The sequence below is a fragment of the Ischnura elegans genome, chromosome 5, assembly GCF_921293095.1.
Source record: "Ischnura elegans chromosome 5, ioIscEleg1.1, whole genome shotgun sequence".
NCBI lineage: Eukaryota > Metazoa > Arthropoda > Insecta > Odonata > Coenagrionidae > Ischnura > Ischnura elegans.
The window spans coordinates 85,178,775-85,250,863 of record NC_060250.1 but is presented as its reverse complement, the minus strand read 5'-3'; the positions used below and the strand labels follow the sequence as shown (position 1 = coordinate 85,250,863).

General features: G+C 37.5%; 4 protein-coding genes across 5 annotated transcripts; 3 read left to right on the top strand and 1 right to left on the bottom strand.

Annotated features, from left to right (window-relative positions):
- The first annotated feature begins 11,527 nt into the window (after positions 1-11,527).
- On the top strand, positions 11,528-23,802 carry LOC124159158. Its single transcript, XM_046534770.1, has 5 exons — positions 11,528-11,928; positions 15,328-15,408; positions 20,835-21,371; positions 22,380-22,740; positions 23,068-23,802. Exons 1-5 carry the CDS (start codon positions 11,797-11,799, stop codon positions 23,679-23,681), a joined length of 1,725 nt encoding a protein of 574 aa, XP_046390726.1. The 5' UTR covers positions 11,528-11,796; the 3' UTR covers positions 23,682-23,802.
- A 5,104-nt stretch (positions 23,803-28,906) lies between these two features.
- LOC124159157 (nibrin) lies at positions 28,907-49,417 on the top strand. Of its 2 annotated transcripts, XM_046534768.1 has the most exons (10): positions 28,907-29,384; positions 29,469-29,596; positions 32,554-32,696; positions 37,326-37,485; positions 40,485-40,740; positions 43,005-43,133; positions 44,791-45,214; positions 46,149-46,698; positions 48,635-48,778; positions 48,853-49,417. In XM_046534768.1, exons 1-10 carry the CDS (start codon positions 29,357-29,359, stop codon positions 48,919-48,921), a joined length of 2,031 nt encoding a protein of 676 aa, XP_046390724.1. In that variant the 5' UTR covers positions 28,907-29,356; the 3' UTR covers positions 48,922-49,417. The 2 variants fall into 2 exon arrangements, with proteins under 2 accessions (XP_046390724.1, XP_046390725.1); XM_046534769.1 differs by lacking the exons at positions 28,907-29,384; positions 32,554-32,696 and having other exon boundaries at positions 29,476-29,596.
- A 4,648-nt stretch (positions 49,418-54,065) lies between these two features.
- Positions 54,066-55,263, bottom strand: LOC124159155 (60S ribosomal protein L14). Its single transcript, XM_046534767.1, has 4 exons — positions 55,170-55,263; positions 54,829-54,930; positions 54,538-54,732; positions 54,066-54,363 (listed from the first exon to the last, which is right to left on the bottom strand). The coding sequence occupies exons 1-4, from the start codon at positions 55,170-55,172 to the stop codon at positions 54,112-54,114; spliced, it is 552 nt and encodes a 183-aa protein (XP_046390723.1). The 5' UTR covers positions 55,173-55,263; the 3' UTR covers positions 54,066-54,111.
- A 147-nt stretch (positions 55,264-55,410) lies between these two features.
- Positions 55,411-67,804, top strand: LOC124159154. Its single transcript, XM_046534766.1, has 7 exons — positions 55,411-55,606; positions 60,453-61,734; positions 61,898-62,085; positions 62,415-62,649; positions 62,746-62,901; positions 64,684-64,879; positions 67,084-67,804. The coding sequence occupies exons 1-7, from the start codon at positions 55,555-55,557 to the stop codon at positions 67,543-67,545; spliced, it is 2,571 nt and encodes an 856-aa protein (XP_046390722.1). The 5' UTR covers positions 55,411-55,554; the 3' UTR covers positions 67,546-67,804.
- The last annotated feature ends 4,285 nt before the right edge of the window (positions 67,805-72,089 follow it).

Below are 72,089 nucleotides of genomic sequence, written 5' to 3'. Positions count from 1 at the left end.
TGGGCATTATGCGTTGAGTGTTTTCTCAAGCAGGGTTGAGTTTTTACTCACCACACCCCATCCTCCACTGGTCTGAGGGAATAGTATTTTTTACTGTATGTTATTAATACGGATAAATGCATTTTCATTTCTCCCTCGAATGTTGAATCCTTCCAAATCTTTATTAAAGGCCATTGTAATTAGCAGGTTGGTTTTCCTGTAATTACTATATCTATAATTTCAAGATTAATATTGTTGCCTTGGAGTAAAAAAGTTTGTGGCTAACGGAATTGTGATTGCTTAGTTTGAGCCATCTCCAGCATTCGAATGCGCTTGTTTCTCTTCCAATCGTTGCCTTTGTTGCTGCAGCCATGAATTCCAACAAACTATCTTCAGCTATTCTCTTCATGCCATAACGCCAATGATGCGCTAGAATGGTTATATTAGAGACAATAACACAGCGCTGCGAATGATGGAGAAAATCAACCCGTTGCCAAATGCACTCGAGGTAGCTTGCCTAGTACAGTTTATGCGTACAATTTACGAAAACAACGGCGGAATTAGTGAGGGAGAGCTCGGGTTTTAACCCCCTCCCTCAGAGACTCGTTTGGAGACCCCTCAAACTGGAGGGAGGGCTCCAATCGAGTCGATATGTAAAATTGACTTTTGACTGGTGAAAACATCCCTACAACATTTTTAGCCATTTAAAAAATTATTTTGTCGATGCTCATACACTGGGAAGGATAATGAAACACTTACTTGCAATTTTCCACAGTGGAAAATTGCAAGTAAGTGTTTCATTATGAATCAATTCCACTCCATCTCGCTTGATTCCTCGAATTTTATAATGGGAAAGATGTTTTTCCCTTTCTCTGTGGAAATAAATTGTTCTGATAATAACAAATGTTACAAACTTTAACCGTATCATTCAACACTATCATGAGTTTTTTGTAATAACTTTCTTTTTGATAACTGGGAATTAGTGGTATTTATGGGGGTGGTGGTAATTATAATTTGGGACCAAATTTTCGCTTTAACACTCGAATTTGCGAGACTTAAAGTAGTCTGTATTTTAGCAGAAATAATATGCATTAATGCGAAGGGCGAATGATTTTTCCTCTGTGGATTTTTCGCACTAAATGTGCATTGTGGGTGACTCCGTAAAAGTTATCACCGTGGCTAGTCCCGGTATACTTAAATAATATGAATTAAATTGATCTCAAATCAAAATAATTTTAGAAGTTTACATGTATACTTTGTAATCTCATCATTTTTAAGTACCATCATGGAAGAAGTCGCAATAAAAGTTGAGTAAAAGCAGTTTCCAATAGAAATATAAGGTATCTATCATTAAATCAGTTGCTGTGCGTATAAACTGGGATAAACTTTAGTTAATATATGCAATGAAAGGTATTATAACGGCAGCAATAGAACTCGTAAATGGATTGCATGACTTGTAGTGTAGCCTACTAACCTATGTAAAACTTAATGCATGTTTCTGAATTTCTATTCTATATTCTATTTCTAACAGCATATAGTAGTGTGGTTTGTTATTATACGGGACGTTTTTTGGACGGTGTGGTGTGCATGTGGAGTCCAAATGCATGCTGCATGCTGGTGATTGATCACCCCCTGCCAAACACCCTAGAGGTGGCTCGCAGGGTATTATGTAGATGTAGATGTATTAATATTTCTCGCACCAGAGTGGTTGCAAGGTCTTTTTTCTTAGTATAAGCGGGTCGTAATAATATTTTCACATTTCCAGCTATGCTTATTTATTTATTTTTAATTCATATCGGTTTTAATCTTTTCTGTGTCCTGTAAAGAATAGTCTATCCGAGATAGCCCAATACTCCCCAAGGTACGAACGTACTTGCAAGTTCATATTTAATATTTAGTAATAATCTGTCAATTGTGAATCAATTGCGCTACATTCCGTTTTTAGTCGAGGGAATGAAAAATTATTGATACTCAATGGTGCAATGATAAATCAATTGGTAGTCATATGAGGCATTTTATGTTTACATTTCGCTCCAAAACATCAAACTCGTATCGTCCGTTGTGAAATCTAATTTATTTATATCCTCCAGCTGAGTAACGGTGACGGTGGAGGCCAGAACGGGTTTGAAATGTTGGAGCTGTCAGAATGAAAATGCCTCGGGAAATTCGGGACCTGCTCCCTCAATCACTCTCGCACGACCACAATCAAGGTCTTTAGTCTCGGGAAATTTCTCCCGTCGAGCTCGAGAAATTTCTCCCCTTCCTTTCGTTGCATTCCCAGAATTGCAGTTTCGTTAATTCGATTCTGCATTCTATTTCCTTTCAGCTCTGGGTTATCGACATGTATGAGAAAACTTAAGACGTTCTGATGAAAAAAACTTGTTTTGGCTGACAATGAGTTAAATTCACTTTTAGCTGAATTATCGATTTTCACTTTCAAGGGCAGTAACCTATCGTTACTGACCGTATTTTACAGTGTTGTTTTAAAATCCAGGCGTGGCTATTTCTTTTTGTTCTCCATCGCTGAATGAATTTTCGTAACGATTGCTACGAAAATTGCCCTGGAAGCCGTATTTATGAGGCCATGAATGATTCATCTTCAGAAGGTTTCGTCGTAGGACGAAATTTAATTTATTAAACCTGTATAATGCGTTCGTCAAATGATAACGGACTTTTAATATTTCCACTTTTCTTCCTGATGCTGTTTCACAATCTCTTTAACTGCGTTTTATAAACGAATAGGATACATACAATTTTCGAAGTTAAACGGATTCCTGATGGTGGACACGAAGAGAATTCTCAATTCTATGTCCCTTATGCAGATCTTGGACAAAACATCATGGAATTCACTTGTTGAAATTAATATATTCCTTTAGAAGGACTTCTTGCTTACCTTTAATTATAGATTTTCGGAATGTTAACTAAAATTTGAGGACCTCGTTAGTTTTTAGTCATTTTATTAATTTATTAATGTGAAAGTGTTTTCTTTTAATGAATGTCTATGATAGGTATACAGCGGTTACTGGTGGAAATCTAAATTTAATCCAATAATAATTCGTTTTCTGAACAAAATGAAGAAAGATATTATTATAGGAAAATCTCTAAAAAGTATTGAAGTAAATGGTAATAGTAAAATAACTGATAATAAACACGATAGACTATGATTTTATGTAGTAACTCGCGGAAACGTTTGATTTTCCTTTTCTGATGGATTCTGAATGATTTCATACTAAACCACATATAATGATGATAGGTTTACCATTACTTCTCTTCACATTTTGAGTTTGAGGATGAAATCCGATACCAACGTCAAAATCGACATAGTTTATGAAATCTGTGCAATTTTCCTCTTTTTATTTCATTTCACATGCCAAATCTTTACCTTAGGTTATGTAAATGCGTGGTTAAGTATGTTATAACGAATTACGAAAGTAATCCCCTTTCATTGTGGTTTTAGTGTCAGCACTGAGGGTCTTCTGCGCAGTGAAATTATGGCCTGCAATACAGAAATGATGGGAATAATATGTCCTCTTTGCGGTGACATTCACGAGATGCTGTCCTTGCCTCTATTTTACCCTTCACGTTGGAGGTAAGCATTACATAATGTATTCTATTGAGGCAGTCGATTACTTCCACTGATACGTTCAGTGAGTGCAAAAAGTATTCGGACAGTACTTGTTTCCAGCCACTATTACTATTTTGACTCCTTTGCACTTGCTACTCGGATTCAACATGAATGTAATATTATCATTTCTTACTCCGGTAAATGTTTACAAATTGAAAGAACGAGAATTTGATGCTACTTTGCTATGAATTGAGTCCAATAGACGAATATGCAAAAATTTTGCGCGCAAAAAGTATCCGGACACACGGTGCGCGTCATTTTACACGCGTTTATCGGAGTACACCCGTTTCATTGCTGTCCAGCTGTGGGCGTACATGCTTCCCTTGGCTGTGGCATGGCGAAACGCATCTTTGACCGAACGGCGACCTGAAGTGTTGACAGGCATAGGGCGGAAGGTTGAATGAAAAACTGACTAAAGCTCATTATCAGACTCTATAATCAGTGAAAGTCACTGAATCAAATAGGACTTGCCGGACCAGTAGCGCAGCGAGGGGGGGGGGGCGGTTGGGGGATAAAACCCCCCCAGAGCTCAGGGAAATTTTTAAGTTTAATCCATTTTACTTATTTGGATCAGTATTACTAATAGAATAGTGTTAGGATTTATCAAATATCCTTTAGAAAGCCGTAAAACTCGCCATTTTGAACCATTATTCTTAATTTTTTTCTGAAGGAATTTCGCAACTCCTGCTTACCCTGGTGGGTATGCAATACCCCCACACCTGTAAGTATTACTTACCCTAAACCCCCCCCCCCCCTAGACTTAATTCCTAGCTGCGTCCCTGTGTTGGACAACCTAGGTCAAATTTGTACGATATAGTAAATCGGTTTGGGAAGAGCAAGACTGTTCTAAACAAGCCACGAAGAGGACGTCCAAGGAAATTGACTGACAATGACAACCAATTCATCCTGCGGAAGATCGAGATGGACCCAAAATCCAGCGGTACCAAGGTAACTGCTGGCCTACAGAAGTGTGGAGTCGACTGATATGTAGGTACTGTCCGGAATGTGTTGAAGCAAAATGGTTACCACGGTCGAGTAGCGAGGAGGATGCCGTGGAACATCGTGTTAATCGCAAGAGGCAGGTAGATTTCGCGCGGAACATCAATCTGAGCCTCTAGAGTTGTGGTATCGCGTGATTTTCACTAACGAGAGCAAGTGTAACATATTCTGATCCCATGGTAATCAAATGGTGTGGCGACACTGAATAGTACTGAGCTTGATGCCAAGAACTTGCAAGCAACAGTGAAACATGAGGTATGAGGTTGGCTCTGTGATCAGTGGCGCAGCGAGGTGGGGGGGGGGGGTGTTTTTGGGGGTAAACCCCTCCCCAGACCTCAGAGAAATATTTTAGTTTAACCCATTTTACTTAATTGGATTGATATTACTAACAGAATAGAGTAAGGATTAATAAAATATCCCTCAGAAAGCCGTCAAACTCACCAATTTGAACTGTTTATCTTAATTCCGCAATTTATTTATCTCGCACCTACCGCTTATCCTGGTGGGTATTCCATACCCCCACACACCCCGGTATTAGTTGCACCTAAACCCCCCCAGCCGTAAAATCTAGCTGCGCCCCTGTCTGTGATGGTGTGGGGGTGCTTAGGCTCGTCTGGAGTGGGTAATTTGCACTCTGTGGAAGGGATCATGGACCACAAGATGTACCCTACATCGCCATACTGAAGCGAAATTTTGAAGTAAATACTGAGAAGATGGGACTGAGAAACAAATATATATATTTCAACAGGCCAATGACTCCAAACCCACGGCAAAGAATACAAAGCTATGGATCGTGTATAACACATCCAAACAGTTGAACACACCACACACAATCACCCCTCAAAATTTTAGGCTCAAATCGATATCGCATCTGTGGAGTACTCTAGTGACAAAAATTAGGGAATGGCATATCTAACAAGAATGACTTCAAGACTGATTTGCTAGAAGAATGGACAAAATACCCCCTATTGTCACATCAAGATTGGTCTATTCAATGCCAAATTGTCTTCAGGCAGTCCTGAAAAACAAAAGGAATGCCAAGAAATTAAGTATTGCGAAAAGTGTGCCTTATGACTTCATTTAATATGAAAAATTCAGGTGTCCGAATACTTTTTGTGCGACGCATTTGAAGTAATTTTTCCTTTTTGTTTAGAGTTTCGAAAGTTTATTATTTGTTGCTGCAGTGCATACATGAATAAAGAGTGTGAATAGTACACTCTGAGAATCATTTCAAACCAGAAACATACGCGCAACACTTAGAAAATGGAAATTTTAGCTAAAGACAAGAGCTGTCCGAATACTTTTTGTACTCCCTGTATTTCATTTGACCCCAAATAACCCTTGAATAGTAAGAATTAATTTAACGAAAGATAAAAAAAGAAATATTAGGAAATTTTATATCTTCTTTTGTGATTTCATTTCTTAAAAATGAAAAATAACTTAGTGAAAATCCACTGTATGATGACGGCACTACTATTGCATTGCAGTCCGGGTCTGTTTATAAATTAGAAACTGAAGATTTATCCGAACCTATTTTTCATAATGGATGTAACAAACTTGGACAAAGTTAAGCCGGGCACAATTGATGATTTTATTGGTATAGCTTTCAGTATAAAAACTCGAGTTGTTCGTTTTTCATCTCGTATCTTTATGGTCAAAATAATCGTGAAAAGTTGCTTTGAATCGATTTTTACCGTATCCTGCTTCAAATGTGTTTTTATGCAAATGAATAATTGAATGCTTTCATGTCATGCACTCTGGTACCTGGTTAAGTGCAGCTTTTGGGGCACAGAGTGCACCACCGTATATAGGCAACAGGTGTGGGATCATTGACCTTCGGGATATACACAACCGAGTTTTGCCAACGTTTCATCCCCACCTAACTGTGGGGCTACTTTGTCCCGTAATAAATATGCATAAATACTTTTCCCGCATGTCACTTCTGACACCGTTTTTTCGTGGCATTTTCATGGTACAAGTTTTATTTGTACCTACTATCCTAGCTATTTCCTTGTCTATGGCTTATAAGAGTAAATATTTTTCACGTATTTGATTGGATGAAAAGTATTTCTTACGAGTTGAGAATTTAGTAAGGCCACATGTCAGGGGACGGTAGGTGGTGTACTGGGCGCTATTAGTTAGTATTTTAGTAGGTAGGTAGTAATACTCCAGTTCGGGTGACTACAACTATGCACTTTATAAGGACCCTGTGTGCATTTACTTATAATTTTCCGCGTGGAGCCTTGTTTCCCATTCATTATCCTTTGTATTTCACTTTCACAATTCCATTTTCATGTATTCTTAGAGCTCGATTGTCTTAGAATTATGATCTCTAAATATATAATTGGGTTTATACTCTCACTGGAATTGAGTGAAAGAATGAGCAGAGGATGACCCTATTAAAATAATATCGCCAATCCTTATTTTTTTCGATATTTTTTTAACCTGCTTGTCGCTAGGTCAACATGCACCACGAGTTGAAATCCGGCCTAGTGATTGTTTTCGTGTCTCTTCTGTGGTTCAGCTGTCAGTTATGATGGAGTTTTGCCGTTGCACCATCTAAAAACCACAACATTTTATTATTATTTAAATTTATTTATATTAATTCAGGCCAGATATTGAAGGTTGAATATTTTTGGGCTGGGAGGAATGTCAATTTAATATTTAGTTATTTTTTAGTTGAGCACGGACATTCTTCCTCCTCGCGTACGTAATTTAGGTTTCTAAGACGGTGGAAGCGATGCGAGAGGAGAAAATTGCTTGGTGTTTTATTGGTTTTGCGTCAAATTAAGGTGGGATGTATTTCTAAATTAATCAGGCCTTACGGGCGGCTATGGAGTGTTCGAGAAGAACGGGGGTTGAAAATCAATATGTGCGACATGGAACGGTGTGGGTTGCAGATACCGGATGTTGATTGCCCACATGGTGAGGGTTTTTCCCTCTATTGCCCCAGTATTAATCGTGGAAAAAATCGCAATTGCTTAAAATAGTTACATTGGTAATTTTTCGAGGTGTTTTATTATTATATAAGGGTTTTAACCACGGTAAAATATTCTAATGTAAAGTAGAGTTACGTTGTAGCAAAATCGTATCTGTTTTCATTTATCATATTCATTCGAAGCTTTTTAAACTGACCAGATTATACGGATTTATATGATAAATTTTCTATGCTTCAAAGGTCACTCAATTTAGTTTTGACATCAATGATCCGATAGATTTTGGCTCATTTTGACTTGAATTAGTGATGGAATAATGGTGTATGCTCTATTTTTTTTCTGATTCCACTCATTGGTGGATTGGTGCTTTTACACGTTTTTTTCGTACCTGCCAGTAGAATTACCTTAGAATCCGTATCACTTTGGGCTTGCACGTTGTTAATTTGTGTTTACCGATCATGAAATATTCACTGCCTCAAATGAGAAAGAATGGTACCTATGACCAGCACGGGAACTAATATTTATCCTCTGTGACAGGAATTTTCGAAAACTTTCCGTTTCTCCTCGCGGGCATAATTGCCGGGGAGCGACATCTTAAGTTGTTTGCTCTCGGTGGCATTGACGGCGCAGTCTCATTTTTGGGTTAGTGTTTGAGTACCAATTTGGGTGACAAACTATTTTTTCCCTTCAGAATTCACACTAAACCGTAAACATCTGAGGGGTTGTTCGTCTTAATCTGCCTTTACACTCTTTTCTGTAACCTTTTTTTATATATTTCTGATGTTGATCGCAGTCTTCTGTGTTGTAACATGGAAGTGAAAATAGTGACCGTGGGTACTTGTCATTCTCAGGTGTTTATTATTTATTTATAATTCCACAAGAATTATATTTTACCGTGTGAATTTTTATTTTTTAATTTAACACCTTCCTGGCCTGTCGTTAAAACAAAACCTGTCATTTAAAACATCAAATACTATTTTCGCAAATAGATTTTTAAGGAATGGTCGTATTTGTCTGCTTTATAATTTTAATGTCTTGAAATAGAATTGAAAATGTATTAAAGAATTTCTTTATTGCTATGAAAAGAACTCCTCAGGACACTTGGATGCTGAACAGCCTGCTTATTTGGCTAAATTCCTGTTTATAAATTTTCCATTGTTCAATTTTTGTGAGGTTTTCTATCACCCAATGGTGAAAGTAGAGTATAGTCTCCTCAGTTCGAGTTTGTGGAGCAAGAATCGCGGCTAAGGGACTGCTTGTGTTTCTTCGATCATTCTGAATTTCTAAGACTTCATTACCGCTGCAAGCTGTTTCACTTAAGAATTGCTGACCACAAAGTCTCTCTTCGATCCAAACCCTAATCAAGGCCAAAATGTTTTGAGTCCTTTGATCGTGAATTCTGCACATATTGTTGCATATGTCCTCGATTTTCGACACAGTATTCGGGGGGTTTTTGCTGTGAAAATTCCGGCAACTCTTAATCGGAATCCCGATGAAAAATTAATTAAGAGTTATGTTAAAAAGTTTTAAGGAAAATAGATTGAGAGTGTTTGTGGGAACGTAGTTTGATTTCGGCTGTCAGACCGCGATTTGGTATTATCATTGGAATCTTATTGTTCAATGGGGCGCGATAATTAAAAGAGTTAAAAAAATCAGTCATAAGTAGGTAAACGTCGACGTGCTAAGTGTTGATGAAATCAAATGGAATTCGTAGTAGGACTGCTGGAAGGTATGGAGAATCGGTGGTGGATGCATTGAGAGAAAAATATATTTTTTCTTCCAATACCATGTCCTAGAAGGAATCATTAAATGGGAGTAGTTAAATAGTGGATGACTTACGAAAATAATTCACCGATTTATTATTCTTAACTACAGAATGCGAATGCATCCTAATTAATCATATGTTGAGAGGTAATTTTACACCAAGCCAAGCGTCGAGTAATTATCTCATTGTTTATGCATTGCTCTTCCTGTAACGATTGGATAGCCGAGGTAGCTTATAACTCCTCAAATTCCATGCAAATATGTGACCAGCGGATTCCATCATATTGGCGCGCTATATACTCATCTACGGCATACTCATATGTTTTGCGAACTAGCCAAGCTATTTCCATCGCTCTTTTTTTCTCTCTGCAAAACTTTGAATCCATAGGGATCATTTTCAAACAAGTATTTGTCGATAATTTTCATTTTCCTGAAAAAGTAAACACTCCGGTACTCAAGCCACTTCGCTCAGGCTTGCTATCCTCGTGATATAACATCCTCACTATCCATGATATTTGATTCAATTCACAAAGTGTTTGCTAAACCAAAAGGTTAATAAAATATTTTAAATTTCCTTTCAATCATTTCTTGCAACGCAGGAGGGACAGTGACTCCAGAGAAGCCATAAAACACGTACGAGAGTCTTTATTCGTACCCCTGATTGCATTCCAGGTTTAAATTTGGGCCTTTCGATCGTTTAGGATATTATTGATTTATATAATATTATGATGGAAAGATAGATGTCATGTCGGTATTTGTCACTGCGGAAGGGTGTGCAGCTTTTCCTTGGGAAAGCCTTGATTTCCCACTTGTTTTGACGGATTTCCTTGAAACTTGGGATTGTTTAAGGCTTCGTGAAGACGCAAAAGCATGCATAGACATGCTGCTATCCATTTCATCTTCATTCAGTGTTTACGACATTTTAATAAACAATTTGCTATTATATTGTATTCGTCAGCTCTTGCAAAAACATTTCCAAAAAAATGACCATTGCTTTGAATATTGAAAAAATATGTTGGCTGAAAACTGTTAGAATTTAGAATAAATTCTTCAGTTTAAACTAATTTATTTAGGAATGTATTTGTAGTACGTGTCACTGTTTTGAGATTGTCGATGGTATTATCTTACGCTAGTATTGATACTACTTATTTCAGTGTGGTGGCGCGTTAGGTTTTAGTATGTGTACAAAATCCGTAACGGAGCTTGAAAGGTGGGAATCTTTTTCTGAAGCAGCTGAGCTGTTGAATAAGGAACAAGGATGTCCTATAAATTTTAGTTAATTTACTTATCATTTTTATCTTGATTTTAGTATGTTTACGTAATTATTATGTCGAATATTTATGCCTCTTAGTTGTTGTTCATTTCATTTTAGTGTAGTTAAATTCTTTTTTTTCTACAATTTTATCCGTATTTCAACTGCGCACTCAGCATCATGAAATCCCCCAGTGACGACGTAATTCCTGCGTAGTTTATGCGAGCATCCAATTGCCCTGAATGTTTTGACCGTTCGATTATCCCCTAAACATCTGCAACGCATTTCGTCGACGCAAAACGAATTCCGGCGATTGACATGCTCCTTGTCCTCCATCAACTGAGTGGAAGGCAATTTACCCCTGCCGCCGGCGCCAGTGCAATTACATTATCTCGTTTCCCAAACTCCTCCCCGTCCTAGGTTCTTCTGCACGCTACTTCACGGTCCGTCCAAACCAGATGGCTAGGGCGTGGTGTTTGGGAACGATGATCCCTGCTCTTGTTTTTTTCCTCTTTAATCGTATTATTTTTTGTCCATCCTTCGGAGGGCAGTCCCAATGAAAGGCAACCGGTGGTTTTCTCCGGAGACTGATCATGCGTCTGCCTCGTGAACATCAGCTTTGCAGACGGGGAAGGGGGTCTTCCTTTGCACGTGGTAGGGACTGGTAAGACTGCTTGCAGGGATTGCGGAGTGGGGATACGAGGGTTAGGGGGTGAATTGGACGAGGGGAGCTCGCAGTAGTTTACTCACAGACGGTTCCCCTTCCCTCTTCATCTTTCCCCTACCCCCTACATACCTTCCGCGACCCGGCTCGTCGACCAATAGGGAACAAGAACCTGGCCGCCACAAGGGAGGTTCGGAGTCGGTGGGATGGGGGTGAGGTCGAGGCATTCGGAAGTATGTAGGGGAGGGAGTCGGAGCGGGGGAGGGGGTAATGCAACGCTTTTAAAAACGGAACACTCGGCTCCCACCTCCAGCACTTGCCGTTCAGACGTCGTCGAAGTGAGTCACGTGTACGTTCTTACTGCGGTCGTTTACCCGTGAGAATTTTTCCAGTTTACCCAGTGTCGCAGATCTGGTAGGAGTTCACATCTATCTATCTCTCTCGTTTCCCCTGAAATTTGATAACGCCGAGCGTCAACAGCGTCTCACCAAGACCAACATCCGCTCGTAGCTCTCAGTTATCTCCTGCGCTCACAAGGAATCGTTTCTGTATCCTCGGAGAAGAAAAAGGTCGAGCAATGGAGGGCGACTTGCACGATCCACTTGCCGAGGTGACCCCACCCGGTCTGCAGAGGTTGTGGGCCCGGCGCATGACCCCGTGCCTGGAGGAGAGCAGTAATCTACTCACCGAGCTATTCCCACCAGCACAGGTGAATTAGTGACTCCAGCAACACCCCAATACATTTCTTTCGTTTTTGTGATATTAGTGCGTGAAATTCAGCTAAGTCCATATTTTCGTTCACCAATCCGTGAATTCTCATCTCACGTTGCTGGGAGAGATGCACTTCCCTCTGAAGCTAGGAAAGTTGGGGCCGGTTTGGGATTTCTGGGGTTCCTTCCAGTTCTATTTTTAGACCTGGCTTCTTGGCCGGATGAATGGATAGCTTTCTTGTTATTGTACCCTCCCTCTAAGAAAGGCTAGTTGGGACATTGAAGGCAGGGGTGGAGGCACTGGGTCATTTCTTGGACCTTACAAAATAGCCAAATATACCCACTTTGAGGCTCGTCATAGACCTCGCATTGTAGGCTCATCCAGGCCTGAATATTGCTGGCTCCTTCGTCCAAAGAAAATACAGCCCGCAAATGTATTGGAGCCTATTATCATACTCTGAGCCTACCATTTTTGTGCCTCACTCAGCTTATCGAGTAGGTAACCTGGTAGCTTAGAACTCAATCGCTAAAAGTTAATTTTAAATACTGGATGGCGTTGTTGAATTCAATAATGCAGCAACATGCTCATTCTCATTAATTAATCTTTGAATACATTCTATTTTTCATTCATTAATCCTGAGTTTACAGATGTTTAATTGCCAATCTAAGTTCTTTAATGCAAATAGTGAAAAGCGTTATTCATCCATTTAACTATAAAAGTAAACAATAACGACGTAATGCTACTAATTGAAGTCATTCGGCGATATATCCATCGGTAGTAGGGGTGATTACTTACTCTGGCTGCTTAAGGTTAATGAAATAGATATCCTAGTTATTTATCATAACTCACAGTCATAAGGCTTCAAAAGTTTTATAGCCGTACTCGGAAATTGTCCGTTTACACGGTATTAACATTGTATTTGTGCGGGTTTACCTTAGAGCATCCCCCACTATGGTCCGGGGTAAGTATCGATTTGGATTCCCGCTGCGAGGCAGGAGGAAAGTTCTCGACGGGAGGGCGAGGCCCCGAAACTTCGAGAAGCTCGGGTACCACCAGTAGCCGCCCGGAAATTAGGACACGGAGTCTGCTGCCGGAGTTCGTATACGGAGCGCTACCTAATGATGCTAAATCATAATTTACTATGTCCACCACAATATGCCATGGCTGTATTCTCATAAAAATATTCTACCTCTTGCAATGAAATGCTCTCTTTAGCCCCATTATATTTATTTTATTACACGTCCCTCTCTAAATATGCCGAAATTGATTTGTTTTGTTTTTATGGTCACTATATTATGCTGTTACTATTACAATGTTCGGATATTTTGTAATATTGGCTAGCCATGGATTGGCCTTAATAAAAAGTTTATTGCCGAATGCAAAATTATATTTGTTGCTGTCGATATTAAAAAATTAATTATGAAAGAAATCTGAGCTCTTTTTCCTTGTATATTCAAATTATTATGAGTTATTGCTTTAAAATTATTTTCAGCTTCAGAATTATTGGTGTAATGTAACTTAAAACGCCGAGTTAATTTTGGACTTATAATTTCCCTTTCGGTTTCAGTTGGGCATCTTTTCTGGATGAAAACAACTCACAATTAAATGTTATTTTTTAGAACCTGTGGGTTATTATGGGTGACCATTGGTGATGTTTATAAAGGATTCAGACTGAAAAGAGGTCAAGAAAGCAGCTTCATGAATTTTCATTAAGGCCAAAGTGATCTTAATTCCATATCGGAAAATACAGGTCAAGTGAAAGCAAATGTTCGTAGTCTAATGTGCCCAAGGGACAAAATTTTCCATTAGGGTTAATTTCAGCTCTGTAGCTCATCCACTCAAATTTCTCTATCGGAAGAGGAGTTACGCAGTAAAAATGTCAGCCTTTAAGATCCCTATACTGATTTTTCATTGTTTCAGCTTTCCTTTAGTAAGCTATGGGAACTCCACATCAATTTTGTCTTCACAACTCACCCATGCTGGGAACTGCTCCTTTTGCTAAGAATTTGTCCCATTTTTTCGTTATGTAATATAGGTATGTATTTCCCATTGCCCGTTATTTCAGCTTATTGTGGAATTCATCAGTTTTATTAATTAATTAATTAACATTTCCTCTTTTGTTTTACCCCGCTGAAACGTTCATAAATATGCAGAAACATTGTTAATTATCTCGATGAAATTATCAAATATTGTTATTTTATTTACTCGGGCTATTAAATTGCGTAGTACTTACGCATTTTGAAAACTGTTTTCTCCTGGGAACTTTTAGTTGCTACGCGCCAGCCGAGAATATCCCCCTAAGGTTTAATTCGAACCTTTGGACTTGAGGAGAAAATACAGATTCTTCATGTCCCTTTATGCATCTGTCTGGGGTTAGTCTGCTCGATTCAACGAAGCGTTATTGAGCGAGTCGTAGTTCGGTTAAATGTTTTTGTACCCGTGGGAATACGGTAGATTTTTCGGCGCAGCGTGTGCCGTTAAATTTTGGTGCGAGGGGGGCACGATAAAATTTTAAGGCCTGTTTACACGGTACATTAACACGTACGGGTTAATGTATAAATGTATGAACGCGAGAATGAACGCCAAAATGCACCGTGTAACCACCCAACTTGTGCAAATGCATGCACAGAAAATAGAACCTGTTCTATGCATTCGTACATGTTCCGTTCCGGTCCACAAAAATCATTCACGCAAACGTACATTAACTCGTACGTGTTAATGTATCGTGTAAACAGGCCTTTAGAGAGGTACTTAAAAATAATGAAATGAATTATTGGTCGCCCAATGAAGTTTATCTGATATAAGGAGGTCGATTATCTGGAAAATTTCCCATTCAAACATGCCTTTTTCATGAAAAGTTCAGGGATGGTTGAGTTTCTATTTTCAGGAAATTTATTAAAATATGCTAATTACGTAGCGAGCTCAAATAGTTACATACCCTATATATTATATGTTATGTTTGTTCGTCGCGTTCATCATAATAGCTCATTTGGTACTTATCTCTAGTCACCCATTCCGCGCCTGGATAGCAGTATATATCTCGTTTTCACAACGCTCTTCTTACGATGGTTACATGCTTTGAAATAGGATTTGAAATCTTATACCATGACTAGAATTTTAATCGCGGTCACCTTTCCGTGGTCATCGGGTTACACTTGTTTTAAAACTTACCTACTGTAGGTATGACATCCGTAGCCAGTTCAATCACTTGCCTCCATTCTTTTCTCCAAGAGATTAACTGTTGCATTTTTATTGCTCCAAGTCATGGTTTCAGAATAAACTCAATGCATAGGGTATCTTCTGAAACGCCAGTTGGTTACCGTGGCTGGCGTAACAAGAGCGTGATGGGAACGAGACGATAGGAGATTCCTTACTCAGATTTCGCCTATCTTTCCAGGATGAAGCCCCGCTTAAGAATAGCGGTCGCACCAGCCCATGTCACCCGGACGACTGCCTGTACTTATCAGATCATGAACAGGTAAGGTCGGTTCCATTCTAGCTTTAAGGCACTCATCGAATCTCGATGGCGATGCTCGGGAGAGCCCCCGTCTATGTGCATGTGACTCAAGGATAAGTTTTTCATCATACATTCATTATTTTACTATACAACTTGACCTGTTTGTTTACTGTCCATTTGACTTGAAAATGCTGAAGTATTGTATTTCAATACTCTACCATGTTGTATGATTGCAGGATGAATATTTGAATGGCATAGAGGATGGAACTTTGGTTTTTAAACCGGGCCTTGTTCTCCACATCTTCGGACGTTTCGCTAAAGTATTTGTCCATCGTATTCTGGGATCCTAGAGTGGGGGATTCTCGTTATTTTTTTAATTATGCTTATCGTTCATGGGACCGTAAAAATTTAATTTCCTTAACTTATTTTCGTAACTCATTTGAGTTTATGGAACTGACTGTGACGTATTTGGGTGGAACGAAATCTCACGGAAATGTCATGGTAGGAAAATGTGGTGACGTCATTTCATGCCTCTTTTCAGCAGGGGCAGATAAGGGACTGACCGTCTCCATTCTTGGCATTGGTACATGAATTGATATCTCATGAAAGTGGACGTTATTCTTCAGAAAGCGAAATTCTATTTTTTAAAGTTAAATTACTTACTTAACTCCCTCTGTTATGGGAAGGTAACTTTGCAACATTGATCTATGATGAGAATTTACGAAATAAAATAAGCCGTTGTTCATGAAAAACCCCCATTCAGTGATTTTATTCTCAGATCCCAGAGGACAAGGGATGAGTCGTTCATGGAAACGATGAGGATCGTGTTGAACCTGGTGCGGTTTAATAATCTTGAGCTCCTTTGTTTTATGTTGGTGTCAAGGTTGAATTAGGTTCGTTATTCAATTTTCGGGGAGGAACTTATGGTTAGTTGATCCTCCAAGTCCTGGTAGTGTTAATGAATTCTCTTCCCTTTTATGTGAGCAATGAACTACATTTTTGGAAACACGATGCTATCCCCGATGACTTACTCGCTCGAATGATTTTGGTTTTGGTAATATCTCCAGCTGAAAAAAAACATTGTCCATGTTATAAAAGGCTGGATATTTACTGGATGGATCATATACTTCCCTGAGAGCAGAGATTGGCAACCTATTTTGCTTCAGGTCGGGCTGCCAAGTTCTAAAGTTTTGTAATTCCGCGTCTGTCTCAGTATGTGAACCGAAGTTTCCCTACATGGCTCTGATCCTCGCCGTGGTTTGGTTTCAAGGCAGTATTGTCATTTACTTGACTGATTTTGCCTCGATACGATACCAGTATCTTGGAAGTCTGTGTTGAATGCGATTTAATTTTATCTCGTAATCGCATTTAAAGATGAAATGTCTCCGTATAAATGATGCTGAGAGGGTCATCCTTTTGCTGTGGATAGATGAATGAGCGTTGCCTTCAGCACTTAGCAGTTCAAACTCATCCTGAGCATATGTTGCTTGTCTCTGCCTGTTCGGAAAATTTTGTATGTGTTCTTTTTAAGCTGATGGCACTTATTTTGAATGCATAGAAAGAGCGGATTCACGTCTATTTGAAAGGGGTCGCGGCAATCGGGAATGCAGAAGTGTAATTTTTATTTTTATTATCAAATATTCGTTTGAGAATAGAGTAGTTTTTTATATAAGCAAACTTTTTTCGACTTCTTGAAACACATATCGGGTCGCGTAATTTATAATGGGGTTCTTTTCCTTGCGTTCCATTTTTATTTTTATGTCAATACCCAATGGCTGCAGATTCCCTGGGTCAAAATGATTAGCATTCACGATAAATATTTGAAATCATAGTCGATTCAAAGGCTATCATTTACCTATGGCTTATACTTATCTTTCTGATGATAGGATTTTTAATTACATACCCCCTTCTTAAGTTGCGTGGTTTCGCTCGCGTCTTCCCAGGTAGTCATTTTGAGCGAGAGGTTTCTTGGATAGCATCTGCGTAAAGCATTTTCAGCATTCTTATCACTCTGAGGGTGTGTTTATATTAAATCGGACTTCGTGAAATTTTAATTTTGAAGTTATATTGGATTGATATCTCCTCGATTGGAGATGAGATATTTTTTGCTTCTTCGATTTGGATTGCTGATTTCTTTCTTTCCTTGTAAAAGTGCGTGAATAAGTTGTCATCAAATTTTCCTTTATCTGAAACTCATACTCAGGGTTGATAAGAAGCGTCAAAACTCCCTTTTGTGTTGAAAACTCCCTTTAAAAATCACGGAATACGAAGGAAATATTTTAACTTTCATCTCTTCGAAATCGCGGTTAGATCTTCAGTCAAAATTGTTTGTATCGATTACAATCCAAAAATTGTCATATGTTCAATGTTTATTTACCTTATTTACCCCATCCGTAGTAGAGTCTGCGTAAGTCTTCATTTACTTGTGGGGTATAAAAAAGATGTCAGAGAATGGTAGGTATGTGGATCCTGAACGAGTGAAGGCGAAGTTTATTTTGATGTCTGTAGTGCGGTTTTTGGAATCGCTTGTCGTTGGCACGAAAAGAAAACTGCCTGGAAAAGTTCCAGTTTCTATGACGTGTTTCTTATTACTTTTTCTTCCCATTTTCTTGAGTTTTGAAACTCGTTCCAAAATTATAAAGTGTTTAAAACTAGGAAGTGATTCATTTCCGGCATTGACAGGGGGTATTTTTTAATGCGGTGGGTTTTGAGAGTCGAAGCAACGTGAACGTATCGACCTTGTTGTACAATCCACTCTTCATCGCAAGGACGGAAAGATTTTTCACCTGTTCCTATTAATTAACGCTCACGAATTCAAGTGGCGACCAATATAAAAAAATCTTGAATGACAGTTCTTGTATCTTCAATTTTCACTTAGATGTACTGCTGATTTACCATCTAAGTTAGTGTAGATAAAAGAAGATGAAGTGTGGACTAAGAGTACATGTATCGAGGTGACTGATCTTTCTACCAAGTCCAAACTTTTTAAGATAGTTGCAGCTTAAAATAATATTTTTCGCATTTCACATCAAACAAATGTATTAGAACGCTTTATTTAATTAATTTAACAATTTGAAAATTGTTATCGCCTTCAGGATTGGCCTTCCTTCAGTTTATTTAGCATTTCTTAATTTGAAACTTATTTCGCAAACTCTTCCGGAAGCTTTAAACACTACCTGTTTGCTCAGCGTAGAAGCGGAAATCAGGGAGGCCATAATAGTGTCTCCGAGTTTGAAATGAAAAAGTCAGGCGAGAACCGCAGTAATTGAGAGCTCCTAAAGGGTTTCTCCTATGCTGTCGCGTCGAGGAAGTCTGGAATAGTTTTTTTCTCTTGCTCTGTAAAGAAAGAACTCGGAAAATTGTTTAACCACGTTCAAATAGATCACCCACCGCGCTAGGATTTTTTTCCCCAATTCAGTAGGTATCACGATAGTAAAATTTTTAAGTAGATAGATTTTTCGATATTGAATACAATCATTTGCTGCTTCACGTGTTGCTTGAAAAAGTCAATACCTATGGAAAACATTCAAGCGTGATTTCTTCACTCGATGACAGCGGTGGTGTCCAAAAAGAGAATGTAAAATTCCCAGACTACTTAATAATTATGTTGAAATTTCCTTCTAATGTGTTCCATAAATTTACAATTTCTAATGGGGATTGCGGTGATTTTCTGCGTTGAACAAGGTGCATTGAGTTATATTAACGCGCTCTGTTACGTCAAATGCGAGAATTCTTTTATTCAGTTGTGTCAGGATCCACGTTTTCGGGTGGCGGCATCGAAATACCTCCGTTTTTTCCTAAAATCTAACTTAATTTGCTTATTGCATTGTAAAAAGTCGGTTATTTGCCTAGTTTTGTGAGTTGAAGATGATGAATTAAGTATAATTCTTAAATATTGGAGCGTATTTATCTGGAGTCTTTCATGATAATATGAAATGCCGGAGACGCGTCACTAGCCCCTTCTGATTATGCACCACGCATTTCATTTAGTTGGACAGTATCTTTGACTTTGTCAGGGAAATATTTAGCTCAAAATGTTAATTATCCCATATCTATCATCGTCTTGTATGGTATCAAACATTATTGCTGCTTCTGTTGGGAAATGACTCAATTGAAATATATTTATTTATATTGACTATTGATTATTTTATTATTTATTAAAACTTAATATTGAAATATTGTTACAAACATGAATTAAAATTATTATTTGGCTTGAATGTAGAAAGATGAATGTTCAGTGTGTGCTTGTCATTCTAAATTTTTTTAAAATTAACCGTTTTCCATTTTCAACGTCAATTATCGGATAGAAAAAAAAATTAAAATGTGCAGTTGGACTTTTTGGAGAGAACGTTATGTTGTCACATTGCGGAAACCTGGGATATTGTTTTCTTTACTAATTTTAAAAGATTAAATTAAAGTCTAGATTTTTAAATGCATATGACCTTGAGTCATTTCCCATTTTCAATATTTAAAGTGCATTTGGGCAGTTGCCCTTTCTATGGATAATAGTGATTCACTTCATACTTTAACTCGATTTCCTATGACATCTAACTAAGGTATGTTGGTGCATGTATGTGTATGTGTTTCCTCAGATAAGAAAACAAATTGTTGCAATTAAGTGTGGATGCTTGTGTGCCAGATGAAAAATGAAGGTGGGGAGATGATTTTTGTGAAAAGCGTAAATGCATTTTTGTGAGAATGCGAGAGCCACACAGTTGTCGGTTCTTCCTTGTAGTAGCGGCCACCTCGGAAGAGACATCATGAAACAACACTCTCTTTCATTGCTGTTGGGGGAGATGTATCCTGAACAGGGGGTGGGGTAAATTGCATCCTCTACATGTTTCCTGATGGTGATCAAGTGTGCTGGGCAACTTCCGTTGCCATCGCTGCCCACGGCCAACTACTCCATGGTGACTGAACGGTTACCATCCGGTTGGTGTTAGATATCAATTACTGTCCTTATCCTTTACTCTTCCTTCTTTCTCCAATCCACTCCATTCTCCATCTTATGATATACATATGTAGAATAAAAATGCATTTCTTCCAAATCACATGAAAATTTTCAGATATTGCATGAAATTTTGTCATAAATATACAATGGCAACCCTGACAATCCTGAATTTAAAAGTAGAAATTAAGCTCAGATGTTGTCGTTTTAGTATGACATTTTAATTTTCATTCATGTGATGTTGGGACGAATGTTCAGCATTTCCTGAATTCAAATTTAAAATTAAGCTCTTGACGTACATTCACAACTACTCATTTTCATAAATTCATTTGAAATGAGCATTGTTTTTATTTATTTTTTTAATTCTTTATAATTTGCTCAAAAACCTTACCCCTCATATTTGTGATCACTCTGTATTATAGAATTAGGAAGGGTGCTTGAAATGAATTGTTGATTTATTTTTACAAATGCAGCGATTTCATTAGGCTCATTCTTTCAGGATGATCTAAAGTTTAACAGGAGGAAGAGCACTAATGATGGTGGGCACTTGAGCGCCATTCCTGACCTTGAGGTCTTCAAGAGTCTCTCTGAGGAAGTCAGCACTGTACTACGGCTTGATGCTGGCTCATTGGGTGATTTCCCTGCCTGCTACGAGATCCCAGCCAGCTGGGTGAGGAGGAATGAATTTCCAGTGGTTGGCCTGTACGTGGACCCTCGAATCGTCCCAGGATTCCGTTATAGGGTCCGCTCACTCGTGGGACCAGTTCCAGCTGACTGCAACGCTGATGCAAAGGGCTTGAACTACCTTTTTGGTGGGAGGGCTCTAACACTGCTTAGCATTGGAAATGGATACTGCCACCGATTCACCTTTGAAGCTGACACCAATAGGCTCAACAGCAATGGGAATTACTTCTGGAGTGACTCCCATCCTAATGGATTTGCCTTTGAGTTAGTGGTGGTCTCTCCTGGAGACAAATTCACTGTACACGATGCTAACCACCTGGCCATGGGAACTTTGGAAGTTGTCCGTATGGAGGTAAGATGCCAGGTTATAATACTAGGATAATTAACATACATATTACCTAGTCTTTGGGCTAGAGAAAAGGCAGGGAACTGAAGAAGACATCGTAATAAAAATTAAATATTGATAGTAATGAAGAGACTATGAGAATATGAACCCTTGCATACAAGGGCGGATCTAGGATTTCTTTCTGCGGGGGGGGGGGGGACAAAGATACCTCATAATACAAAACAAACGCATTGATAATGGGACCCTATTAAAAATCTTGCATATTTATTGAGGGTCTTTGGGGGCACGTGCCCCCACCCCCTAGATCTGCCTATGCTTGCTTACTTTATGGCAAACAGAATTTCACCAATCCTTCTAATATTAGATGGGTTTATTTGAAACTTCCTGACCTCTAACTGTGAACAGTAATGGGAAATAGAGTGCAGTGAGGCACGAAAGTTGGGAGGGAATGCTAACTTTGTGCTCAGTTTACTTCCTTGTAAACTTGATTCCCTTAAAAGAAAACTTTATGGGAATGAACTGGTAGAAAGAATTGTGTTGGGTTGGTCATGAGCTTTAAATCAAGTTTTATTTAGTCAGTCACCATTACCATGTATAAGAAATGTTGTGTTCTTGTTGATTCATTTGTTGGTTTTCCTATCTCTTCTTTATTTAATAGTATTAATCAAATTTTGAAACTGATCTAACATTAATTCAATTAGATACTTCTAAAATCAGGGACTCATTTTGGTAACACATGCAAACGTCATTAACAGCAACTAAGCTTTGCATAACATGGCTTAAGTTTGTGTGACTTTGGGCTTAAGAAAAATATAAATGAAGTCTCTTCATATCAGCTAAAATCATCATTACATATACAAAGCATTTTCACAGCTCTAAAATTCCCTCTATACAAGATTCTGGAAACTGATTTTTTAAATTTAACTTTATTTGGTCTTATATTCTCTTTTGTTCATGGACTATGTCAGTATTCTCTTTTTTTATCACATTCACATTATTTCTGTTGTTTCCCAGATGCCGCAAATGGAAACTGGACAGAGACTATCAGCCGAAACAACTGATGGGGAGAAGAGAGGAACAGAGAAAACCATTCGTCTCCGAATGCAGTGCAAATTTGAATGCTTTGAGACTGGAAGCACTGCTCAGGTTGTTACAGTATCCGGAATGGCTATTGTGAGAAAATCTCCTGGATCTAAGGCTGCTAAAATCATTAGGATTGTGAATGTTGCTGTGGGACAGAAGAGGGGATTCACCTTGACTCCAGGAGTGGATGATAAGAAGTGGAGACGCACCAAGGTGTCTGGAGAAAAGATTGGAGACATACCAACCAAATACACTGTTTTTGGTCTTGAGGCTCATGAACTGCCTGTCATTGGTAAGCAATTTGTTTGATCCACTGATTAGAGTGGAAATTTTTAGAAAATTTGGACTTCGTCAATGCTCAGAAATTCATTTGTATTCACATATGAGGAAATGCAATGAATATTCATTTTGATTTATGCTTTAGAAGCTACATCTTAGTTACTCATCCATAATGTTTTTACATATTTCTCGCAATTTGCATGGTGCCAATTGTATATTATAACTTTCTACCGTGGATTCGGTATTGCATAAGTGTACATCAGTTCACTTTCACATTGAAAGTGGTGCATGAAAAGTTAATTTATAGGTTGCCTCATGATGAATGCCCTCTCCTTTTCAGGTACTTATGTCGATCCTAGAATTACACCTGGATTTCATTATCGTGTCCGACCTGCTGGAAATCCTCGACCTCTATTTGGAGGAAGGTCTTTACGCCTCCTCAGCATTGGGGCTGGTTATGGAAAGAGGATCAGTTTTGAGCCGGATAGCCTCAACAACCCATCTGCATTCACATTTTGGAGTGACTCACAGCCTGATGGATTTGGGTTTGAGCCAAGGGCAGTTTTCACAGGGATGCGCTTTGCAGTTTGTGCTGGAGGCCAAAGACTTGGTGAAGCTGTTGTTTTCCGAGCAGATTCTCCCCAAGTGGAAGACAATGATGCTTTAGCAATGAGCAGTGTCTCTGCATTGCTAAATATTCCTAAGGAAGGTGTTGTGAAGTGCATAAGGGTAGATGTCACCTGCCATGTTCAGCTCTTTGGTTTTCAGGACACCCAAGCGATGAGAGTTTCTGGGCATGCTATTGTTCAAAAGAAAGCAGGCACAAGGGTAGCAGAACTTCTCAGGATTGAGAATGTAGGCCTGGACTCTCAGCTTAATCTTCTCTTTGTAAACCAGCAAACTGATGTTGTATTTTGTCCCATCAAAAAGTGCACTCATAGCATTGTCGAGTAAAGTTGAACACTCATTTGTGCATTCCACGTTTTTATGAATTTCATTTATATTGTACATAATTTGTTACTGTCCCTGTACTGTATTTATATTTTACAATAAAACCGCAATGCCTTTTTAAAAATTGTTTCATTGAAATAAAAGCCTTTATGCTATAATATGTGGGGCCATTTTTATGAAATTCTCTAGCTTATTTCATCCATTTATTTTAAGTATTAAAATGAAACAGTTTCCTGAGAAATATGCTACTCCACTGAGTCATCCTATAATTTCGGGGTATACAGTTGAAAACAAAATCTGTAAATATATTGCCCATATTGACTACTGCTCCATGCTTGGAATTTTGTTTAATTAGTCCATTTAAATGATTCGACTTGAGTGCTGAATGTTGTTCACAGTTTGTCATAATGGACAAAAAATATATAAATGCAATTTTTAAGCACTGAGGTAAAATTATTTTTGCAGGATATGTGGGATGGGTTGCAGTTTGATGCATGGAACGGTGTTTCAATTTAACTATTACATAGGAGGGATTTCTATTTTCTATATACATAATAAAATAAACTCTTCACAACAATTTGGAAAGTAATAAACATTTGTTAATATTAAACCATGTTAGTACATTTGAATTTGAGGTCCTATAGATGGAGTGGAGATCAAGGGACTTATACATGGATTATGTAATATTGGTTGTAAGAACACCAGTTTGGTGGAAAAAAATTGTTCAATTTAAAATACAGGTCCAGTCTTTGCTATCGTCAAACCAAAGTCAAAAATTTTTTAATTCAGAATTGTGAACTGGTTCAGAATTTCCTGAACCACTCAGCTATACTGGACCCCCTAGAGTCCATATTAAATGGTTAATCGTGATGAATGAATTTTGCTAAACCATATTCTTTTCCCATCTCACTCTCCTTAAATTAACCTCCCATTACTTGCCATCAGAGCCCTCATCCTGCCACCTGGTGAGCTGTTGTGACTCAGGGACATGTGTTAGGTACCAATCTTCTTAGCTTTCCTTTTCCTTGGATATCACTAAGGCTTCCCAACTCAACCTATCCTCTGTGGCAGTGATGGCTGGTGGTAATTTATCTAGGGTGTGCATTAGAGCAGATATAGGAAGATTTAATTATATTATGTTAATCCTAATCCATGAGCATCATATTTCGTCGTAATAGAATACATAGCAAGCAAAACATATCACTGGTACACTCTACCCTTAAAATTACATGAACAGAAATAATATTAGCATGTATGAAAATAATTATTCTCAACACACCTTTACAAGTGACGGTAGTTGAAATTCATTCTCTTTTCCTTACACCCTATGAGGAAGTAGTGTAGAAAACGGCTATACAGATGGCTCTGTAGACGGACTAGGATCCTGGGCGCAGGTAGTGTAGGTGGCGGCTACACCACTACACTACCTGCTAGTCAGTCACCAAAAACATGCGCATTCGCATGGTTTTGAGTCTGCTCCCATCGCCCCTTTGAACAGCACATACCCCCCCGCTTACCTCGTCCCGCCAGAGCACCCTCAAGCGATCGCACAGACCGAAAATGCGCCCGGCATGATGCCACGGGATCGCACACTTGTAGAGCGGTGAATTCGAAAAGGAGATAGCTGTAGCGTTCGGAGGCTCATGTTTCTTGCATATGCAGACAGTACTTTTATCCTTCGCGTTGCAAAGGAATAGTTTTCTTTTATAATTTATTCATCTTTGGGTGTGCACTTGCTAACATGCTTATACGCACGCGCCGCCACTGCTCTGTGGTAAGCTGTATTTGAAGTAGACGCCCTCGAGCCATCCGAGCGAGGATACCCAGACAGCTATCCCTCCCAAAAAGCAAAAATATAATAAAATGATACATAATTAAATTCCCAGAAAACACAATGTGTTGCGGAAACGTTGCAAGAGGTTGCAGTAAGCAGCTAGGCTTTTGGCAACATTTCTGTAATGTCTTAATTACGTCGCTTACACTCATTTGGTCTGAAAAATTATATAGCGTAATATTTTAGCCAGAGGATATACATATTTAAATCAGATTCATCCTATTCGTAAGACACTGATTGTATGTGAGGGTGGAATGTTCACTAGGATGCAGAAAGGTTGTGACATGTTGCAGAAAGGTTGTGACACGGTCGCTTATTTGGACATAGTTTTCCCCAAACATACATTCAAATATGTGGTGCGAAAAATCCACAGAGGAAAAATCATTCGCCTTGACCGGGATTCGAACCCGGATCCCTCGATTTCCGGCCGAGTGCTTTAGCCAGTTAAGCTACCGAGGCGTCATTCTCCCCTGTGGAAATTTGTGGACTTTACCGGACAAGGTGGTATGGACTGCTGAGCATATGATGCGACTAGCAGTCCAGGTCGTGCGCATGGCGCCACAGCCGGAGAGCAAAGCCCGAACTTTGAACACTAGAGGTGTTCGCTCTGGACTTATGAAAGTATACCGGGACTAGCCACGGTGATAACTTTTTACGGAGTCACCCGCAATGCACAAATAGTGCGAAAAATCCACAGAGGAAAAATCATTCGCCTTGACCGGGATTCGAACCCGGATCCCTCGATTTCCGGCCGAGTGCTTTAGCCAGTTAAGCTACCGAGGCGTCATTCTCCCCTGCGGCGTAATTACGATGGTTTTTAAAGGGTTTTTTCATCTTCTGAAGCAAAGTGCCTCTCACGAGAAAAAAAAATTTCGGCCTTAAGACAATTTTGTCGCACTTAGAAAATTTCGAAGCATACGAGCAGGGGTGCAGCGAGTACACAGAAACCCTGCATATGAGATAAAGAAAGGAAAGACGGCACGACACTTGCTACTGATATGATATTGCTACATTTTGATACTGATATGTATATTTGGTGCATAGAGAATATTGATATTTGCATATTCAAAACCAGGGGTGGATCCAGGATTTCTTTCTGGAGGGGCACAAGCAAGGCCGTATTCAAGATTTTGTTTCAGGGGGGGGGGGGGGATACCTCATAATACAAAACGAGCGCAATGATAATGGGACTGTATTAAAAATCTTGCATTGCATATTTTTTAAGGGTCTGGGGGGGGCACGTGCTCCCGTGCCCAGAGCCGGCCTTAGGGCGGGGCGACCGGGGCGACTGCCCCGGGCCCCGCGCCTTGGGGGGCCCCGCGTTCGTGAAAAAAAATTAAAATATACGATAGTTTGAAAACGCAATTTCAACTATTACTGTATTGTTAAGTCCGTGCTAGACAAAAAACAATATTATGAAAAAGGAATAATAATGCAATAATTTAAAGTAAAAAGTGCGCTTTTTATGTTTATTTTACGTTATAATTTTATGAATAAATATAATTATAAATTTAATTTGTATTATACTATTTTGAACTCAACTGCGTGATGGTATCATAACGGCGTAATTACGAAGTCTGAATTTGGGAGGGGAACACATACTTAGCCAGAGAGTGGTAGGGATTCAAAATGCTCGAGTTCGTAGATGGGGTATAGAGTTTAATATTTTAAGTGAAGGGCCCCGCACTGAAGGTTCGCCCCTAGCCCCGCACCTGCTAGCGCCGTCACTGCCTGTGCCCCTCCCCCTAGATCTGCCTATGTTTGTAATATCAAATGCGTCGCTACTCCATCTCTCTCCCTCCAACATTTGCATTTTTTAGTGAGGTTTTTGCTATGCAAATCTTGAAGAATATCTAAAATTAAAATCTGTCATGTCATAAATAAATATTTTTTTTTTCTTTAAAGGCATATTGTGAGTATTATTTTGAAGGGTTGCATAAATGTTGCAAGTATGTTGCAGGAGTTGCATAAATGTTTCAAGTGCGTTGCAGGAGTTGCGCAGAAGTGTTGTAAAAAAGTCTCACCAGAGGTTGCGAATACGTTGCAAAAACGTGGTAGAGAGGACTTTTGACTGGTTTTGCAACGTTGCGATTAAGTTGCAGCAGCTCCATGTTGGTTGCAGCGCAATGTTTTTGCAACATTTTCACAACACTTTTGGTTTACAGGGTTATGAATAAGTTATCTTCGAACCCAAGAAAACTTATGCTCGCTTAAAACAGGTTGCTAGAATAACAATAGTTTTTTAACCAAATGATTGTAGTAACTATTAATGGTGCAAGCAATAATAATATATATTACATTTTTGTTCAATTGCCTTTCCCTTAATGAAATGTCCCAATCTGAACAACCATATGACACGCACCCCACCAACCTTGTTTTGATCCTGGGTATGCCCTTCCTAGACTATAGAAATTTCTTTAAAAGTCTTTATAAAGGGTTTTTAGCAATGGTATTATTTTCTTATTCCTTTAATTAACCTTCTTCCATTCCTATTGACACAGTGAATTTGTGGTCATGCGCTTTTCTGTAGAGCCAGATGATGTTGCACACCAACAAAACCAGTCAAGTAAATCTAAATTTTTTTCATTCCCGTTGACATAGGCGGATCCAGGGGGGGGGGGGGGGGCACGGGGGCCCGGGCCCCCCCCAGACCCTTAATTCGGTCCCATTATAATTTCGTTCGTTTTGTATAACAAGGTATCCTTGTGCCCCCCCTGAACAAAATCCTGGATACGGCCTTGCTTGTGCCCCTCCCAGAAAGAAATCCTGGATCCGCCCTTGCCCGTTGAAGCAGTTCTCAAGTTCATGCTAACAATTCATTTAGTTTGCTTGCATATTGACTTCCACTTTTGAGTTACAATCAGGAATCAGAGCACCTCTAGCCATATTAATACCACATCCATATAATTCAAAATTTTCCTTAGATTTTAGAGATTTCATCACTTTAGTGTTAGACTTATGGTTGAAAATTTACTGTTCATTCCTCATATGTTTGTGTTAATCTGATAGTTAGGGTAGATTTGGATGTTAGCTGGCGATGATAAAGCTATTGATAGCCCAAGGTAAAGAACTTTTAATATTTATACACTTGGATATATTTTGTTTGTTTGAGCCTACCTTATTAAATGAAAATATTTGGGTACTGAGCAATATTTGCCTCGTCGCTCCTTACTCTGAGTTATTTCCCCTTATTTCAAATGTTTTCATAACTGGCGCCATTGTCAGAGTCATACCTGAAATTAAATAGCGATTTTATCTCTATTTGTGAGTCATTTTATCTTTTTTAAAATTTAAAAATTAATTTTAATTTATTTGTCATCAAAATTTGTTTCTGAAAAACGTTTGTGATTATAACCAACTGTAGTTCAATTGACCACCAGAGTCACCAGAATTTTTTACGATCGATTTAAGTGATCGCATTTGTGTGCAACAGGCGGGAATGCAATATTGCATTTGATGAATTCATTCTCTTGTTATTACTCGTGTTTTGTGTCAAGTCAATTTCAGTTTCGTCACTGGGTGAAGTAGGTATTTGAAACATACCTATTCATCACATGTCACTTACCAACTCTCTCAGCCACTTTGCCCAGTCGTGCATAAGCTGGATACTAGTGCAGCATTGCAATTGAAAAAGCAGAGGTTTAAAGAAAACATGTTTTTAGATGCCAAGTTGATGGTCGTATGTTTGATATAGTTGGAATTCATTATTATTTTATGTCGTGCATTATTTTCAAATGTGCTATTGCTTGTTGATAGTTGTGTTTTGTTAGACCTCCCGCTTTCGGGCTTCGTGCGTAGCAGTGACTATTTGTCAAAGAGAAGTGGTCTTAAAGTCCTAACACATATGTGGTATTTGGTGTGTGAAGGCAAAGGTTGGTTCATTGCTCGGAATGCCATGTTACTTGTCGCTGAATAGATATTCAATATTTACATGGTAATTCCTCGTTTTGAATTAGGCCGATCCTATCGGTTGACGCCGGATAAGGACGAGTTCCAAGTAAGCAGGACAGCCGGTGATATTATCCTTTCTGGTGACCAGTCAGTCAGTCGTAAACATGCCGTACTCGCATTCGAATCGGATCCTGTAAGTATTGCATACACATTAATTTAATAGAACTTAACGTTCACCATTCGAGTGCTTTGAAATAGTTTTATTGATAGATGTGCTATTTTTGACTCAAGTTCTGTCCTTAATTTATTGTTTTCCTTGTTGGATCCCCAAGTAGCCATTGTAACGTAAGGTCGAAAACTGGAGAATGTGGAAATGTTGCCCAATCCCAAATGTTACTCCATCATCGTAATATATGGTATAGGCCGTATTGAACTCACCCTTGCTAATAGAGATAAATTGTCATAAATAATAAACATAATTGAGAGGAGTACTCCTCAACTGATGTCATTACTAACCACATTGTATTTTCCCTCCCTTTTATATTAGGCTACTCTAACCCAGAGTTTGAATTGTCAGATTGAGAATTCTCTATATAGCCCGTTCCCTTTCATTCTGGTATTAAATCCGAATCTCTTCCTTTCCTATACGGGTTATCCTCAAATTCTTTACTCATTCTGTATGGTTTTAATGTCTAAATGTATTAATGCTAGAATGAATGCAGAAATGCATGGTGTAACCATCCAACTAGGGTAAGATCATGAGCAGAAAACGTTACCTCCCCTAATTTGGTTCATGTATTGGTGCATGTTCTACTCTGGTCAAACAGTATCGTTCATGCATTCAGACATAAACTCATTTGGGTTAATGTCTTGTGTAAAAAGGCCTTCTATAAGATTCCCTTCCCTCTCAGTACTCATAATTCCATTGAAACCCATCCTTGCCTCCTTATATCCTTTAAAAATTTCCTCTTTTCACCTATACCATGTGTTGCACATTATTGCTGTTTTATGTATACATTTATGATATATCCCTCCATTTCACATCCATTTTCCTTCTCACTCACATCCTGAATGCCTCCTGTTTTTTTTTTGGAACCCTTAAGCCTTTCAACCATGACAAGTTTGTATCCCAAGGAAGAGTTTATTGTTAAATACATGTAAAAATTATTTTATATTTCATGCACTTGTTATATTTTGAATTTTAAAAACAAGGTTAGTATTTGGTTTAACTTGCTAAAAATTAAATTCATTCTAATACGTTGTGGAAATTTTCAATACTAATTAGAAAACTCAAATGGGAACTATCTATTCTGGGAAAGAGGGAATTCGAGTTTTTGGGATGGAAATACACCTGATCAGTGATTCAAACTTATAAATACCTTCATTGGGAAACATCATATAATAGCATCATCAGAGAAGAAGTCAATTCACCGATGTCATGATTTTCAGGGATAAAATTTTCTTTTACTCATTGCTGTCAACCTTTTGATGACTTCGTACTTATCTGGCCTCACCATTTTTTTGTCCTTGTCATGCAAAGCCATTGTGAGTAGGGATTGTGTCTGTCAGTATAACCCCTTTCTGATATGTTTTGGAGATATGGTTTTCAATGTTCCACTTTTTAAACTAACTGGCAGCGGCTCTAGCATATGTCACGTGGGTGGGCCTAACCTTGAGTTATCGTGGATAAACATGGAGGGCAAAATATAGTGTAAAACATTTATTTATTGACCCATATATGAATGGAACCCTTTTTCTAACATGCCACACAACAAAAAACAAACTATGCCGTATGACTTTGAGTTTTTTTTGACATTCATTTTACATTCACTTGAAAAACAGTCAAATTGATACCACCAATAAGAAAGTGAAAAACTGTGAATTACATATATATTGATTATTATGGACAGAGCAAAATTTTTTAGCAAATTAATCAAAGTGGTTTTACATATGCCTAAGACTGTATACAATTTATTTTAATTTTATAAAATAAAATTTAATTTTGGACTTCAATTCTGAAATTTGTCCTTATAATTTGGGTGGGTCCAGGCCCACCTTGGCTCACACACTGAAAATAACCCTTCAGAAATGTACCACCTCTCAATAAAACCCCCAAAAACTTTTTCTGGCTCTGACTTGTTGTGATTTGAAAAAGAATGCATTCTGTGTGATTCAGTTCTCTTAAAAAGATTTTTCTGGATTCCTTTTGGTGCATTTGATATTTTTTAGATTTCTTTTCCATTGGAAATGGAAGTACTTGTGCCTATGTATTAGATGAAATTTTCCATAAAAATGACTCGTGGCAAGTGTTGCTGATACATAGGTGAAAGGGTATATCAATCCTGGGCCAAAAATGGAAAAAAATTTCATATTTTAGGACTTTATCACTATGAGTATGGAAAAATTGGTTTTCTCCTCCTTCTTCTGTGGTATAAGCCCTTTTGCAGTCACGCGCATTAACATTTAATGTAAATAAAATTTTTCATTCTTGTGCTTTTGCTCTAAAAGATTTTTCCTGTCATTTTTTACTTTATCTTACCTCAAGTGCACATATACGGTATGATGCATAATCTAGAATTATATTCTTTCTCTGTGCTAATCAAATTTATGGTCAAAGTCAGTTAGCTATTTTCTTACAAAATCACAGATAATTTTGTTTTTCTAACCAGTAAATGAGTTTTATCTATATTTTGTGAAGGGATAGAGAAATATTTATGAAATAGCTTATTATGTGTGCCCAATATTATGGGTTCTTATGAAAAAATTGGTCTTTTCCAATTTCCACAGCTGTTATTAAGAGTATCTAAAATTCATAGGAGTAAGCTCTATAAGATAGTGTTCTTTTGCCAGAATCCTGAAAATGTCTGCCATTAGAAGGTGTCTACCATTTGGACAGGTCATGAAAGGGAGGTTATTTTGTATTGAGTGACCCCTATAGTTTCCTTTGTCATCAGTGTAAATCCTATTTCCTTAACCTTTTATAGTTTATGCTGTAGAAAGTTTAATTTAATGAATGTAAATAAAGTCTGCTGTAGTTGTAATTTTTAATCATGAACCCAAATGATATACGTAGCAGCTTTTTGTTGTCTCTTTTGTTGTTTTTGTCTATGATTGCAATCAAAAGGCATCTCTTTTCATTTCATGTATTAGATGGGAGCGAAAATAGTTACTATAAAAGACTTGGCTTCTAAGTATGGAACTTACATAAATGGATTCAAGCTAGATCCCAGTAAGTCTCAAATTCTTTCAGATGGGAATGTTATCACTTTTGGATGCCAGTGGAATGTGTGGAGGTTTGTATATATCAGTGTACCACATTGCTTTCAGTAGTTGTTTTATAACATTAATGTATTTTAAGTTTATATTAGTGCTCACTCGCTCAGTGATTAAACCTGAAGATTGATTTGGATTGGTGATGGTAGAGCTCATCCCAAACTAAACCACAGGTGTGTGAATTTCACTAATTTAGGGTATTGGGGGTTGGCCATCTCATGCTTTGAGGATTTTATTTGGAAGTGTCTGAAGGCTTCATCCAGGAGTTGAGTCCAGGACCCTTCAATCCGCAGCCAAGCTCATAATACAGGTTCCAGTCAATAAGTATCAGGACTGGTTTGCTGTAGCCTCAGCAGCAGCCTCCGGCTTGTCAGCTCGGGAGAGGCGTCCCTCACCACTCCGGCGCACTTTAGTTTAGTCACCTCCGGGCATGTGTTGAGACAGCAGGTTGATTGTTGTGACGTGTGATTGTTTGTGGTGTTGTCGCTTCCCAGCATGGAGCCCACTGTTGAGCAACCCTACGCTGTTAAGTTTTGCGTTAAACTCATGAAATCTGTGTCCGAGACCCTTAAACTTATTAAACAGGCTTATGGGGATGATGCCTTGAGCCGCACAAGAGTTTTTAAGTGGCACGAAATGTTTAAGGAAGGCCGGAAGCTCGACGAAGACGAGCACCGCATCGCACGCCCGATGACCCCTCGAACCGATTCTCGGGTGGATAAAGTGAAAAACGTTTTGGACTCTGACAGGCGTTTAACCATCGTCCTTATCAGTGAGAGACCGGCCTTTCAGTCGTAACCATCCACACCATTGTAACAGAGGATCTTGCGATGAGGAAATGTGTGCGAAGCTGGTGAGACATTGCGTAACGTGCATGCAATCAGCCATTGCCAAGAGTTGGAAACTTAACCATGATAATGCGTCGTGTCACGGTGCGACTGTTGTGTGGCAACTTCTAACGAAATTCGGCTGGGTGACGTTGCCTCACCCCCCCTACAGCCCCAACAATGCTCCACCTGACTTTTTCTTGTTTCCGCGAATAAAAAGGGAGCTCCAGGATATTGGTTCGACTCCATCGAGGCTGTTCAAGCGGTGACGACAAATGCTCTGAACATTAATCCGGAAACAGACTTCCATCAGGCTTTTGACGAGTGGCAGATGTGCCAAACTAAGGGTATCGATGCTGGAGGAATGCATTATAAAGATTACAAAGGAAATATTATGGCAACTGCAATAAATTTTTATTTTTGGAACTGGTCCCGATACTTATTGAATGGACCGTGTAATATGAGGCTCATTCTTTAACCCATTTCCGCCCAGAATACTTTTTGTTTGCGATTTTGAATATATTTTATTATTTTAACCCCATGACCACCTTAAGAACGCCTACAAAGTATTTTGGTGATATACCTTACCGTTTTCAAGAAAAGACCCATAGCCATATGGTCATGTGGTTATGGGGTCAAAATTTCGCGGGTAGCTGCGATTTTGGTGCATATGTTCGAGAAAAACAATATAGACTCTATTCAATTATAGGTTTGGATTTAAATGTAATAATAATCTGGATAGCCTTTAAGAAGTTTTAATTTTTCTTGTAAACCATAACTCAAAATTACTAAAAACTTGACTTGAAAATTATAAATACCATGAGCTGTCAAAGCATATTTGATGTTGAGCATTACATTTTTGAGTGATGAAACACAGTATGCTAAGTCCACGAAGGCATTTCAAACATGATGTTTGAACTTGGCTACTGCAGTAATCACTGGCACATCTTAACCTCCTGTTTTCAGCATTTTGAATGACAAAATGATCCACACCATCGAACTGGAGAAGATTGTGTGCAGAACTGCTGACCACTAAACTACAACTAGGTCCCTGTCTTATAGAGCACAAGATTAGTTTGCACAATGGTATGAAGGAATTCAATTTTTGATTCATCACGACCAGCTTTGCGGCTCAAAATCCAGGCTTTATGAATACTTGCTTCAAGCAGCCAAGAAAAGAATGGCCACCACCATTTCTTTGCACGGATGCTGATTCCGTGCGTGACGATGTCTTCGTCCATCAAGTCTATGCCCCCCATTCCTTCGTTGTACTTTTGTATCAGGATTGGTTGTTTGACCTTGATCCTTTTTTCAAAAGTCTTCAACATCGAGATACCTCTTTCAAGGGTTGCACTCTGTATGATGTGGATGCCATTGTGACCACGCTATTATCTTTCCAGTGTGCAATGAATATTTTGTTCATTTCGTCAAAGCTGTTGTCATAAGATCCCCTTTCTTCCCTACTCATGTCATTTACAGAACGAATACAGCAACTGTGTGGAATTATGTTTTTTCTAATAGTTCCAGAGCTGCCATATCCGCGGACCTTCAAGTCAATCAAAAGTTTTATCTCCGTAAAAAGGTTGTCAAAAAATATTCGGTATGGCAACTCCTTCCCATCAGGTGAATTTTCAAGCATGTAGGTGCATAGTAAAGGTACCACCGCTTTTCCATACATCTACTCCTCACAGGCTGGACCCCTCCCTTGGTATAGTTCTAAGTATACTAAGTATGCAGTTTGTGCGTTCAGGCACCAGATATTCGAAGCTCGTAATTAATTCAAATACATATGCCAAATCTAGGCTGGAATCATAAAAAACGAGATGCCGACGAGCATTGAAACGAAAAAATATATATATTTATAAATTACAAATGATAAATATGGTATAAAAAGCATCAAATATGTCTACAGCGACAAATATAATTCTATAAAAGTCTTATTATCCAAGAATTAAAGATAGTGAAGTAGTTACATGATGTATAGGATCATAAGAAAGAATGACAACTAATTTCAACAAAATAATTTGATCATAAGGAAAAAAAATATCCACTTACCGGCTGCGGGCCTCTATTTTGCTCTTCGGTCATGATCACCTCTCTTTCTGCTTGTAGGTATCACCGCTAACTGCCTTCCAAAGCAAAATAACATGCAAAATAAATGAGCATAACCCTAAACGACAATGTGTCTACAATTTCACTGTGATTGAGTTGGTAGTTAATCCCTAACATTGGCGTACACTCAGCATGGTGGGGTGTAGCAATATGGCTATTGGGCGGTAATTGGTTACGTAAGTACCGTTTAAAAATATAAAAAGAAACATAGCAAGCTTTTGTAATAATTTTATTCTTACATAAAAGCCCACTCTTTTAACTACCTTTCCATATAATCTGATAAAATTACGGCACTGATCATACCGAACAGCAAGCTTTTGTGTACCAACTTCATAGGAAATTGCCTCCTGAGTGGACAGCCAATGCAGAACTGTTGATTTTACGCTTTCAATGTCATTATGCTGCTCACCCTCTATGTGTTTCTTCAATAAATATAAATGTGGTAGTCAGTTGGCGCTATGTCCCGACTATATGGAGGAGGATCAAATTATTCCCAGCTAAATGATGTAATGAGATCTTGAATTCGATTGGCTGCATGTTGATGTGCATTGTCATGTAGCAAAATAATCCCTTTACTCAGTATTCCTTGTCTTTTGTTCTCAATTGCACAGTGCAATTTGTTTTAGGTCTCACAATATCTCACAGCATTCATTGAGTCACCACAAGGTAAAAAATCCAAAAGCACCATCCCTTTCCTGTCTCAAAACACGGGTCCTTATGCAGCCAAGTGAACTGTAGTGGCTGCCAACTTGGGTGGCAATTTTCTATGAAGACGGTGTACAAAATCTCATTGTTCAATGCAGTAAGTGCGTTAATACTAATAGAAATTATGTGGAAAGGTCCAACGTCAAGGCTGGCTCGACAAGTTTAGTGCTACAAGCACTTGGCTTGTCGTAGCATCAAGTTTACTTCGAGTTGAGCTCGACATCAAGGCGAAGTGATTTATACAAGGGCAATGTTTCAAGAGATTACCTGATTTGCCGTCAACTCGAAGTTAGGCCTGATGCAATGACAAGCCTAGTGCTCGTAGCGCTAGACTTGTTGAGCCAGCCTTGACATTGGACCGCAAAGGGTTGAAGTGTGGACTTAATGTAAAAATAAAATTACCACAAAAAGTTCATTGATTTTTATATTTCAAAATGGTGCTTTAAAAATGTGCTTAGTACTAATGTTGGTACATACATCTTAAAATTGATTGGTGTGCATGATTTCTTTAAAATTTAATGCTTTAGATAAGTATGATTAACAATAAAAGGCTGTGATCTATCCCATATTTATCTCTGTTAACTTCTAGGTTCTAAGTTGATAGATCTATGCAAAAGAAACATGGCTCTCCTTTTATTTCTTTCCTGTACCACTTTCGAAGAATGTGGAACCGGACTCTTACTCAAGATGTAAAATTGGGGAACAGTTTTAAGAAATTCTCTGTTGTTCAGATTTTTTAGCTGTTTTACTGAAATACAGTCATGCTGATTTCAGAACTGCAGTCTGTTTCTTCTATCACATAGTGCTCCACTTTTGGCCAATTTTCACCTATCTCATTCTATTTTACAAGGTCATTTTCATTATTGAGTGCTTATTAATAGTTTATTAAAGATACAGAATTATACTAAGTTTTAGGAATGGATGTGGCATGCTTAGTTTCATAGCAGAAATTTGTGAGGCTGCATATTGAAAAATAACCTGTTTGTGTTGTTGTTTTTATCACAGATTCCATTCAAAGCCATTGGTGGTCACATCTTCAAATATGCCTAATGAAGCAAAAGCAAAATTGAGGCATATTTTGTCAGAGCTAGGTGGCGTGGTGGTGGGTGATTGGCAGGAGTCATGCTCGCACCTCACCATGGCTGAAATACTCCTCACTGCTAAGGTAATTGTGATAAAGTGCAATATGTGAAAGGAAAGTTTAAGATTTTTCTTCTGACCAAGGTCTTAGCCAGGAATAAAAACCTTTTGGAGGGGTTCACCTTTGGATGGAGTGCATTTTGGGAAGTTCAGTTTGAGGGGTAATCCTTGACCCTTTCCTGCCAGTGCCTGCTGTTGGGAAACATTTTCCGTGCTACGAGTAGCATGAGAATGTTTTAAACCTCTCCTTATGGAGCTCTTTTTTGGGGTGGAGTTATCCTGGAATTTTTGTCCCTCAGATTTGGGACCCGCCTGTCCCTTACCCTGGCCACTGGACTACCCCCCTAACCCTATCATGACACGAATCCACAGTCAACTTATTGTGTTACTAGTGTTTTATTTTTCAACCAAAAATTGTGTTTGATTGCATTGTGATTTTTTGTGAAAATTGTTTGATTGTTTGTGAGCATTGTGGAATTTTAAATGGGTTTCTAGCATTAACTACAAAGTTAGTAAATACAAGGTGATAAGGCTACAAGTCTGGAAGCTCGTTATTTTTAATGCTAAAATTTTGTTTAAAAACTGCTTATGCACAGAACAAAATGAAGAATTCATTTTTTTTAATTGTACTATGCAACAAAATATATGATTGTAAAAACTATTGACAATATAACCACTTTGCAATGGATGAGGGTGAGGGTGATCATAAATGAGTGGGAGGGTCAGGCTTAATTGTTGAGGAGTGGCCCTAAGGACTTGCTTAGCTGGGTTTCAGGCCCGGCCTGAATGCATCAGACAATGCTACCTCAGCAGTCACTTCCCTTCCCTTGCGTAAGCCAGAGCCGACGTCCGATCGATTGCATTGAAAAATCCACGGCAACTATACTCGATGTCAGGTGTTCTGCATATGAAAATGCCCGTCGGCTTCACCCAACGTTGGGCGTGAAAGGGTTAAGACTGTATTTCTGGAAGGATGTAAACCCATAGACCTCCCCGCTTTCATTTGATGCGTGAATATCAATAGAGCAAAGGTACTAGAAAAACACTACCTTTAGATTTAGAGAGTGAATTTATAGTCTATTGTTCCTTGTCATTTTTTCTGAACCTAAGTTTTAATTCATCCTTGCAGTAAGATTTTTTCAATACCTATTTTCTATTGATCTACTTGAGAAATGAGAGTGACCGGCCATTATGTTTGGCCGTGGAGAAACAATCTTGGGTTGAGGTAATGGGTAATTCTAATTCAAGTATATGTACATGAAATAGCCGTGGTGAAAACTTTATGGAGTAACCCGCAATGCACCACTTGTGCAAAAATTCCTCGTAGAAAAATCATTTACCTTGATAGGGTTTCAAACCTGGATCTCCCGATTTCTGGTGTGCGCTTTAGCCAGTTAGCTACCAAGGCTTCTTCTCTCTCTGTGGAAATTTGTGGACTATACCGAGTCTGCGAATTTCCACAGATGGGAAAAATGCCTCAGTAACTTCACTGCCTCAAGCACTCAACCAGAAATCAGGAGGCCTTGGTTCGAATCTAGGTCAAGGTGAATATTTTTTTCTTTGTAAAATTTTTGCATTACATATCGTAATTAGGGCTCTGCAAGACTCTCGATCACCCGAGAGTTTTGGTGGTCGAGATGAGACTTTAATTTTTTGGCATTTTTGGGACAAGACTGTCCACGTGGCGAGAGTCTCGCCTGGGTTGAGAGTCTTGACGAGACTCGAGAAGTCTTGCCCCTTCGAGATTTCTTGACACCCATCGAGACTCCTGTGTCCTCGCAACAACTAAAATAATTTCTATTTTAGACACTGAAAATAATTTAAAAGGATTATTTAAATAAATGGTATAACTTTCCAAAAATAGTTGTAATAAAAGATCAAGATTGAAAATCTAAGCATTTATTATTATTTTACTAAACGAAATCGAGGGGTAACCATGAACTTAGTTACCATAAATAAACATTGGCCAAAAGGTAAATTAAAATTCAATAGGATTCTATATCTAATAGCTAATAAAGATACCGTTATCCCATTATACATGTTCACATGCACGTGGTTGGGTGAATTGTGGTTAATTGTTTGCTGATGAGGAAAACATTTATTATATCAGTATTATTTAACCTTTGCTAGATCATGCAGCATTGAATTAAGTTATTTGTGAGTCTCTTCAGTGATATAGGGAACGCCTCGATCTGACTGTTGTTTTTTAGTGGGTCCATTTAATAATGTTATCATGTCACTTCAGTTTTTGAGAGATTACTAATGTTTGCATTTAACATGCATGATGCATATGTGCGTTTAATCGCCGACAAGAACCTACAAGCATTGTCAGAGTATTGTTTATCTTGCAGGTTTGCTTGTGTGAAGTGAAATCCCTGTGTTCATTTAAAAACATGAGTGGCATGTTTCTGTTGTCAAACACACACATGATGTTGGCTTAATGCACAGCCAGAATTTTATTTTCATTAGTATTTTAAAAAAGTGTCTCATAGATAAAGACAAGTGTAATATTTGTTTATGTTGTGGTTATCACTAATCACGGCATAACTTTTGCTTTTCGATAACTATTCATAATTGTTAGAACTGGTGGAAGTTGTGGTTCTAGTGTAGTGGGTCTATTAATCATTGCAAAGATTTTGCTTTACGGTGCCTATTCAAGATTGTAAGAACTGATAAAAGATATGGCTCTGGTGTAGTTGTTATACTGATTATTATGGAAAAAATTTATAGCTTTTCGATAACTCTTCAAGATTGTTAGAACCGTCGGAAGATGTGGAAAAGCACAATTAAAGTTTTTATGACGCTGCTTCAAAAGAGATTTCTACCGTAATTTCTGTTTACTTAAATTATTTATTTAGATGCTGCTTTTCATGAAATTTAGATTTCAAGTACGGAAAAAATTTCAATTGAACGGATCAATTGAAAATTTCCAATAGGGTGAAGGAATGGAGTTTGCGAAAGCATAAAGATTTTTATGTTATGCATGTGTCAGAAATGAATTAACCTACTCATAAACATTTTCAGGTGGTGTGTGCTCTTGCATCAGGCATTCCAATTGTAACTCCAGAATATTGGGAAAAGTTTAAAGAAGCCATTGATGGAGGAAAGGCTCCTCCTAGCTATGAAGGATTCATTCCTCCTCTGAAAGAATCCATTTTGAATAGAAACAAAGTTTCCTTTGCCATCAATGAAAAGAGAAAAACTCTTTTCTCTGGAAAAACATTTGTCTTTTCCTCAGAAAAGCAGTTGAAAAAATACAAGACTATTGTCATGACTGCTGGTAAGTTCTTAAGTTGAAATACAGTGCTCCTTTGTGTGATTTATTCCTGGCTAAGTTTGTCCTTTTGCCACATCAAGGTTATGTCTGTCTTCGTGCTTATGTTGGAGTAATTGATCCTTTAACTGTAGAAGTTTTATGAATGGAGCAGAGAAATTTGTAAACCATACTCTTAATTTTCTTATTGCTGTACATTAAGATTTATGTGGTGTTAATTAAGGGTCGTCTTTTAAATAACACATGTGAATGAGTGATGCTTATAGGGTAGTTTCCTTCATCAAAGAAAACGAAATGCATTGATTGCGATTTGTTACCCACCATTAGTGTATTCATAATATACAAATTATTTGGTTTTAGAAATACCGGTTTAGACGAATGGCAAGGGTCAATTTTATCCTCATTTGAAAAAGGCCAGATCGGTGCCCACATGATGCCACTCCACGTGACGTGACAGGGACCTAGTTTCTATACGAGTAGATAGGAGTTTTACATCGTCTCAGATTACCAATGCTTGCATGAGGCACAGACTTCAGGGAAACATGTCTTAATAATCACCTATTAAAACTGGTTAAGGTCGGAAAGTTTCATTCGTTTGATAAGGTATTAATAATCCTTATTTAAGCCAAGCGCTACCAGCTAGCATGGTACTCTGCTACCTGCTAGCATCCTACGTCGTATCAGCACTCTGAGCCTCGCCCCAAGGTCACCTCACTTGCAGCAGTGGGAACCAGAATGACGTCACATGGGAGTTTTCCCGGCATTCATACTTTACCGTCGCGTTTTCGTGCGCTTGAAATTTTTCACTTTTCACTCAATCGTGAAAAATAGATATTAATCGTCATTTAAAAATGTAAAAGCGTGAAATGCGTACTCCAGGAGTGATAATCTTTTGATTTAGGCAATAAAAAAGTAATAGGAAACCACCCTACTGCCATTCAATGAGGGGTTAGTTTATTTTTAAAAACTTAGCCCTTAAGGAAGCAGGATTATCGTGAGAAAAAAACTCACGTGATCCTTCCTTGAATGCTATTTGTAGAATATTAAAGAAGAGTTTGTCAATTGTGTTGTTAATTATTTTTTTCTTATAAAGGTATGGTCTCTTGAGCATTGCCTGTTGGCTAAAAAAATGATTTCTGGCCATTGAAGGACTAAGTTGCAAAAAAGAGGGGAAATTTATATTGCTTTTATGGGAGACAGTGTGATTTTAGGAAATTTTGGCCATTCACGGAGGCGGCAGCTGAATCGAGGTAGCCATTTGGCCTTCATTCAAGTGCCAACTCCACAGCCCTGCAGTGTAGCTCATATTTCAATTAAGGGTTGTTATATTGAGCACTTTTGAGGTGTGGGCCTAGAGGCTGTGGCCTTTTAAGCCAGTTTATGATTAAACTTGATCCATGAGAAATCATATTTTGTTACCTTGTACTGTATGTTAACAATGGATTATGATAGACACTGTACTGGAGGGGTACGCATTTCCACCCACCCATTATTAGATTCCACCTATAGACCCCTTCCATATGATCCAGCAGATGCGATAATGAGAAACGTTGCTCTTATGAAAGCAGCGGGACTGGCCACTGACTTCAGAAGGAGACTCGTGCCGCAAGCACCATGCCCACCTCTACTGTATGGTATTCCAATGGGCACAAAATAATGGATAGTGTTGTCAAATGGTGTCACAGTATTTGGAGTGATAAAAGGCACAGCATCCAGGCTGATTAACATGTCGATAGGTGCAACACAGATTCCTTGGAGGACCCCAATGAAGTGAGTCGAGTTCTTCACATGGTGAGAATGATGGGCAATGAGAGGGTCCAGTGCTTATAAATTTCCCCTCTCTTTTACAACCAGGCCTGAAATAAATTTTTTAGCCAACAGGCAATGCTCAAGAGACCATATCTTTATAAAAAAAAATAATTAACAACACGATTGACAAACTCTTCTTTATTATTCTACAAATAGCATTCAAGGAAGGATCAAGTGAGTTTTTTCCTCACGATAATTCTGCTTCCTTAAGGGCTAAATTTAAAAAAATAAACCCCTCATTGACTGGCAATTAGCATCACTTCATTCACATGTGTTATTTAAAAGCCGACCTTTAATTAACACCACCTAAAGATTAAGAGGTCATAAAATATACCACCTCAGTCCTACGTTTGATTTTTTTTTATGTGTATGTCAAGGACATTTCGCTGTTACAAATTTCATGCATTTGGTTGGAAAACAGCTGTGGTAATTGCATCACTCACTCTTCTTGTCATTTTTAGGTGGAGATTGTGAGTCCCTTGCTTTTACTAAAAAGCGAGTCGAAGACCTTAGCAGCTTTGATATGGTGGTAATGCAACATGTGTCTAATAGTGACTCCCAGCCTCCTCCACTCTATGATGCTGTGTTGAGTAAGTCATTGATTAATGCATTTTTCCATTCTGTGGTATGTCAACAGTTTCTTTGAGGGAACTAGCACATGAACTTCTAAATCATTCTATATTAGCCTGAGATAATCTGGATAAAATGTATGACCATGTAATTAAGACCCATTTTTGGCTACAGAAAGTGAAAAAGTTATGATCCTTCTACTGCTGTATAACTGACAAGTCTTTGGTCCATTCATTAGCTATGTGAATTACACCTTGTTGACTGGGATTCTGGTTTCATTTTCATATATGAGGCGTACTTTTCACCATGTAAAAGGAACTTTTGGTATGTTTGGAAAGTTTTGATTTTTCAAGTTTTGCAGTATAGAGCAGGGTATCAGGTAATTTGTTTGATGAATGTGGATATCATCATGTGTCTTCAATCCATGGAGATTGACCATGATGAATACTTACAGTATGAAAAATGTAGAGATAAGGTACAGTGATTAGTCCAAGCTCCACAAAAAATAGCATGCAAGTATGCCTTCTAGATTTACCTGTAGTAGTTGTAATTGCCCATTTCTGTAAGAGAAAGACTTTATTTAACAGGGTTACAACTGAACCCTAGATTTCAGTTGTGCAATAGGGTGGTTTCCTATTATTTTTTTATTGCCTTAATCGAAAGATTATTACTCCTGGAGTGCATATTTCACGCTTTAAGATTTTTAAATGACAATATTTATTTTTCGCGATTAAATGAAAAGTGAAAATTTTCAAGCGCGCGAAAACGCGACGCTCAAGTATGAATGCCGGGAAATATCTCCGTACGTTGTATTTCTGGTTCCCCCTCCTGCCCCGTGAGGTGACCTTGAGGCGAGGCTTAGCGCTGATACGTCGCAGGCTGCCAGCGGGTAGCTGAGTACCTTGCTGAATGGTAGCGCTTGGCTTAAAAAAGGTTTATTAATACCTTATCAAACAAAGAAAACTTTCCGACCTTAGCCAGTTTTAATAGGTGATTATTAAGACATGTTTCCCTGAGCTCTGTGCCTCATGCATGCATTGGTAACCTCAGACGATGTATAACTCCTATCCTCTCGTGTAGAAACTAGGTCCCTGTGACGTCACGTGGAGTGGAATCGCATGGGCGCCAATCTGGCCTTTTTCAAATGAGGATAAAATTTGACCCTTGCCATTCGTCTAAACCGGTATTTCAAAAACCAAATAATTTGTGTATTATGAATACACTAATGGTGGGTAACGAATCGCAATCAATGCCTTTCGTTTTCTTTGATGTAGGAAACTACCCTATTGACTTTACTCATAACATTTCCGTGATGCAGAGTCAATTGGGGGGGGGGGGGGGGCACAAGGGTCTAACAGGCAAACGGTCTTCTCATATTTGAGATTAAAAAGAACTTACAACAATTACTGTATGAAATGTTCCCTTTATTTTAATATAAAATTAAATTATTGAGGCTCCGTAATACACAAAACAAAACGAATGTAATGATAACATATGAAAAATTTTGTTGTTTTTTTTAAGCATCTTTGAGGGAGGCATGTGTGAACCTTTAAAAGCATTAATTTTTTAATTTCAGCAATGAAAAGGTTTCACATAGTTAAGCAGGAAATGGTCAGTTATTTGCTGTTTGAAATAAATGAAAAAAAATGAATGGTTTATTTTTTGTTTCTATTTCAGAGGTGATGCGAGGAAAAGGACTGAAACCAATACCAGAATCAGAGATAGGCCTTGCCATTCTAATGTGCTCTCTAGAGACATACTGCAATATGCAGTATAATGTAGTGGGGAGTGTTCTTGAAGGAGGAGTCATGATGAGTCAGGTGAAGCGGGCTGAAGTTTTGGCGGAAGATTCCCAGATGTCTGTCATAGATTCTGTGTCAATTAAAACAGAAGAGCCCGATGTAATAACTTATAAGGAAACCATCGCCTCTACACCACCTGTGCCAATCAGGGAAAGCAGTTCTCTTTCTTCTAATGGTTCATTTAAGCAGTGGCAGAACCATCAGGAGACATTACCTTGTTCTTTTGGTAAATCAAATTCAATGGATAAAAATTCTGTAGATGGAAACTCATCACCAAGTTCTGCTCCTGGCCCATCAAGGTACTATGCATTTATTTGTTTACAATTATTCATTGTTTGCTGAATGTTGATTTAGTGGCAGGGTAATCCTTATCTATTAACAGTTTCAAGAGCATGTACTCATTTGTTTTGCTTTGGGTAAACTTGTTGAATAACGTCACATATTTTTGAAGCATGGCCATTATGTACTTGGTGTGCTAAATTATTAATACTAGGGGTGGACTGATACCAGAAATTTCTGGCACCAGTACCAGTTCTCCTTCCCCGATACTGACATTACTCCATTCTCGATATAATACAAACTCAGCATTTCACCACAAGCACTTTAAGCTGGCTCCGCCAACCAAGAAAAAAGATTATGGAAATAACAATCATTACACAGGCAAAACACTTAATTTACTGAAAAAATATTTTCATTCTTCAGCATGTCAAGTGATGTAGAAGTCTACAATGAAACTATAATCAATACACAAATACAACGTAAAAGACAAGTGTATACATTACAACACAGTTAATAGGCAAATTATACATAGCAGTAGTAGGGAGGGAACAAGGGCTCACTGGTCTATGACATGGCTCTGATGGCCTTAGATGGTCTGCATCGTAACTGCCATCTTTTGTAACCACAACCACTACTTGAGCTGGAGTATGGTAGTAATTGAGCTAAATTAAAACTTCTTGTGAGTGTACCTACTGACTAGAATATGTGAAATACAGACATGAACAATGAAGAGGGATTTTTGAGATCTGTTCATTTTTCAACTACACATATAGTTCATTTCAGGGAACAGTTCATTTTTTCACCGCCTCTACTTAGTCTCAATGTTAGGAAACCAGTAGTAGAAAGATACTTTAAAGTCAAACTGCACACAATCATGCCATCTTGCATTTTGCACCCATGGACTCATTTTACTTGGGCTCAAGACTTGTTGTTGACATTTGTGTTTAATTTTAGGAAGAGGCCTCCATCAATAGAAATCGGGGAGCCTCCTCCAAAAAGATGCCCAACAGATGTTGCCCCAAAAGGAGTGAATGAGGTTCTCGGCCCTAACAAGGACGTTGGACGTAGCAAAGATTTGCCAAATCAAGAAAAGATAAGCAGTACGAGTAATGACAGGAGAGGCATTGAAAATAGTTCAACCTCAAAGAGAAAATTACAAGAAACTGATAATGGTTTCATGAATGATCCTCCTTTAAAGAAGTCATTGAAGGAAAAACATGGATCTTCATTTTTACCTGAAATTGAAGAAGACCCCGTAGCATTAGCAGGTGACTTTGCAGCATTGATGGCGGATGATGATATCGGGGAACGTCGTGCATCAAATGGTGGATTTTCAAATGGAGCAAGGGAGCCGCTCATTCTCTCTGGCATAATGAAAACTGCACCATCGACTTCAAGGGGCAGCAATTCGTTAGTCGTGGAAGAGGAGGAGAAAAATTGGGAAAAGGATGCTGAGCAAGGAGTGAGGGCTATTGTGGATGCTGGTTGGGGCAATGGACTTAAGGTAAGCTTGTGGAAATTCTGTTCAGTGATGAGATGTGGTACCAGTGTAAGCTCACTGAAATTCCCTGACTTCTCCAGACCTCTTTCACAATTCTCTGAACTATCTAATAAAATGTACAGAATGTACAAATTCATATTTGATAGTAATGTGATTATTATTTGTAAGTATTTTATCAGTTAAGGTAGGTATGCATTGTACAATTGTTTATTCACAATGAATCAATCTCTCAGACCTGAAAAAAAAATTGTGGTTGAATTTGATGGTTCTAAGGGATGGTTTGATGGCCTTTGTGGCAGCAGGGTAAAGTCCTCGCCTGCTAAACCAAAGGTCGCGGGTTCGAGTCCCGCCTGGGTAAGTTACTCTTATCCAGGGCATGGATGTTTGTGAACGCTTGATAGTTAGATAAATGTTATCAACCCCGATGAAAAGGCTGAAAATTGCTGTTTTCGGTGGTGTTTGAAACAAATAAATAAGTAAAAGATAAAGAATTACAAAAAATCTTCCTCATTTATCCATTCACTCATTGATAATGAGTGGAGTAACTGCGACTCCTCGGTACGATAACGTAGTGGTTTCTCCTTGCCTTCCACATTGCAGTTCTACAGCCGTTAAAGTAAATGTGACCATGCCCGTAATGAAATGTGTGTTGCTGTTCCAACCAATATGGTCTCCACTTCTGCACATGTGAAGAAGATCTGCTGCTACCTTACCCAAGGATTGACTAATACCCCCTAAGAACACCATTAGTTTTTGTCCATGACGGCTTATTTGACGAGAGATCCCGCTTATCTTGCAGTTAACCTCTATATCTAGAGGTCGACCCACCATCCGCAACCCGGTGGATGTACTTGGTGGCTTTAAGCTCAGCCGGGAGCATTCAGTCATTACTTTAAAATAATGTATTGTGATAGCTGCCTCAGACTTTTCTTGAGGTGGTGACCTCCTTTGAGTTCTAGCTAATTAACTCATTCAGGGAATGGCTTGTTGAAGCTAGGAATTTCTCACAACCTTAAATGACAACGAGTCACATGAGGTGGATGCATGAGTAGCAGAGAAGTGATGACTCTTTGGCTGGGGATTATGATGTCATCAATTTATGTAAGGGCTAAGGCAGCCAATTTTTCATTGTAGACAATGCATCTCTTTATTTTTCACCTCATGAAATTCTACAATTAAAGAAAATGTCTGATCAAGCCCATTATTGACAGTCAATTGTATTATGCATTCTTATTTTAAATTTAAAGTATAGTAAACCATTAGCATATTTCATTAATTACCCTGGCCTATGCTTTCCATATGCATTGCAGCACGAGACCCTTTATTCTTCATTCTATTTAGGATCCCTGTTCACGTTCTCCTCCTCATTCATTTAACCTATATACTCTCTTCAATCAAGGTTTTCATCATTCCCTCTCCCCTAAGTACTCACCTCAACTGCATCCTTTATCTCGTCCTTATTTAATGATAATAATAGAGTTAAATTATATTACAAGACTTACTTAATGAGAGCTCAAATCAAATGGAGAATGTTTTGCCAACCAAATTTTTCTGTATTGGAGAAATTTTTATAGTTTATCATTTACTCAGAAAATTTGCTGAAACTCTTAAAGTTTTGAAATGCAAAATGGCATAGAATCTCACCTAACATGTATGACCATTTGCCCTTTGATGAAGTGAGTACCTACAGCATACAAACTACATACTATGTACATATATTAATCTTTAATAGTTTTAGCGTAGTGACTCGTATTCTCAAAAAATGCAGGCTTATTATTCTTCTAGCCTCAAATACTAAAATCTAATATTTTGATTTTTTGTAAAATTTGGAGGTCCATTATTTTATTTCTTGCCATTTATTATTCATTAATTACACTTAATACTTGAAATTATCATTTAGTAGTACAGTGCTAACGACTGATTTCGTTAATTTTCACAGGGCAAGATGGGTAGAAAACTGGTGGATGAGGGCCATGGAATGTGTGTAAAATATTCTAAACTCCTTATAAGGGATAGACCTACTCAGAATGAAGTAGAAACATCACATGATTCATCAGTTGTCAACTTTAAGAGATTTCGCAAGGTAATCCCATTATTTGTATATTATTTGGGTGATAGCAGCCTTTATTTTGAATTTGATTAATTCTTCCTTCTCAGGGACGACCTCCTGTTACCTCTGCTGCCCTTCCATTCATCATTGGTGAAAGTGATTTGGTGCGTCGCTGAAGATCTGACAAATTATATGAAAGGATATTTATATTTTTCTATAACTGGTGGCAGTGTGTGACTTGGGTCAAAGTGAGGTTTTCCCCACTGTCCTCTACCACGTAATGAATATTTAGCTAATCCTCATCTTGAGTGCTTCTTACTCGGAATGCTTTTTAATCAATCGGTGAACCTGATGGAATATTTCATACTAGTTATTTGATAATATTCTTGGATTTAGCCATTGTGAGATTATCTACTTTTCTTAAGAGCAACATTAAGGTGATAGCAACTAAAAATATTGGAATCATGAGCAGTGATTCCTTAAAATTCGGCTGAAAATATAAATAAGTCATTGTTGGATGAAATCTTAATCTCTGCTGATCTGCATGCATTGGATTATATGGTTACCTACAGATTATCATGAATTAGGATATTTTCAAATGCCTCATTGAAAACTGTGATAGACTTTTTCATTTAATTGAAATAACTAATAAAGTGAATTATTTTTTAATAACATGGTAGATAGTTTGTGATTGGGGTCTTTTGGTAACTGGCCCTAAATATTTTAACACGTTGACCGCCATGCCGGTCATAATGACCGGAGTCGAGTGGCTCCTGTCACGCCACGCCGGTCATACTGACCGGCTTCTGAGCGACTGTTTCAAAGTGAATTTCGGATGCCGGAGTGACCAGAATCTCTTGCTAACGTATGGGCCAAGATCGTTGTGGCGTCGGAGTATAAATATTCATTTTAAAGTAAAGTACAAAATCACGTTTAATGTTTTATGATCCAGAAATAGTTAACGGAATGAAAAACACTAATGGCGTCAGAGGACATATCTACTAAAAACATCATGGCGGTCAACGTGTTAAAATGAAAAGCATATTGAACTTTAAAATAAGGTTTTAATTTATTTGAAATGTGGTGTGACAGAATCACAGGATATATTAAGTCATGAATTTAAGTATAAGTGTGGTATAAATTTGCCATGATTAGTGTGAAAAACACTTTAAAAAACTTTCAAGCACTACTCACCATTGCCTCAGGGTCTCATTTATTTTATGGAATGTCTGTACTGCTTCCAGAATTTTCTTGATATTTTACCAGGTTTAGTAGAAGAAGTTTAATTACGTGTGTATCCTTTGTTTTAAGCAACAAAGATTAGAATAAATTAGCTACAGTCACTTTCAAAAATTGGTTCACATGCCTGGCACAGCCGTCTTTTTTATCCCCCGAAGTCAAACTTTGCGTATTGCTTACGCAATCCTTGTCCACTGGGGATTGATTCAACCTGCCAAGAGCCCCAAGTACGATTTCAGAGGAAGGCCCCGTGAACCCTCCCCCCCCCCACAGCCAAACAATTCTAGCATAGAAGAATACAAGGATTTTTCCGGCAAGTAACCCATCGCGCAAGGAAGAGAGCAGCATCTGAGTCATTTGGTAAACTTATGCAAAACATATAGTAAAAATAAAATTTTCAGAGCGTTTTGAGCATGATACTCCAATATTCTTTCTCCACATCGTCTTGTGAAAAATACAGACGTAAATTCAGATTTTCGATTCTTCCATATGTATGTGCTATTGAGATGCATGTATGTCTGGTTATTTTTTAGTGCAAGCCAGACTACTCAGACTATCGCAGAATGCTATCAGGGTGAGAAATTACTGAGAAATTATGCTTCGCCTTGAGATCTGGCACTGGGAGTTGGGCAAACCACAAAGATTTTGGGAATAGTGAGGAATTTCTCAGTAAGACTTAAACGTATAATGAGGGTAAGTCAAACTGGCCCTTTCAAGACACAGAAGGCATTGGTAATACCTAAAGTTCGAGCTCAGTGGAAAAACGTAGTTGCTTGCGCTGGCCGTAGGGACCGACTTTTGAAAGTGACTGTACCCGTTTATTTATTCTAGAAATTCAATAGACTTGGTTAATATTGCAAATACGTTTCCAGAACAGAACATTCATATAAACATTCCATGGGTGTCCCTGGGACATGTTCATTTATGTATGCACTGAATTTTCAATGATCACTTTCAGGTAAGCATTTTGCTGGCAAATGGGTCAAATCATGATCCTTGTTCTACAAAGAACAAGGATCATGATATGAAGATATGTGGTTTTCAGCAAGTAGTGATATGTTTTGATTTAGGCATTACCGTGAGCAGAAATTATTTACCTTCAGTCTCAAGGAAGGCACATAGAAAGTCTACACCTTCTTTTGTAAAAATAGAAATCAGCCTGCCAAAATATGACTGTTATGGCTGTAATTCATATCTTCCTCAATGGGTTCAACCAAGCGGAAGGTCTAAGGGTGGGAGAAGGAATCCTACAAGGGTTTCTTGGAATGGTGGACAGCATACGCGTCATCAAGGGACTGGTGTTTGAAGGTATTTCACCCTGGCATGACTATGTCACACACTCACTCGTCACCTAGTAATTCAACCCAAAGATTGATTAGGGTACAGCTCTTCCCAGACATAGGCATATACCCTGAATATGCTCATATCACCCAATCAGGGTAGTGGCCCTGTTCCTTTCCCTGGGCTGCCTTGCACTTAGAGGATTTTTAGTTTGGGGTGTCCGAAGGCTTCACCTGGATGCTTAGATCTGCAGCTGTCTAGGCTAGCACACTCACCGTTTCGCAATTGGATGATTAATAGGTGTAAAATCAGGTATTAAGTTGAAATTAAAACGATGCATAGATCTGGACTGCTAACACACACCCTCATGACATGTGACATCCGTTAACTAGAATGGATTATCTTCATCAAGGCAGTACCTGATTAACACACGTGGGAGCCTTGTTAGTGAGTAAAAGCCATTCCGATAAGAGATCAAAATTGAAATAGAAGAGGGGGAAACTCAGGGGCCTCCAAATGCTTGGGATCCTTTTGCAGCAGCCCACTTAGCTTTATTGGGGAATTAGTGCAGATTCCACCTTTCTGCTTGGCTGACAATGAGCCTTTTTTAACAATTTTTATTCAAATATTCTGAAGACAATGGGTGATGAGCCCCCTTCTAAGAAATGATGACTCACTTGAGTGTATTTTCAATCACCTAGTCATCCATGTCCTATCATTTTAATTTCCCACTAATCAGAGAGTAAGTATAATAAATTTTACTTCTCACATTGGTAATATTTACATTTACTTGAAATGAATACTACTTTTGTAGTTGAACTTCACACCCCTTATTATCAATGTCTTCAACAATCTAGCATCAACCCACTAAAATCAAGTTTTCATGCCATATTCAGCAGAGTACACACTCCAAATTAACTTTAACACATTTTTTTATACTTTCAAAATTTTATCTATAGAATAATTTGTTGCATGGAGTATTAATTATACATCTTTCACTGGGCTATTTACACTTTTTCCAGCAAGTCAAACTAATTGTTTTTGAATGATACCCTGCATTGCAGCAATTTACTCTGAGAAGAATTGATTAATGGCATAAGAGGGTGGAGAGGTACGAGCATTCATGTCCCCAAACTCTTATCATTGCAATGCTAGCCACCCTAAGGATAACTCTATAAACTCATTGATTGTCTTGAAGCATTTTCAGACTATGATACGGATTGGGAATCATGATTAGGTTTGATGCAGCCAAAAATTTTTCTTGTGAAGGGTTCATTTGCAGAGGTAGGCTGAAGATTGCCTCTCAAAAATACTGGAGGTTTTTGAATCCCTTATCCTTCCAAGGTCATGGCCTGGGTTAAAGGCCAATATGTACCAATTTGGCAAGAATCCTTACAGACATTAAGAAATTAACCATTCTCAAAATACAATCCTTCCATTTACCATAATTGTTAATTTGCAGTGGTAAGGTATGTTATCCAAGAGGCTGTGGCGACCATAGGTAACTTACAATCACAGCCGATTTGCCACCTATTGGCACCTGCAAATAGTAAGTTCTGACTTCATAAGTCTCCACATTCCAGAGCTGTGTACGTAGGAATATCCTAACATGGAGAATGATGCAGATCGTTTATGCTGGATAGTCCTCCACTCTTTATAAGAGCTATCCTCTTTCTATGAAAATTTCAGCTTCATTGAACAGCATTCCATGATCGCACTTGATTCTTGTGGAACTACCTCAACCACAAACCCTGGAGGATTTTGATGCCTCATTGACATATAGTGGTATGATACTCTCTTTATTGAGTAGTTATGTAACCCATACCATCTCCTTCCAGCTTGATACTAGAGGAGGTCCTTCTTATCTTAAAAAATTGCATATACATTTCACATATCCCACAGTAAAAGTACACAATGCACGCATTCAGTGGAAGAGGCATGCATGTACACTATTACCTGATAAACAGCTTAGTTTAAGCAGCCAAACTGTAATTTCGTAAGAGCCTGACCTCGACCTATGCAGTTGAGTCGCCTCAAAAGTATTACTTCTGAATACTATTTGAAGATACAATCAGTGCACACATTAATACTAAATCACTAGTGGCATTCCTGTGTCAAGGGTACGTTTATTTTTGCTGGCATCTTCTGGATAAAGGTAAGATGCAGTCCATGACCAGGCAAATGCATGCAACACCCGTAATTGCCGAAAGCATCTTTCTCATTCGAAAAACAAATTCATAGAAAACTCAAATTCTATGGTAAGTTGCAAATTAATACACCAAATACATTCTAATTATATCTTGGACATGCCCTGCTGCAACGATTAACATTAGAGTTCAGCTAGCATCACTTAGGATCTACTTTCACAGGACCGGTTTATTGCAGCCACAACAAAGTCAGAGAACCCCTTCAGTATCCATCATTGCCCTATATTCGTGACGCTAGGCTTTCGTTTGCAATTAACTACTTAACAATCCTAAGTGAACTAAATCTATATACTAAATATTATTATGAGGGAAAGTTCTAGCAAGCATAGAAGAAAATTAAATTCAAGTACTGCAACAGCTGACAAGAAAGACGCCAGATACGATACGTAACGTAGACTCGACTTTCCGAGCATTCTCTGGAGAAAATGGTGAACGCAAGATGGAAATTTACATATTGAAGCACAATCGTCACGGAAAGGCAACAGCTGAGACGACAGAAGACTTCCAAGGTACCGAAAAATGCAAATCCGTATGAAATTACATTTACACACACTAAATTCATAGAAAATTGAAGTGCAATGACGACCAGATTATGAATTTTTAGGGTTTATTTTCATTTAACATACAAATACTCCGTAATTACTTTTTCTCAGCTTTCTTTGCTTCTGGCTTTTTCCCTTCGAGCTTCTTCGCGGCCGGTTTCTTGCCTTCGGCTTTCTTGGAAGGAGTCCTCTTCTTCAAGGCTTCCCTCAACTTAGCAGATTTCTTCGTTGAAAATAACCTAGCACCTTGCTTTTTCTTGATGGTGAAGTAAGCATTCGTGCGGATCTTATTACGGACCTGACGAGCTTTTCCCAACTTAAAGCGGTCGAAGTCGGTCATACTTAACCTCTGAAAATGACATAAGCCCACATGAGAGAATGATAACTCGATTATGGGACAATGATAAAACAATCATGCATCAGCTAAATGTTGGCTTCAGTTGTCGATCAGCCGGCAATTCCTATACTTGTAGGTTCATCATAATGAGTACAGTAATAATACAGAGGGGTTTTTAATAGTTACCTTCTTTCTGGCTTCAATTTTCCTCGCCCACGAGCTCTCTGCCCACTTCTCATCAATTTTAGCGTCCGTCCATGCCTTCCTTACAACTCTAGTGGCAGCACAGAATGGGAACTTGATTCTGAACTTCGTAAGGTGGAGCTCATTAAATCTCACACTTGTCCTGGGCACTCCTGTACATGGGCCATCAACGAGAGCCTAGAATATGAACAAATAAAGTTAACATTAACAGGATTCCAAATTGAATCACTGCCGGAAAATGATAAAAAAAATATCAACATGTGGTGTACTCACCCTTGTCTGGTCTATTACGTCAACAATAGCACAAAGCTTTCCCGACAAAGGTCCATAGGCGATATACGCCACCCGACCAGTTTCCACAAATTTCTTGAACGGCTGAAAAAAAATAACGTTAAGATTACATTAAGACGAGATTTTAAACTCGCAAAACGTTGCCATGTGGGGAATGTGAGTCGGGCATTACCAATTTGACGCATATTCGCCATAATTCATGGCATATATACGTTCAATACATTAATTAACATACACTTAGTACGTATTTCAAAACTTAAAATTACATTAAGTACAACTTTTTGGTTAAATACTACTAAACACATTTCACCGCACCAACTTACCATCGTGGACCGGATGTGAAGGTTCTGGCGCTGCAATCAAAGACAAAAGCTCGCTACAGGATAAGCAATATGTAATTCAAAAACATTCCAGAGTCACACTTTGTTTGTAAAAAATGAAAATATGTTACTATTTTTTTATCAAAAAATTTAATTCAATATAAAATATGATTTTTAATTATAGGAAATTAAGTATTTTATTATATTTTTAAATGTTGTTTATTTGACTTTAACAGTTACGTCCTTGAGAGCTGTGGGGGCAGAGAATTGTGAGGAGTCGTCTGTTCGTGAAAAATATTGATGTGGAAAGTTTTAATTTTACAACTGGCGACAATTGGCCTACATTTTTTGTGATTTAGTTTTGCTCTACTTGATTTTAGGCTTTGAAATGGCCAGTCACAGCGAGAAGAACCTACTGGATGAAATAACTTACTTGTCGCGTGAGTATTTCGCTTAATTCAATATGTTGCCTTTTAACGCTGTTATTTGCTGTTGCGATGATTTTGTGGGATCGACTGACTAAAATAATGAGAAATGTACACGGTGTGATGCGTGTCATCTTTTCAATTTCCTTTTAAGAGTATGTGGTGAGGTCGATTTTGGGTGCATTACATTGCATATATTAACTGGACAGTTATTAAACTTCTTGTGTGTTTAATAAAAAAATTGTAGTTTATTTGAATTGCCCATTAGAGTATTAAAGGGTAATTTATCTATTTTATCGGTATAGTTGAAAATTTTCTCTCCCTACTCTTCTAATGTCGGATAAACGTCTTGTTTTGACAGAAGCTACTTGATTTAATGTGAGGCTGTGGTTTATTTGAAGAATCACATTAACGATCCAACGTGTTAATTTAGATGATGTGATCTTAATTTTTTTTTACTAAGATTTAATTATTTATTTTTATTCAAATAAATAATAGCCAAATACGGACAAGCGGCCAGAAATTTAGTGTTATTATGTTGTAACTAGGTAATGACAATCAATGGTGATTGTCATTTTTGATCGCCATCCGTGTAACCAAGTGTCGATAACTTGAATAACTAAAAAGAAGTCGATTTTTAATATGTTGTGGTCGATTTCGGAGGTAGTAAATTAAAAGTGACGTGAAGTCATACACATAATCGACCAATTACAATTTTTTGGGAATATTCCTTCGCGCACTCATTCAAAAATAATCAAATGTACGAGAATACCATGCCCACATTTGTAATACAATGTTCAAGTTTCGAGGTAAATGATTGTGTACTTAATGTCTAAGACTGCTTGAGTTCGACATTAATGCATCCCACCATGGTGAAGTGAGGTAGAGAATCTATTTGCTATGTTCTTGGCTTGTGCCGTTGGTTTTTTGATGGTACAGTTGCCCCGTTTTCATTGAATCTTAAATTTTATTTGATCTTGAACAAGCCATACATCGATTTCCAAAGATGTCGCATTTCAAGTTCATTTCCAGGTTTTCAAAATGCCTTTCGAAGGGTTTCACATAAACTTATTCTGTAGTATCACCATACAAGTAAGCAGCTGTATTAACCATTTGATTCATGTCACGATCATTACTTTCTTTTAATGCTCATGGAAAACATATGGAGGTGTTTAAACTAACTGAGAATAAATCTCTGTGTAGTCCAAACCTTCGATTTTTCTGCACCCTCTTGCTATAAGCCTAGCTTTATAGTTTTTTAATCTTTCCAGTTTGAATCTCGTTTGAACATCAGCACACATTATGCTTTCTTTCTATCGGGTATTTCTGCCCAAGTCTTGATTTTGTTCGAGTAAAAAAGGAGTTGAACCCATATTGTATGACTTTTTTCCCCTGCTGTCTCAATTGGATGAAATCTGAGTTTCTTCAATGATTTCTGGATTGGAAAAATCATTGTCTATTGTCAAGTATGTGATGGAGTCATCCACTTTGGCTGGCTTTGGTGGAGGGAAATATTTGTTAAGATCCACTGGCCTGGTTTATTACAGAACAATTTACTATTGATCTCAATCTGTTCATTGACCTTTCTTCAATATCTATCTGTATCAATTCATCAGCCTTTCTTAGGCCTTTCCTCTGGATTCCTTCTGATCTGACTCAGAACCTACTCTCCCGGCATCATTATCATGAAATAGGCTTGGAACTGCAAGCTTTTGCTTTTGGGCTTTGAGTTTTCTCGGAAAATTACATCGCAGCTGGGATTTTCACAGTATCAGTGGCAGTAATATTTTTAAATTCCCACAGTCAGACCCATTATATATAACCAATATAGTCAACAAATATAAGCTGCTTCATTATTCCTTATTGGGTTCAGCTTCTGAGATAGTTCTTTTGGCAGGTATGTTAACAACCAAAAATCCTTAAATGTGCCAAGCTTGATAGCGCGATATATCTGATATTAGTGATTTATTTCCCAAATAAACCGTAGTAGACACAGCTTTAACCCATTACCCTTCATCAAGGCCTGAATTGGAAAAGCATACTCCTTGTTACATATATCTTTCTCATCCTTTTAATAGGCCACTATATTCAACTGTGTTATCAACTATTGATTACCTTGACATATATATTAGATATTGGATAATAAAGATGATGTTTGCCACCATGTTATGACTTTCTCTCATTTATGTTATCACTTTCACTCACTTGGAAAAGGCAACTTTATTTCACTTTAGCATCATTTATTTACTCCCTAATTGACATAAAAAAGATATTTTTGACTAAAAAGAGTTTTTCCACAGTGTTATCACTTTCTCGCAATCTGAATAGGCAACTATATTTCACTTAATCATCATTTGGCGATTCTCTCGGCATAAAAATAAAACATTTCTGTTTAAATATGAGGTTTGCCATAATGTTATCACATTCTCTCACTCTGAACAGGCAACTATATTTCACTGTACAATCAGTTGTTCATTCCCTTGGTGTAAAAAAAGATATTTATAATTAAATATGAAGTTTGCTACAAATATGTTATCACTTTCTCTAATTTGGAATAGGCAACTTTATTTCATTTTATCATCAGCTGTTGATTCCCTTGATGATAAAATAAGATATTTGTCAATAAATATGAGGTTTGCCAGTATGTTATCATGTTATCTCACTTGGAATGCGCAACTTACATATATTTCACCCAATGACAATTTCTTAACTCCCTCGTCATCTTTTAATTACTCCCAGCTCCATATTTTTTTAACAAATTCCTTACTTGTTCCTCTAATGTAACATTTAGGCCCGTATTCTTAATCGACCCTGTAGGGACAACCGACCCTGGATACGTCATCAGCCCCTACATAAACCGATCTCACCCTACATATGCCACATCAAGCCCTATATATGGCAGTTATTGGAACTAAATGGGCCCTACATGATGTAGAGTACCCGAACCAGCCCTACACCCTACAAAAACATGGCGACCAAATATCGTCTGCTGATCACTTTGATTAAAGAATCTATGTTTAAATGGATATTAAGGGAGACAAGCTCACACAATTCATTTTAAAATGTACAGTAACGCAGTGGAAAGGTAATAATACTACCACTTTATAGCCACCAAGTTAAATAAATTACAAAATTGACTGAACTAATAAGAACAACATAGTGGTATACATGCACCTTGTTTCTACGAATGTAAAATAATATTTTTCACGTTTGGCACTTGGTATACTTTTGGGAAACCAATACTTCATTAACGTATAACCATAGAAAATGTATTTTCATGCCACTATTTGCCACATAATAAGTTAACTATGGAAGGTGAGAGCGAATGACGAACCTTGATGATGCAACGTAAGTTCCCACGTCAATGATCAAATTTGCTCCGTACTTATTACTATCTTATACAGACTGCTTTTGAAGTAATTTAAAGACAATAAGGTTCTACTTTTGGCTCGATATAAGACTATTTGTAGTGATAATTAAGGTACCGACACGACCTAGCGGACGACACAGATTGTTTATTTATCTTGAGCCATTGCCCTAACTATACGCCCCAGAATTGTCTTACGTCTTTTCTTAGTTTCATAGTTAGTTCCCATTACGCCACCAGAGTGGAAAATTGGCGCTGTGCCATCATCTACGTCATCTCAGAGAACTTGATGACGGAATCACCTCCCACCACTTATGTAGGGTCAACTGAGAAACGCATGTAGGGGCCTTTTGTTATGAAGGGACGGATATCTAGGGTTGACTAAGAATATGGCCCTTACATTTGCTTGAATCCTACGTTCACATTCCATGGTATGTGATTTTCATCTACAACGGTGCCAATGGCATAACAGTCTGTTGATAACATTTAGTTGGAACTTACTTAATGAAAACTATATTACCAAATCATGAATAAATAGCAATACCCGGTACCAATATTTAAAAAAAAGAAAATACTATCTCAAGGATAATTTCAGTAAGTCATTCCAACAACAACAATCTCTATCATGTAAAAACTATATTTCAATGTTTTAAAATTGTTTCCTTCGTTTCTGTAGGCAGCACTACTACCACACATTATATAAGCATTGTTAACAATAAGTCGTAATTTCCGCAAATAAAAGATTTAAAACAATGACAACAAACTTGGTACCAATTAGTCTTTACTTTTCTTTCATTGGTGGTGACACGTCACATTACTTCTAATTTCGGATATATTCGGTTTTTCTCTGTTTGAGAAGGTGGGTGAACCGTACCAACTGGTTTGAAACTAACGGCTGTACAGAATCGCTGAAAGTGCCATCATCGGTACGGAAACCATTATCAGTATGAAATGATGTCCAGTTGGTGGGCTTGAAAGGTAAACCGATCGGTGCAGTACTGACGAAATACAGAATACGGCCCCAGTTAGGTTCTCAACGAGGGTTTTGTATAATAAAATCTTCATTACTTGGGTTTGCTCTTTGAGGCAGAGCATGACATTTTTTTCTGCTTTTGTCTTACACTAAAGTATGAAAGTACTTGTAACTGCTAATGGTTATGCCTTCCATTAGGCAGATATTTCAGATTAAGAATTCCCTCCGTCTTCGATTTGGTCTTCTGGAATGTCAATCTATGTGGCTTGCCCTGAATAAAAAATTCACGTGATGGATATTCGTGACACAATTTTTTCCACCTTATATATGCAGTTGATAGTACATAATATAATCAATCAACTGTGCATGGTTTGACTACAGGAATGTGTCAGTCAGTGACTGATTGGTCATGAAATGCCTAGTCTAGTGTGGTAATGATACCAAAACTATGTTACTTTTGTGATTGATATATATATATTTTGGGTTGAATAATATACTGAGCATTTTATATTTTGATACAGGTCTAATAGGTCAGCATAAGAATGGTCGTACTTCCTCTAATAGGAAATGGGAGAACCTCTCACAGAAGCCGCCATATCAACGTAGCCATAAAGCTATCTCCCATCCATATTTTTCTGCATCAAAAGCTGGAGTGGTCCAGCCTTATAGGATCATTAATACTGTCGATAAAAGTAATATGAGACTGGTTCCGAAGCACCAGGAGAAAAAAAATCATAGTGTTTATATCAGCCCTAAATCCAAAATTGGATTACTTCCCAAAGAACCATTGGGTTCAAATTCAGCTGGTGGTGCCTCTTCGTGTTTGAAGAAAACCAACGTACACATCAACCCGCATTTCAGCCAAAATAAGAGTACAAAAAGTAATAAGGTGCTTGTCAATCATAATCTGAATGCTAATTGTGTTCAGCAGGAGTCAGTAACTAGGAGCAACCAAACAGTTACCGCCTCCACAAGTCCTGCTGCAAAGTTAAAGGTCCTTTTAAATCCTAAATTCTGCGAGCTAATGCCTGATAACTCACCTCATACGCAGCTGAGAACGCTTATGAACAATAAAGTACATGTCAATCGTAAGCTTGTGGAGAAAGTGTTGAAGGAGAAAAGTGAAACTGAAGTAAAGTGTGCAAAAAATCTGGTTAGTCCATTGAATAAGATTGCAGAATTTCCTGTAAAAAATTCTTACCAGACAGTCCCTTCCTCTACAACTGGTTATGCTGGTTGTGATGCTTACTCAAAGCATCAAATGCCTAATGGAAGGGTTGGATTGAATGTGACCCAGACCAATTGGAGGAAAAGTGAGTTCTTGACTCTAGGAAAACGTAAGCTTGTGAGAGTGAATCATAAAGTGAACATTGGAAATGAGGCAAAGATCAAAACAAGGACTAAGGCTCTTAGAAGCAATCTTTCTTTAATAAGAAATAGACCTCTATCCATTCGAAGTCCATCTCTTGCTGTCAAGAAAGCCAAGGTGATAGCCTCAAAGTACAAATTAGTTAAAAATAATATAGCTACTCAATCTGGTTCAAAGCAGGGCACAAATAAGTACAAGATAGATAGGAGATCTCCAGCCACAAAACTCTTGAATCAAACTTATAACAAAGTAGGGGAGAGCTACAGGCTGTCAGCTTTGAGATTGAAGAAATCCTGTCCTCTAAGGAGCACCCCAAAACATGGAAGTCAATCATTGGTCTCTGCAAGGTCAAATTCTGGAAATATGGTTTGGAGGAGGACATGGAGTTTGCAGGCTAAGGAATTCAAAACTACGAATACAAAATTGTACCGAATGTGAGTTGGCCACACAGTTATATTTTATGCTCAATTATGAATGCACTGCCATTTTTCACGGAATAATTGCATTTCAGTTTTTAATTTCATCGCAGTTAAAATTGTACGGATTGAAACCTATGAAGGAATATTGATTTTTAAATACATGTAACCTCTCTTGCAGAGGAAACTCTCCTGCTTTGAAGAAGAAAAATGATTCTGGAAAAAATAGTACTACTTTCAATAAGGCATTGGTTCGCATTGGAGGAGTGCTCTACAAATCGTCTCGTAACAAACTTACCATCAGTCAAGGAGGAAGTAGTACTACTACAGTCACTAAAATAAATTCTCAAGTTTCCCTGAAAAAGAATGGTAAGTTGTATCTTCCTTTTAATTTGAAGAAGTTATTGTAAACATATTTTTGCTGTATGTTTTATGACATGTATATCCAGGAATTGCAATGCAGTAGTGCATGGTTATTTTCTCTCTGCCTTAATGACCTTACACTTCATGATTGGATGGCCATGATTCTCATCTCAAGGTCTTAATAGTAACTTAGCGAATCCATCAAATGCCAGTTTTATGAAGTTTTTTATTTTATTCATACATATTCTCAATCTTGTGGCAGGAAGGAGTTGATTTCCATTTTGAATTTGGATGTAGCTGTTGATATATTTTCTTGGATCTCCTTTTTCTTTCAGGGAAGAATTTTGCCAAAGGACAAGTTTTGTGCATACGTGGGCAAAAGTTTGTTATGGACACCAAAGGAAAGACACTTCGGCGTTTATCATCATCAGATTCTTTGGTTAAAGGAAGTCTGAATGTACCTACACAGTATTCATTCCGTAGAGTGGATATAGGTGGCGTGACTTTCATTAAGAAGTCATCTAATGTCTTGATGAGGACTAACACACACAAAGCAAGGTCTCTTCTCAGGTAAGAATGTGAAATTCTGACGATGATACCTTTCAAATATTGCTGCTCTTTGTGAACTATGACTGTGTACTCATGATTTAAATTCTCTCATTTTAGCTATGCAAAGCAAAGGAGTATTGCCACGCTTAGGAATAAACTGAAGAAAAACAATCAACCATGCATAATTTATAGGAAATTTGGAAGATGTTTCCGCTTTGAGAAAGGTACTTGCCCTTGTGTGCACGACAGGAAACATGTAGCAGTTTGCAAAAGGTAAGATTGTTTTACTGTGTTAATGGGCCAGTCTTTATTTACATGTGTATTGTATTCTTGAAAATATCAGGAAGTTGACATCTATGAAAATTAAGGTATTTGGTTAAATTTAGGAGTTACGTTCCCGTTCCCATAAAATACTCATTGTCTAACCCAGTAGTGGATCCAGGATAAGGACAAGGGGGGCTAAGTCGGGGTTAAAATTCCTGCAGTAGTGGGGGTTGGAAAAAAATGACCATTCTATCTAGTGTAAATTAGATATCCAAGAATATCCCCTTAGATCCACCACTGGTTTAACCTAATTCCCCATTTACCTAACCATTGTAAGAACTATGAGTGTCCTGGTCCAAATTATTAAGTAAAGATGCATCTGAATGCTGATAACACTTCCAGTGTGGGGATGCCATTTAGAAATATTGGTTGCTGGTGATGGCATTTAGAAATACAGAAGCCAAAATTAAATATCCAAAATAATATGACAGTATGCATTTATTTTAAAATTGCATTGAAAATTTGTAATTAAAATGGTAAAAAGAAATGTATTCCCAGATTAAGTGATAGTTACTTGTCACTTTTGACTTCTTGAAAGGAGATGGAATAAACACTCTTAATTAAAATCTGTAAATTTAGAAATTTTAGTTGAAGAATTGTTTTTTTTTTTTGCTTGGGAGCTCTTTATGCAGACTGAGAGCCCTAACTTGAATTTTGACCGAGTCTTAAGGAAGTGATACTCCAGTGACATTGCAATCCCTCAGTGCCATTTAAAATTAGATCACCACTAATGTTTGATGAAACATTCACAGTTTTTTGGCCTAAGTTCAACGGTTATCCTATTACAGCAAAGGGTTCCAACAATTTAATATGTTCAATCATTAAACTTTTCTTCTGTCATCATTAGATCTCATTTTTTTATATCATCAATCCTTATGTAAGTTAAGATCATGAAAATAAATTATGGATTTCTTGATTTCCATGAACACATGAAAGGTATGGAATACACATTCAAGACTGCTGCTTGAATTAGTTGAAAAGCCAAAATTTGCTATTTTTAGGAAATTCATAAATTTCTACTGATTGCTGTTGAATGTCTGAATTTTGCATATGAAAGTTGAGTTAGGGATATCAGCTATGAATGTACAAAAGTACAAATGGTTGTCGAGAACTGCCTGTATTTTGATGGACTTATAAGCATGTTGGGGTTATTTTATTTCTGTGTGAAATGTTTGTTATTACTTCGCAACTATTTGTGAAGTGAAAAGATACGTGAATGGTGCAGAAAGCTACGTGAAATAGTCTTTATAACATTGGTGAAGAGTTTAAATGTTATGAAAATATTATTTCATGTACTAGTTTATTAAATATTCGCCATGGAATTCTGGCAATTATTATTTTTTCATATTGAAGCTGTCTTAGTTAATTGATGTTTTCTGCCAATTTTTTAAAATTCAAAGTTATATGCTATGGTATGTAATTTTGGCCTGGAAAAGCCCGTATGAAACAAATTCCCCAATTATTTCAATTTTTTCTGGTGAAGTATTGACTTTTTGTTGCTTTGAAGAAATTTTGTGGTGGGGTAGTTTCACAGCTATGACTTGGTAGTACGTTTGTGACTTTACTTACATTTAATTTCTGTTTTCTATTGTAAAGTTTTTATTTTAAGTATCCTACTTATTCAGGGTCCATATTGCCTGACTAATTTTATGTTTTTGCAATTTTGAGTCCATTATAATAAGTGTGTGGTAGTTTGTGTATCCTCTTGCTGATTTTGGCTTTTTATCTCAGATTTCTTTTAGGGAAATGCTATGCTGATAAATGTTTGCTCTCCCATGATGTTGTTCCTGAAAAAATGCCAACATGTAAATATTTTCTTGAGGGTTGCTGCAATAGACAAAATTGTCCTTATCTTCATGTCAAAGTAAATTCCAAAGCAGATATATGCATCAGCTTTCTTCAGGGATATTGTGCTAATGGAAAGAAGGTAAGAGTTTTTTTATTTCAGAATTTTTTTACATTTTACATACTTTGAAAAAGAATTTTTATGCAATGCTTATATTTGAATTGAATAATTCTTACCTCAGATGCTGATTTTTAAAAATTGACACCTTTCAGAAACTCACGCTTTGAATAATTGAGCCCTAAAATTATGTTTTCTGTAATCAATTTTGGGAGGCTATCATGACCCATTATTTATAAGTGTGTCATACTGTGGTGTAGGGATATATTAATTATTTTGAAGTGAATTCTTGATTTAATGCCATTCTTTATTCTTGATTAATATAATTCTTGATTTAATGCATCCTAGCAATGCGTAATTGGTTTGAGCAAAAATATAATATTTAAGCACTTGATTCTGAATACAGTGAAAAGTAAGCTATACATTCAGATTTTGGAGAGAATGTGTAATATTTTGTGGAAAAATGATGCATATTTTGGGGAAAGTTGAAAAGTACAGTATTACCAATAAAAACAGGATGATTCCTGTGGTCACTTCTGTGGCTGGCACTAATGGTTGCCGACCAATGCTGGTCTCTTTTTCAATAGAATATTTTACGGCTTTTGTTTGCTTTTTTAAGGGAAAAGCAAGCGGTAGTGAGGAGAAAATTTTGCTACTCTTTTGTTACTTTTATTGGACTGTCTTGTGCTTGTGACAATTTCTTGTGTGTGCCATGACTAAAATGATGTATTTTTCATTGTGAGTAGTGCCTTGTTTGTATGAATGTAAGACTAGGTTTTTTCCTCTCTTACACCTGCAGAAAAGAGGGCTTGACTTAGTCATATCCAAAATTCTCAACTTCAAATGGAGGTTGCATAATCTATTACAGATTATCTAAATTATAGATTCCCAAGTTTGCCGCCGAATAGCTTTTCTTTGACGTTAGAAGTAGTTGCACCATAATTTAAATTATTATATTTTATGATAAAAAAAACATGTTTTGGCTGTAGGCAAAGATTCAGCCGGCACTGAGTAGACATAGGGTGCCTTCCGTAATGTCTGCAAATTCACCTGCATTACCTTGTATTGGCTAAGGAAACCTCCCAATTTTTTATTTGTCTCCACAATACCTCTTGTGTCTAGATAGTGATTGCATAAATATGATTACGAAAACTTAATTACCTATTGTTGATTAACCTTGAGTTAGATATTAGCCTGCCATAACTTTCTTGGCAAAAAATTATTTCAGAATAGTGCTCATAGTTGTGTTCTTGAGACTTGCATAACATGAGAAATTGCTTAAGAAATTCTGAGTTTACGGAAACAAAATCACGATGATCATAACCTGTGCTTTGAATTATTGCTAGTATTGCTTCAAAATCTGGTATGTGGTTTCCTATGAACAATTAAAATATTTTAATTAATCTTTGAAAACGATAGAACAGCTAGTAATTACGTCCACCACTGCCGTAATATATACCTTGACAGAAATGTTCTGGTTGACTAATTAAACGCTTACACTACATTATAGGCATTGAGTCCTTTAAAACTAAATTATTCAAGGAGACTAATAACGGCCACTCTAATACTACACTTCCAGAGATTTTGAGCCAAACAGAGGAGATATACAGTAATTATTTTTCAAAATTAAATTTTTTTCCCTTGTGGAGTTAAAAAAAAAGGGGGTCGTCTTAGAATTGTATTTGTCTTAAATTTATGCAAAGGTGGTGGTTTTATTAGTTGTTCCATGATTGCCTTTTGCTCTTAGAAAAAAAGAAAATCTTGTAGAACTCCATTTTCCCTACAGTTTTATAGGAGTGTGTGAATATTTTACGGAACAAAATGTGATGGCACTAATTTTTGTACTTTATAATGTCTATTTTCAAATAGCAAATTCCATAGTGGCTGATGAAATGGTTTTAATGTAACTCTTGCATTTTCTCTACCGATAGCTTGGCATTTGGATCAATGTTTGCTTTACATCAAGTATGAATTTTGTGTAATTGAATATACAATGAGGATTGGGGTAATGGTTATCTTTAAGTTTCATGCAAATAATTGTTGTCATTCTATGAACCAATATTAACATTTTAGTCCCTTGCAGAAGTTATATTACCTTTGGCAAAGACTGTCAAGAAAATGCTGGTCATTGGACGTTAGACTTGGTGTGAGATCAATTGATGAATCATATAGCAGTCTGTGCTTATTTATAGAATTAATAATTTCAAATCATCATATTTGGATTCTAGTGCAAGAAGAGGCACGTTTGCTTGTGTCCAGAATTTGAAAAGACAGGAAAGTGTGTGAAAGGTAAGAATTGCCTGTACCCTCATGAGGAAGTGAGATTAAAAAATAACTCACTTAAGGGAGGGAAAGTGATAGTCAAGACCTCTAAATCATCACTTGGCAGTAAAAAGTGGTCTCAACAAGTTAGCAGAGCTGCTATCAAGCCAAGTGCTAAAAATGAACACACACGCTACTATTTGGCACCCAAGGAAATTGTCACAGATCTCAAAAATGAGGTCTCCAGTAATGACGAAAAAACTTCATTGAGAGAACTCAATGATTCTATCATTCCTTGCAAGCATGAGGTAAGTAGCTCCTGTGGTAGTGTTCCAGTAGTTGGTAATGGAGACTTGAAGCTATCAACATCTAAGAGGATCCTCCATAGGGATAAGATTGGCTCTCTGCCTTCATTCATTCCCCTGTGATATTTTTTTGATAAATTAAGTTTTTTTAACTGCATACTCCGAACATATCTGGTCATATTTTTTTCAATCATTATGGGATGTTCCTAGTTTTATGCTGGGACCTTGTTTCAATATATTTTCTGGTACCCAGAAGTTTTTGAAATTGTAAATGTGCTTAAAAATGATGCAGTCAATATTTATGTAATAAATTAAGTCCTGGAAATTTTGTATTTTTGTATGACTTTTAAGAATCAAATAAAGATTGCAATTAAAATTTAAATGCTTGTGCTCAACTTTCATTGACCCAGTTACTTATATTTAATTCAGTAAAAAGCATTTTAGGTATAGGATGGTCACTTCATTTGATGGAAATGACTTCTAAATGTAACCGATTGAGTTGGATAATTATTCATGAGGTGTTTGTCTGTCATTGAAGAAAATTTATCAATACTTCTTAATATTTCGATAGCTGTATGTATTAAAAATTTTTTTTCATATGTAGTCCTCATGAAGTATACTTGTGGTGGACATGATACATTCCATTAAAATTTTGTGGTCTATTCACCAATATTCTATGCTGGCATTGCAGTTGATACTTTCGGCCAGGATAATTGTCTCATTTGGTTGAAGAATCGGTACTGTACTAAGAACTAAAAGAGTTTCCCAGAAAAAGAAGTTGCACCACAATTGCCATCATCGAAAATTCAGCTCCATCTCACGTGTTATACTATTCCTAGGACTTGCTGTGATGGCTGAAATTTACCACTGTTACTTGCGTGAATGTTTGACAGTTGGCTTTCGTAATCAAGTCGGTCAAATTCAGTCAGGTTACCAAAACTTGTGTAAGATCAAGAAATTTGTTTGTCACCAAATTATTCTCTCCCCTTGAGATCATTCCATGATTGATTTTGTTTATTATTGTTTAAGTGAAAGTGTTACGTGGTGACAAGTATTTGTTTTTCTTTTCTAACAATTTTTACACCACTGACTCAGTATTTTTTCATTTTTTATTATAATGTTATTCTTTACTTTCTTATCCCTAAGTGGTGGACATTATTGATCAAAGTTCATGGTAAATGATATTGTGGTGTTAGAATTTCTTATCATCATGGAAATGACCTCGAAATGGTATAATGCAATAGGGGAAATAAACAATTCTACACAAGCATAAATGGTGCAACTCCTGGGAATTTTTAAAAGCAATAATACCCTTTTATGCTGGCAAATTGAGCAATGGTCTTGGATTCAATGGTGTTAAAAATGAGCTTGGGAGGAACAATTGCAAAAACATTGAGTTGCAGTTTGTTAAGGTATCTGTCTTTTAAGTGTGAAATTGATTATTGAATTTACTTCAGGAAGAACATGAAATTCCCTTTTTAAAAGATATTGTTGGTACTTGCTGAATGATCTGGTATTGTAGCCAGTTATGCTTTTGAATGGGTTGCTGAAATTGTTATTCTACTTATGGTATGGTATTGCATAGAAGGGTACAGTCGAGTATCTACAAGATCTGAGAAAATGTGCATAGGTAGGTACTTTGAGCCAACGAGATGGAAGGCATCGATCATTAAATGTCAAGGTAAGTATTTTCATGAAGTAAAAGGGATTCCAAAGAGTTATTTCCTTTCAATTCCTCATTTAAATTATGTTGGAGGTGACAGGGTGAAGCAAAATTAGTTCAGCAGGCACTCTCTCCATTGAATTAATTCATATTATCGAGACTGGAGAAATTATCTCCCCTCCTGAGTGCCAATTGTGACTTGCCTGCGGACATCTTTCTGTTTATCCAATGATTGGTATGGAAGACTGCTATTTGTAGATAATTAAGGGTAGATTAATGCAAAAATGAACTCCTTCTGAGTTGATGAGTTTTTATTTTTATTAAAAAAATTCTACTTGTATAATAGAATTTCTCAGTGACAGAGAATAATATCAATAAAAAGTCTCTTATCTTTCAACTTGATTCATAATTTTATTGGTAATTAATTAAAATTTTTATTGTTTTTGTTAATCTCAGAATTAAGATGGCTTAGTTTGAAACTTAAATTGCCGTGAGCTGTTCGTTTATCAGATTCAATTATTGTCCTTCTTCAATTTGGCTCCTCCTATTACCTCTAAATTCTATCAATGAAACCATTTCTTGCCCACCCACTTTGTCCCTTAACCCTTAGAGGACCAAGGGAGGGCTAAAAAATGTCCACCTTTTTCTTTTTTCGATATTTTAAGTACTCATTTACCCAATACAGATTCATGACTTCGTTATATTGTCAAATATAGGTTTAAAAAGATAAATACATCTTGATGTGTATGGAAAATTTTGTTCATACAACGTTAGGAGAGCGTAAATACGTGGTGGACACAAAGTAACCCTCCCTTGGTCCAACCTGTGACATATTTTTCGACCGAATGGAATCGTGTAATGTGACAAATATTTTTGTTTGGCATTACAATTTATAACTTAATTAGTTTAAATTAAGTATTAACGTTTATTTTAATTCAACAATAGGCTCCATATTGCATTTATGTATTTAAACTATGGGATGTAATTACTTTGATTTTATTTCACAAATTTCTACTTTATTTACTTTCGATTATTATTCTATTCTAAGAAATCAGAATTCGTAAAAAAAAAGTTTTCAATCTATTTATCTTACATATTGATTAATTTTCTTTAAAAATTTTGAACTGCATGTATAAATAATTACTCTCTGTTTCTATTCACTTTGCTTACTCTTATAGGCTCTGCTTGGCAGAATTATAAACTGATACATTACATCGAAATAAAGCTATTGAGTACCCTTCTGAAATTTTGAATATTGAAGTCATTCCTTGTATAATACTTTCACAAAAACCTTTTCACTGTATTTATTTTATTCATTCATGAACAGGAAAGGGCGCAAAGAGCTCTATCCAGCCATTCATGAAGCATCTTTTACAAAATGAATTTTTGCATACCCCGGAAACACTTTGGTTACCTATCTAATCAGACTCGCAAGAATTCGAAGTATTTTACCTTCATATCAAACTGGAATGTCATTGATGCGAAAATATGAGTGCAACAAGAACTAGCTCATATTCTTACCGTGATATTAGTGTTTTTAAATTTATGACACACCGGCTAATTTACTCAATACCTTCACCCTCACCCTCAGCTGCCGCGTGATTTGAACTCTGGCCATTCAAGATGCAATCTGTATACAATATAATGCAATTTATACAATCAGGATACAATCCCAAAATTACCTATCACACGGTGAGCATTTACGATGTATGGCATGCTACCTGCAAAGCTCCTGTGAAATTTTGGTCCTCATGTTGACATCTAGAGCTACTATGCGGTGGCTTTTGAATGAAAGGGTTTATATCTTTCAAAAGTTTTCCTATCTGCTTATCTACTTGACTGAGAGTGACGTGTAATGAGAATTGGAAATTACAAGTGACAGAATAAATCAGTAATGAAGAATTGAGTGATACTGTAGTCCACGTTAGTGAAATCAGTTCAAATAATGACAGTAAGGCAGGTGAAGGAAGTGACTTTTGTAGGGAATAAGGCAGCTAGGAAGATATCGAGTACGTTGCAAAAATGGCAAGGAAAAACCTGAGTAATCCTCGTCGCGCGACTAGGCGAACCATTCAAAATATATTGCGGAAAAAGCAATGTTTACCACCTGCTGGTAAGGAAAAGGATATGTGCAAGCCATTTGAAAAAATTTCGACCCTGAAATTCTTGACATGATTTTACGGCATACGAATGAAGAAGCAGAACGAGCTTAAAGTCTAAAAATGATACGGTAGAACTAAAATCCTTCGTAGGAATTTTGATATTGTTCGGCGCAAACGGTGATAGCAAGTTAGAATTACATGATTGGTGGTTACAAAGATTTGGAATGTCCTCCTATATTGCTGCGAAGAGTTGAAACTGATATCAGGAACTATTGCCTTATTTGATGAAAAGTCTACTTGAGGAAAGACAAAGATGAAAAGACAAAGTTGCGCTTATTTTTCGGTATTCCAAATGGTCAATGGGATATCACCCAAATATTACATTTGTGAACCCGATATGTTCGTTGATATGATAGTTGATGAAATGTTATCATTGTTTAGGGGAAGGTGTAGGTTTATAGTATTCATGAAACAATAACCAGGGTAGTATGGGATACTTATAAGAATGTTCACCAACTGTTATGAGAGGTATGTGATCAACATGGAAATTGTTGCCTGAGAAAATAATGAACCATCAACAAGCATAGGTTCAAACGAAATAGTGAACGCCTGGTGGTTCCAATCATGAATTCCGGGGAAAATGTGTCAATGGGTAGATACTATAATTCTGTGGAGCCAACAGAAGAACTTTATGGATTGACTATGGTTGGAACTATGCAGAGTAACAGAAAACGTATTCCTGAACAATCGAAGGGTACAGCTAGTCAGAAGATTTTTTCAAGTTTGTTTGAATTTACAGACCCGAGATCTGGGAGTCCACCGGTGACTCTTATCATTCATCACCAAAGAGAAGCCTAAGAAAAATATCGTTTCTCTATCCACACAGCATATAGAAATCTGTT

Bases quoted from the DNA above. Each gene is read 5' to 3' on its own strand.
- LOC124159157 (XM_046534768.1), top strand. From the start codon at position 29,357: ATGTGGTATTTGGTGTGTGAAGGCAAAG. The intron at 32,697-37,325 runs GTTTGTATATAT...TTTTTATCACAG, and splicing joins TGCCAGTGGAATGTGTGGAG to ATTCCATTCAAAGCCATTGG. The intron at 48,779-48,852 runs GTAATCCCATTA...CTTCCTTCTCAG, and splicing joins ACTTTAAGAGATTTCGCAAG to GGACGACCTCCTGTTACCTC.
- LOC124159158 (XM_046534770.1), top strand. From the start codon at position 11,797: ATGGAGGGCGACTTGCACGATCCACTTGCCGAGGTGACCCCACCCGGT. The intron at 21,372-22,379 runs GTAAGATGCCAG...GTTGTTTCCCAG, and splicing joins TGGAAGTTGTCCGTATGGAG to ATGCCGCAAATGGAAACTGG. The intron at 22,741-23,067 runs GTAAGCAATTTG...TCTCCTTTTCAG, and splicing joins TCATGAACTGCCTGTCATTG to GTACTTATGTCGATCCTAGA.
- LOC124159155 (XM_046534767.1), bottom strand. The intron at 54,733-54,828 runs GTGAGTACACCA...TTCATATTCTAG, and splicing joins ACGTAATAGACCAGACAAGG to GCTCTCGTTGATGGCCCATG. The intron at 54,364-54,537 runs GTAACTATTAAA...TGTCATTTTCAG, and splicing joins AAATTGAAGCCAGAAAGAAG to AGGTTAAGTATGACCGACTT.
- LOC124159154 (XM_046534766.1), top strand. From the start codon at position 55,555: ATGGCCAGTCACAGCGAGAAGAACCTACTGGATGAAATAACTTACTTG. The intron at 62,086-62,414 runs GTAAGTTGTATC...TTTTTCTTTCAG, and splicing joins AGTTTCCCTGAAAAAGAATG to GGAAGAATTTTGCCAAAGGA. The intron at 62,650-62,745 runs GTAAGAATGTGA...CTCTCATTTTAG, and splicing joins AAAGCAAGGTCTCTTCTCAG to CTATGCAAAGCAAAGGAGTA.